This window comes from Perna viridis, chromosome 3 (assembly GCF_037379345.1).
Source record: "Perna viridis isolate PV_CMFRI_1.1 ecotype Kerala chromosome 3, ASM3737934v1, whole genome shotgun sequence".
Classification (NCBI taxonomy): Eukaryota; Metazoa; Mollusca; class Bivalvia; order Mytilida; family Mytilidae; genus Perna; species Perna viridis.
The window spans coordinates 25,430,352-25,491,299 of NC_142447.1; the positions used below are offsets into that span (position 1 = coordinate 25,430,352).

The 60,948-nt window shown below is 31.8% G+C and overlaps 2 protein-coding genes and 1 pseudogene across 6 annotated transcripts; 2 read left to right on the forward strand and 1 right to left on the reverse strand.

The window, feature by feature from the left end:
* Positions 1–1,575: 1,575 nt before the first annotated feature.
* On the forward strand, positions 1,576–2,455 carry LOC148621589 (uncharacterized; annotated as a pseudogene).
* Positions 2,456–7,796: 5,341 nt separating this feature from the next.
* Positions 7,797–29,586, reverse strand: LOC148621590 (uncharacterized). 4 transcript variants are annotated; one of them, XM_088576125.1, is made up of 21 exons: positions 29,505–29,586; positions 24,159–24,235; positions 23,236–23,270; positions 21,443–22,319; positions 20,733–20,794; positions 20,486–20,548; positions 19,339–19,476; positions 18,485–18,607; positions 17,905–17,976; positions 17,453–17,592; positions 17,030–17,122; positions 14,922–15,008; positions 14,396–14,503; positions 13,302–13,488; positions 12,811–12,954; positions 12,185–12,270; positions 10,674–10,744; positions 10,166–10,293; positions 9,565–9,694; positions 9,079–9,153; positions 7,797–8,216 (listed from the first exon to the last, which is right to left on the reverse strand). In XM_088576125.1, exons 1-21 carry the CDS (start codon positions 29,520–29,522, stop codon positions 8,201–8,203), a joined length of 2,730 nt encoding a protein of 909 aa, XP_088432251.1. In that variant the 5' UTR covers positions 29,523–29,586; the 3' UTR covers positions 7,797–8,200. The 4 variants fall into 4 exon arrangements, 3 of the variants coding, with proteins under 3 accessions (XP_088432251.1, XP_088432250.1, XP_088432252.1); XM_088576124.1 differs by having other exon boundaries at positions 9,069–9,153; XM_088576126.1 differs by lacking the exon at positions 17,905–17,976 and having other exon boundaries at positions 9,069–9,153.
* A 4,247-nt stretch (positions 29,587–33,833) lies between these two features.
* On the forward strand, positions 33,834–59,386 carry LOC148621591 (uncharacterized). 2 transcript variants are annotated; one of them, XM_088576127.1, is made up of 18 exons: positions 33,834–35,206; positions 38,139–38,197; positions 42,693–42,767; positions 43,028–43,165; positions 44,468–44,587; positions 45,706–45,777; positions 46,095–46,222; positions 47,305–47,397; positions 47,895–47,981; positions 48,805–48,915; positions 51,799–51,970; positions 52,587–52,730; positions 53,405–53,490; positions 54,496–54,566; positions 54,948–55,147; positions 55,811–55,940; positions 56,951–57,022; positions 57,177–59,386. In XM_088576127.1, exons 1-18 carry the CDS (start codon positions 34,371–34,373, stop codon positions 57,190–57,192), a joined length of 2,610 nt encoding a protein of 869 aa, XP_088432253.1. In that variant the 5' UTR covers positions 33,834–34,370; the 3' UTR covers positions 57,193–59,386. The 2 variants fall into 2 exon arrangements, with proteins under 2 accessions (XP_088432253.1, XP_088432254.1); XM_088576128.1 differs by lacking the exon at positions 56,951–57,022.
* Positions 59,387–60,948: the final 1,562 nt, after the last annotated feature.

Here is a 60,948-nt window from a genome sequence, read left to right on the forward strand (position 1 = left end):
GTTACAAAGACTTACATTGCCATCACGCTAACAAAGCAAGCTATTATTGTTTAACACCACAACACAGTTTTTCCTTCATTTATTCTCTCTTCAACAAATGACAAATTGCGATTCTTCTTCAGCGTATTCAACATTATTGTTTGTCTCCTTGTGGCAATATTTCTTCTGCTTTTGTGGATTGGAATTTTCTATTAAAGCTTATACCTTCTGAAAAGTTTTTGTTTATCCATGGTACACTTAATACAAAATATAAATATATATGGGGAACAAGGTTATGTTACCATACGACTAGGTCATCACTTCAGAAGATTTATGATCGTCATTACAGTTTGTTGTTTGTTATGGCGTGGTAATCACTACCACTCAAACATATTTGTTTTGTCATTTGACTCCATTTGAGAAAGTTATAACATATAACAGAAGACGTTTACCCTACCAATGCACCTGGTTTTAGTGGCGTCAAGGTTGCTCATGTACTCTTTACCTTCTGTGTATATGCTGTAGGTTTATTCGTGCTATATTTATTTCAATTATCTAGGCTTTATTCTCTTACTCTTTTAAGCATGGTCTTATTGATTTTACTTACGTTTTAGTTGCACCTTAATTCTTTATCTATACTCTGTTGAATAATTTATATTATGTGCTACTTTATTTAGACACTGAAGTATCTTTCTAGTTAAAACGTTAAGTGTTTTATTTTTTCTTAAATGGTTTATAATGGTTTAATATAGTTCAGTTTGCTAATGTTCTCACAAAATTTTATGTGTTAATAAAAGAAGTATTATATAGTTCCTTTATTAAGATGAAAGTCGTTAGAATGTCTTAATATCATCATGATCATTAATATATTCTCTGTACTATTTGAGAACTGATTTTATCAACTTTATGCCCTAGCCAATTTTAGTCTGTCTTTTTGTTTTACAATATACAGAAAACAAATAGCCATAATGTCAGCGGGAGGTTAATTATAATAAAACCTAATTAATCCCTATTTATGTACATTGTCGCAACATATTTATTTGTATGAGGTCTGGAATCAGTTTCATTGCAATGGTTTCCCGAACGATTCTGAATGTTTTGCATCATGACTTAACTTAACAAATCATTGCCATGGTATTATAAGCATGTGTGATATACAAATAATGTACGGAAGGGTAGATAAATTATCAATCATAGAAAAAATAATCAAAAACCCTACTCTTTACAACACATAAGTGACATGTTAAGGAAAAATTGAAACGTTTCAAAAGACATAAATCAAAAAGGCAAAATCATTGCCGTACATGAACTTAAACTTAGATACAAGGACAAAACCTATAAAAATATACTACGCTAAAAAGTGTATAGATATCATTTGATGGCAGTCAAATTGACAGTTCAAAACATTGATTTGTACTTCTAACAATGACTTATATGAATTCATGAAGAATTTCGTCAGACACTATGTTGCATGTTAGTATACACCCATTGCATTTTGAATGTTAAGCAGCATAAATTAAACATATATTTTCTATTGTAGAAGAAATAAAATAACAACAGGAGGTATGTCTAGGCATGAAGGCGAGAATGGAGGAGATGGCCAGCACTATCACATTATTTCAGCGGGTTAAATTGAACCTCATATCACATGAAAGGTATTATAAAGGTATTAAGAGTCAGAGACCAGAAAATGATGTATTATCAGGACACATTTACGAGTTGAAGGAGGGGGTGGCATTTTGGCAAGATCAGTGGAACAGACCATTAGCTGTTTTGAACCAGCAAGAAGTTGTTACTTTCCATGGTGGTAAGTATACCGATATCATCAGAGAAGTCTAGATAGGGCTGATGAGTATAAGAGTTGGAGCCAAGAATGTCCCATGGATCATTAAAACTGTACTGGAGAAGATGACTGGTATGACCCCTCAACGACTACCTGGATCAACATTCGAAAAATGTATGCTTTTGGAGGCTAGAGCGTTGCTCTTATTCACCCGAATGAAGAGATACACTCATTTAACTAATTTAACTGTAAGGTCTGATAGGACAACTAAATTGGTACATCATTACGATGCAATTTATATTTTTCTTTCAGGTAAAGCCATGTGCATGGCGCTGCGTGGTATGATATGTGAAGACGCTGAGGCATACCAGAAGTTACTAGAGGGCATTATAACTGAGATGACAGGTGATGAAAACGACCAGGTAAAACATGTAGCAGCAAAGATCAATAATACGTTAAGAAACTAGGCCAGTTTCAACAAGAAGTTCGTTACCTTGCTGTATTGATGGAGGGAGAGAAATTTGCCGCATATGATTGAGAACAAGGACACCCTAATGCCATAATCTGAGAGAGAGGTATGTTAATATTCAGTATTTCTTTTGTGGTCTTCATTTCTAAGTTGGTATGTCCGAGCAGGCGAGCAATACTCTTGCTTTGCTTTTCATAATGCTACAGAAGAGTATTATCTGCTAAATGATCATCTGTCCTTTGTAGAGGACCATAGAACAGATAATAAACTCTTTGCAGTACGTGAAGATTCATGGAGGTGAATAGACCTGTTAGTGAGTTGACCCTAGTGTACCAGCAATTGCATGAGGCATTCAAGAAATGCTCTACCGATGCGTCATCCATGATGAAAGGAGGAGATTTTATCTTTGGTGAGGAGAGGTTACCGAAGGCTAAGGCGTATGATAGACTGGTGAGTAATTCCCTATAGTTAGATTACCTTACACGACAAATCTCAGAGCTTCTATTTTCATCATTTAAAGTTGAAGTAGTCAATTGAAAGACAACATTAGGAGAGGTAAGTATGCCACTGATTGGTCAGCAGAACTTTTGGAGCAGTCGGCGCCAGTTCCCAAGTGTGTATATTATTAATATAACATATTTCAATAATTCAAAAGTAATTGCACACTGTATTGCTCTATATTAAATTATGGAGACTTGCCAATATTGAACTCTGTTGCAAAACTAAAATGATTTGGAAAAAAGTCAATAGACGAAAACCTTAGAAAGACTCGTATAATACCACATTTAAAGCAACTTCTGAACGAAATCAATATCGATATATAAAACTGCGATACTAAATACAAAACACAGTTTATGAATAATGAACAAATAGAGAAGCATTGTCTAGGTGTAGAATTAGAATAAGTAACCGTCGTTTTTCTTGATACTGAAAAATATATCTTCAGTTCATAAAAACTACTGTAGCATGGTGGTGGATTTATAACACAGAAAGTCATAGTGACAGGTAACTAAGTGGAAGGTAAATATTTTAAAGTGATATAAGTGAATATAAGGAGACAATGATTAGAAAGTGGAACATGATATCCATAATAAAGACGCAAAGATTAGACTACAAAGACAAAACACCACAAATATCACAAGTTATCCAAGAATATCTAATGATTTATCAAAATAATTCAGTTTTAATTACCTTTACAATAACATGACCTACAAATTTCTGTTGATACATGTATAGTTAAATATTTCACCTCACATTTTCGAAGTTCTGTCATCATGTAAAACTACATGATAACTGAATATTTCAAACATATGATTTCAAAATACAACTTCACTAGACTTACAGAGGTACCGGTAATATCGTAATTCTAACAAATAGGCATCTGGAACGGGTCTGTGTTGCTGTGGGATTGGGATCATCGCTACAGGGGTTTTATGGTCGTCATCGTGTACTCGTTGATAGCTACGGTATATCCATCTGCGCCATGGGAACTGAATTGTTCAAACTTCATAGTTTTCCTTTCCTCTTTCGTCTATCCCGAACATTTTTTTATGAACAACTCGGCGGGTGTTTTTAGAAAAACAGAGAACGCTTACCCTACCGGTGCACCTGGTCCATGCTCCCAGTTTTTGGTGGAGTCCAAGTTGCTCATTTGCTTTTGTTACTTTGTATGTATGATTTTAGTTACTTTATGTTCTTTGTTGTGTATGTCTGTTTTCCATGTCTGGTCTTTGTCCCTGGATTGCATTCTTTTGATTACCGCTATAACCTTGGTTCCCTTGATTACTCGTTTAAACACCTCGACCGATTTTAAACTTTTTGTGCCATTAAATTACATTTTCTGTGCTCTTTCAAAATTACATAATTTACACACTTTCTATATACTGCATAGTTTGACTTATCTCTCTACCGATGGGAACTTGTTGTGTCCAACTGCACAACTTGGGCACATTTCGTAAAGGATATATGAAGTGTCAAGCGTCTTTTAAATAAACTTTTAAAGGTAATTCTGCCATGAGACTAATTTCATTACGTTAAAGTTTTTTAAGGTTAGAATCATGAAATAGTTTATCGAAATGTAGTGGATATCTCCACCACGAGAATAGACTTGTTCACAACTTTCACAATTTTGTAGCTACCTTCTTTCGATTAAACACGGAATTCACATTATATGAACAATCTGTGCGTGTTTATAGAAACGCCAAAGGTGCATATCCTTACGGAGCAATCTGCCTGTATTTATAGAAGCGCCAAAAGACGCCTACCCTTACAATGCACTCGGTCTGCACTACTTGTAATTTGTTGAGTCCGAGGTGTTCATTTATGTATTGATGTCAGTTTGTATTCTTTATTTTAATCAGTAATATTTATGATGTTTTGTCTATTGTTTTCAAAAGTCTTTGGTCCAGAAACATAAATTTCCTGTTCATTGAATAAGACTAAGAAATTTTATTTAAAGTCGGGTTTCAGTATAACCTAAAACATAAGCTCTGTAGACCTTTTGGCCGATTGTTCTAATCATTCTCTCTCTGATTTTGTTTTAAATATCAGTTAACCTTTCTATATAAGTGATTGTTTGAACGATAAAGCAGAAGCGGAATAATTCATACAAGATATGATATTAGTCAGATACTGTTTTAAGCATAGTTCTGTTTAAAAAAAACAGGCAGTGGTGATTGATCATATCTCAAACTTATGAAGCTGTTCAAATACATTTGTTAGGTAATAAACAAATCTTCCTATATTCATTTCCTTGGATCAGCTACATATCGTGGAACATTTTTTTGACTGGTTTTAGTGTAAACATTCTGCTGGGAAAATTTTCCGTACTTTTTTGTAGTAGAACGAAACCAAATTTTAAGTGTTAATTTCTCCAATGGTCGACTTTCATTTTCACTTTTATTATCGAATACAGTTTCTATGAGGCCTAATAAAGGATTTCCAATCAAAAAGTATTTGAGATTAAAAAAGGCATGAATCACTCATCATAAGCTTCTGTCTGGTTTTAAGGCAGAACTTTATTTACAAAAAAAAACAGTATGTGATGTCTTTAAATTTAAATATAATCCGTAATAGCTCCAAAAGCACGCCAGCAACATCTTGACAATTTTTAGATTCATACTCGAACGCTTTTCTTTATATTAGAAAGAATAATCAATGGAAATATTAGAAATAACACTTAATGCTGATATGGATATATATAAAGGTCTGAAAAATTCCCAACGATGTTAGAACTGTCAAATTTGCGATGCCAACTTTTTGTCGTTTCCTCCGCGGGACTCGGAGTATTAAAAAGTATTTTATAGACACTGTTGGGTATTCATACCGCTGTGACTGTGACATCTATGACAACACCGCCAGCACAAAGTCCAGCGCCCTAGATCACTCGGCCAGCTACGCTATATAGCTTTCGCTGGCCGGGTTATTCCTCCTCGTAGGATTTCATCTAGGGCTGTAACTCAATATACGATGTATGGTAGTACGGGACAGTTCATTTAGATGTTATCATGTAGGATAGAGGATCAAATTAATGATGCATGTCACAACAAATTAGTATTATACAAACGTCTCAGAATGTGACTCTATTCGCTACACTGCTCCATTGGATCAAATTGATACAGGATACAGGGAAGATATGTAAACGTATTAAAAGGTCTGCAAAAATTTCCTACGATGTTAGAACTGTCAAATTTGGATGCCAAAGTTTGGTCGTTCCCTCCGCGGGACTCGGAGTATTATTTTATAGACACTATTGGGTATTCATTCAACATACAAAGAATGGAGATCACAATATTCAAATATTGTAACTCCAACTTAAATATTCTACATTGCAAAGATACTAGACTTTAAAAAAACAGTTCAAAGAAAGAAAGGATATCACAATCGTTAATGATTTATTTAAAAGGAAAAAGAAAACAGATCATTAAAAGTATTAGTACCAGGCGAAATTAATTTCTTGATATTAGATTGTTTGTTTTAACATCCTAAGGCTAATATTCCATACCGTTCAGGAACAGAATTGATGATTAATTGAACAGACCAAAATTTTAATTTTAAATTAACAGACCGATGCACTGAGCCGGATTTTGTAATGTGCTAGCTCACCAAAGCAACAAATTTCATGTAGGTATGTCATCCCACTCGCACACCATAATCTGACCCCAGATTCTGGCGAATTCGAACCTGTAACCACTCTCATATATGGCACATGCTCTGTGAATAAGCAGTGGTACACCTGGTCCGTGCCCCAATTTTAAGTGGAGTCCGAGTTAATAATTTATTTTTGTTACTTTGTATGTATTATTTTGGTCATTTTATGTTCTTTGTTGTTTGTGTCTGTTTTCCATGTCTTGTCTTTGTCCGTGGGTTACATTCTTTTGATTTCCGCTAGAGTCTTGGTTACCGTAATAACTAACTCTTTCAGCTTTCATTAACTAATGTTTTTTTTTGGCGGATTAACTAAATATTATTTGCATACATTTAAAAAAATAAATCAGCATCATGATCTTTACCTTTACTCCTATGATAGAAAAAGGAACAGATGAGACACAACAAATTTACAATTGTATAACTCTTATAAAGATGGTGAATACTTAAAGAGATTGACAAAAGATCTTAAACAAGTGTAAATACACCTTTAAGCAAGCTCTGAAAGGCCATGACAACAACAGGAATAACACCCACAACAGAACGATGACACTCCTTCAAAATGAAATAAAAAGTCAAATAACGACATAAAGACACATTATTTACTGACATTTCATGACTGTGGACAGACCCATGTATGTGACAAACTACATGCAGAACTTATTTTAACAAAAAGGAACGCAAGCTGGCACAGTCCCCGAGTTTCAGCTTCCGATAGATGATATTTTATCCATAAATAATCCTAGATTAACAGTATATCTTCTTCTCACCCATCTCATCAACCTACGATAGAAGAACTTGATATTTTTAGGGCTGCAGAAACAAAGACTTCGACTCGAAATCGAAAAAAGAGAAAAGCTGACGTGACGAATTATTGTTTTCTTTTTTATTTTTAGTTCTGTTCATGTTCTGGTATATATCATATTTATAACCATGACATTCCAGCACGAGTACGCTTGTTCCAATAAAGGTCATTTTTTTTAAAATGCAATATGTTTCGTCTAACACTTGTTAACGAAAACCTCTGCATATGTAATAATACACGAAATTGAAATGACTTCATGGACATAGAATTATCAAATGTGTAAGTTAAGGTGGAATATTATTGTCAATAGTACACATTTGAAAACCTTTTTAAAGAATGGGTCACCTGAATATCTATTTTTGTTTCTTTGTACGTGTTATTTTGGTTATGTCATGTTATTTGTTGTGTGTGTCTATTTTCCCTGTCTCTTCTTTATCACTGAAATACATTTTTGATAACTTTTTGAAATTATATCATCTGGTGTTGAAAAAACAATTTAGTAGGTAGATGACCTGTACGACACATACAATTACCTCTTCGTTCATTGAAGACCACTGAGTAGCCTTGGGATTACATTTTCATTCCGATGGGGTTGTTGTCTATTTAATCAGAAATGAGTTTTATATCTTGCTTTATTAAACTAAAATGCGTTTTCTATTCAACAATCCGTTTCAAACTTTATAGAAATAATTATGTTCCTTTTATGTTCATGCCATGTTTACTTTTCTTTTTTTCATGATTCCTTCATTCCAAAGAAATATCCTTGATTTTTCCGAAAAATTGATTTAGAACTTTTAGACTTCATAACAAATAATCTTTCAACTTTAATATGCACACTTATATGACTAACACCGTCATATTGCAAAATTAACTTCATATATCTGGAAAATCGATCTGCTTTGTGTCCCATTTCATTATAATCAAAATCATAATTAACACACTGAAAGTTACACAAGCCTAGTTCATTATTTAAATAGGTTACACAGACCAGCATTTTTCTATCGAGTTTTAATCCTTGTCAGGATTCAGATATGCTGAAAAAGTACAGATAAAATACTATAGTGACAAAACCAATCCATAACGAAAGATTTAAAAAAAAAATGAACAGGTGTATATAATATATTTGATGAAATTTCCTGTTGACTTTGATATCAGTGTTCATGCTGTGTCATAATTAGTCGACGTATATGCACACGTATTTATCTTACTGTTGATAGTATCATGTTGCTAACTGTCCTCAACTTAATTATTGCTATTGACTGCTGCATCATTCACCATTTCATAGTAGGGTGAAAATAGAGACGAAATGAGACTTTGAAAAATTTCAAAATTTGTGTTTTTTTTCTCATTTTGATGTGACTGAAATGACCACTGATTTATCGATTATGGCAAAATAGTATGCACATGCTATTAAATCTACGTCGGTATATTTATGCCACAACGATGGAGGAAGATTTTGCATGCGCGCAGTAAAACATAGATTTAAATCAACATTTCGTTTGAAATGCTCGTACCAATTCAGGATCATTGCAGTACCAGATTCTCCGTTGATGCAATATCTATTTTGTCAGATTTATTTTGGACTTGACTTGATTATAGACCGGATTATTGTTCGGTAATTTCTTGTTACCCTTATTTGTTATCTCGACTTGCTTGTTTGTATTTCAATACGTGTGGGAAATGTGCGTACAAAAGTCTTTTTCTAGAAATTCACCCTATTACGGTAAACTCTTCAATCATCTAATTAATCTTAATTTGTAACACGAGAGTAAAAAGATATATTTGATAGAATTGTTTGTAACAAAAATATTATCATTAATCGTCGAAAAAAAACAAAGGTATTTTTTTAACTGAACTGGTAATTAAAGAAACATTGTTTGCTAAACTATTTTCAACCTTCTTCTCCGTATATCAATTTCATCTCTGGTTTCCAGATGAATTTTCTTCATTCTTCTCAAATCCATTCTATAACTTTAAAAAAATATTAAAGAATAATAAATATATATATGTGTGCTTTGAACCGCTAGTGCGTTCATTTACCTAAAATTCTGGCATTTATTATTGTTTGTCTTCGAAACTGAGTTTGGGAAGTAGAAGGGGCGACATTGATTGAAATGTGACGTTCTCATTATGTAAACATTGTACGTACTTCCAATCCTCTTTTCCATTTGACGTTAAAAAAATCGTTATAGATTTTAGAGTACTTATAGGAGACACTTTTTGTTATTTTATTTTCTCTCCGCGACATATCACTTCCGGACGATGATTATTTGTTCTTATCATTCTGCATCCCGCTAACTTGCACGTGGGTGTTACCGTAGAACTCTCCATTCTTGCTGCGGCTTCGATAAAACATTATATTTCAAGCTTATTTATACGTACGATACACTGTTAATTTCCAGCAGGGGTTTTCCATTTTTGTTTCTTGTGTAGTATTTTTCAAGTCGTATCTGAAGGTCCGTTGAAAACGCTATCCACCTATTCTGGTCTTTGTATTCCCAGGCAGCATTCACTGAAAGATAACAAATAGGCGATATGACTTCTTATATTGATGCGTGAAGTATATTACTTTATTATAAATTGCTTAAAATGAGTTATTTATGACACAAATACTTGAAACAGTTTAAACGGTCGTGCAAAATTAGAATGGTGTTTATCATTTCGTTCATAGGAGGAGTCAATTAAGAAATAAAGGGATCAAATAACGGTATTTTTATGCAAGTAAGTTCCAGGTATTTTCAATAAAAATATGGTCAATGACTTTATTAGAGCAGTCTTCGAGTAAAAAAGGTTTCCAACTAGAGTTTTCTTTTAGTTTTTTTTTGAGAGATTCATGTGCGGATTATTGCATGCTATAGAGCATTTAATAAAGCTAACTTTAAATATATCTAAATACCCATCACAATAAAATGTTGAACACGCATATTGTTATTGCAGTTGGCCATAAATGATGATATGGTTACCTCATATCATTTTAACTTACCTTCAGTCTTTAAGGAGACGGGTATCAAATATTTATCGATTTTCAAATTGTCTTTATCGTCTATATCAAGATTTGGCGCCCTCTGACTTTGATTAGGATGATGCGTTGAAACATTGAACGAATCTTTGCTAAAATTACAGGATAAATAACAATATGTCAACAAACACCAATCAAACAGAAATAAATTGTATTTTATATTGTGAATATAACTTTATATGTTTCTGAATCACCACCAGTATTTATTTTGGACTTGACTTGATAATGAATCGGTTTATTGTTCGGTAATTTAGTTGTTACCCTTATTTATACTTATATTTCAACTAACTTTACTTCAAATGGCGTAACAACGGTTCAACCTCATTCGAAAAAACGACTTAAACGTGACTTCAAACGAAACGAATAGGCAGGCAATTGCCCATGTTATTGATGTTGTTCATTTCGTTTGTATTTAAAGAATATGTGAAAATGTGAATATACATATACATATGAACATTTATACTTTCCATACCTCAATATAACTTCGAATAAACCATTTTGACCAATTCTATATAATCCAATTTTTCTGCAATCCCAGCGAACCTACAATACGCAACATCATTTCAAAGTAGTTACATAATTTAACCAAAACAGATTTCACCAATCATTCAGGTCAGTATTTATTGATTAATAGCAAATAATATTTTGATTCCTAAGAAAATATTTAGAATACTTTTCAGGACTTAAATGCAAACCCGATTCATATCTCGTAAAGGTCTTCTAATTTGGTGTCATTATTTTGCGAAACTATAATACTTCGTCTTATATGCACTCAGTGAAATTTGACTATTTAAGGAGCAGACTTTATAAAAGTAGACAGTAGATGATTCGTGCAAATTGAAAACCCACAATATTTTCTTTTATTTTTTAATCAGAATCACTTGCAGAAACAGAGCCAGTCTTTACAAGATGTGCTTATCAATTGGTTTTGGTTTTTGAACTAGCTTACAGAAAAAGCGGATACTCTTTCGATGTAGATTCAGCTTGCTGCCTTTTGTTCTATTTGTTAAAGTATTTGTATTCTGTATCAATTTCAAGAGTTTAATAGATTTATAGTTTGTTTTATTGTTGTATTTTTCCACCATTGTCCTAGTTTAGGAGAGGGTTGAGCACTAACAGAATGTTTAGCCCCGCTACAAACTTAATGTTTTTTCTGTCCCAAGCCAGGATTTTCTTGTCCAGTGGTTTTCGTTGTTTTTCATGTTCAGCATTATTCGTTTTACGGTTTTAGGTCGATTGTCGTCTTTTATGAACAGTTTCACTTTATCTATTTTAGGACCTCATGCAGCTTTATATACGGTATGGGTTTTGCCCATCATTGAAGACCTGTAGAAGTTTAATTGTTCCATGTTTGACCTTTGGTGTATGACCAGCAGATTATTTTATATCAGTTGTTTATTCAGTTGTTGCACTTTTGAGATGAATATTATATAGATTATGTATGAAATTGACACTTTGCAATAGTTATTGTTGTTAATTCGGTTGATTTGTGTATGACATTAATGTATTCCTTTCTAAAAGAAAACAAACGCAGATTTGAATACAGAAAGGACAATTGTTACATAATAGTATAGCATATGTAGACGAAAAAAAATTGTTTGTTCGGTGGGTTTTTCCTAACCATGAATCACCCCTACCATTGACAGTGTGTTAGTACTTAAACCAATTCAGTCATGTATAGAATGTTATTTCTTAAATTCAAAGTATTCACCTTTTAAATTAGCAATGTTTCTTGTAAGTATGTTAAAAAAAACATGGTATACGATGAACATTTCAACTAAATTTGACCTATCAATATCTTAGAAAGGCAAACTCTACACACACGTTGACAGTAATTTCTTGAGGTTATGAAGTATAAAAACGTGTATTTTTTCTTCATGTGCCACACCTTATACACATTTTTTGCCCGTTTCTTAGACGGAGAAGTACTTTAATATAGTATAACTTTAATATGATTTTAAACGAAAATCAATTTTAACTCACGAGAACGGAGGAGCTTGTTTTTACATTGAGGACAGTCCCTTGACATCTGCGACCGCCATCTTCATTTTCAAAACTCCAATCCTTTCCTATTAGAGTTATTGAAAAATCTCACAAAAAGATATAACACGATATAAAATGTCCATCTTTATTGTGAAAAGACTTTATTTTGGTTGGTTATAGTTTTTTTTAAAACTCCACTACATTTGATCAGATACTTTAACTATCTAATAGTGTCTAACTTGCATTTTTGAAATTGTTTTTCTTATATTTTGCGTTTTATATTTTTTTTTCTGTATATGTTTTATTTTTTTCTATTGTATTGTCTGTTTGTCGTCTAGTTCCTTTCAATTTAGTTTCACTCTAATCAAAAGTGATTCGTTAAAGAAAAACTATGTCACTCTAAACATTAACTCATAAAATTTCCACTAACAAATCGTTAGACAACAGTAATGCTGTAAGGAATTTCATTCATTAAGCAGTTAAAATCTTATAATAAATTGTTTCGTCTGTTCCACCAGACTTATAGTTTTCAAATCGTGATTGAAATACTTATTGGACATTGCCATACACACACACACACACACACACACACACAATGTATTGGTCAATTAAATCACAATAGGTACCTCGTTCTACTCTGCACCCAACAGCAACTTTTTCATCTACTGCTCTCCTATAGTTCGTAATTTTTTCTATCGAAAATGTTCCCATATGTTCATCATACAAATATACATCAAGATTTCCATTGTCCCATCGTACCCATATTAGGTCTATAAAATAAAATAAAGATAGAATTTACAATGCAAAACAAAGACAGAATATACAATACAAAACAAAGCAAATTAATTATAAAAATCTTAAGCAATGCCTAATTAAGTCAAAGATAAAATGACAACGGTGCAAATCATGTAAAGTAGAAAATAACATCACAATACTTTTCTCCCTAATTTTTGCATAGATTTTGATTTTAATATATGTTAATACTTATTGATATTTGACCACAATTTGGTTCTTTACCAATGAACCACACAAAGAATCAAATAATTGTTTTTTTTACATTGTGGATACTTTAAAACTTTGAAAAAGGACAATTGAGTTAAGATTTTAAATATCTTACGTATTTCACTCTGTCCGATAACAGTTCCGTCCAAACGGGAATCCTGTTCACCGTATGACCAATCAGGACCACGTTTTACTCTATCGCCAAGACTTAGTGTTTTGCATCTCAGTTCGGTGTACAAACCCCTAACAGCAGATGCACGAAGAGGGTCAGACAGTTCCATAACAAAATCGATACAATCTTTCTATAAAAACATAACGTAGGCAAGTAAGTAATGATTGATTTATTAAACTGATTTAGCTAAATAAAATAAAATGCAATGAATAAGAATAGGGATATCAAAAAGTGGAAAACCATGGCAAAACTACGTTTAAAACCATATAAAATCACCAGGTCAAACAACAACAAAAGCATAAAAAACACAGAGGCAATCATCGAAACCCTGATAAACGGGCATTGAACGATGGTGCTGTGGAATATATTCGGTCTATTGTTAATTTTCCTGTAGTTACATTGTATTATATTGCGTTTTATCAAAAACTAATTATACATAAAGATATTAAAAGAAACTGTTAGCCATGAAAACTTAATTGATACCCATTTCCCCCACTCGATAAGAAGCACCTTTTGACTTCTAAATTGATTTGGATCATAATCCAAAATTAGAGGCGCACAGTAAAAGAAACGGTGCACAATGGGATATGTAAAGTCTCAGTAAATGCTATTCAGTTGTGTAAGAGCAGTAACAGATTAGAGATGGCTACCCCTCTATGTATTGTAATGATATATTGACACATCTATTATTATATACATTCACTTTGCAAATGAGGTTGTAAAAATAGATTATTTGGTTAGGTTTCTGGTCCAGTGGCATAGAATCAGCACCACATATGTTATATTTTGCGTTATAAAAAAAACTATTACTTAATATTTCTTTATATATTTAATTCGTTGTGCCTTTTTTGTAGTATTATCGTTCTTAGTTTTTGAAGGAATTATCAAGGAGGGAAAAAAGAATATGTTCCCAGGATAAAGATTAGACAGGGAAAATAGACACACACAACAAGAAATGAAATAACCAAAATAACAACAAAACCAAAGTAAATGAGAGACCCAATTACCAGATGCATAACTTGATAATTAGTACTTACATCTGGGGCATGAGCGTATGTTATCTCAGCTACCTTCTGCTTAACGATATCTCGTGATGGTGCCGACCTCTGAAATCTTAGCTGAGCTGCAATATTTGATGCTGCAGACTACAAAATGTAATGAGTTAATCAAAAAACGATTTCTATGTTGATAAACTAAAACCAAGGTTTTTTAAGCAGTTTCTTATTTATATGTTCAGGGTTTCTAATTTCCATTTGCTCAGTGATGCACCAAACGAGATATGTTCTTTATTATAAATCACGAGATATTGGTGGCCGTGTAATACCTCATACTTTAGCTTAAACAACTGAAATTATGTATTCAGCCATTAGTAAACTATTTCCAGGATAATAGAAGCAAACCCGTAAACAGCAGTGGGTGGGAGCGAGGGACGATATTTTTTTGAAATAACTTTGCATATCTAAGTGGTGCAATATGTCTTCTTATTAAATATGTGGATAGTTTGTTTTTGTTTCTCTCTTTTCATCCACAACTTTAGAAATGTTAATATATAGACGTACTTACCAGAGTCTGTGTCATTCTTATAAGACGGTCCATTTCTTGAGGTTTGATTATTTTACCATTGGTCTTTTGTAGTGCCATTTCCATTATCTATCACAAAAGGCAGTCAACAAATACAAAACAAATAACAAAATCAATAACAAAATCAAAGACACCCATAATACATATACTTCTTTAATGTGTAAGGGTAGCAGACATTTGCACACACAATTTAAATACCAATAAGAACAAGCCATGCGCACTAGTACTCTTAACATTATATTTTCTATATTTCTATTTTTTTTATAGATTTTATTAAGGTTACTGTAGCCAAAAATAAGAAGTGACTAGCCCATTATTTCCGCTGTATAGTAAATACAAAAAAACCTTTTTTTTGCAAAATTCGATAAACTGTGTACGAGTTTCAATGAGTTACTTCTCATCAGCAGCATTATAATCAAATATATAGGAAGATTGAAATCTAAAACTAAATTGTATACATGAAGTACTAAAACCAAAACTATCGAAATATGAAGCCAAAATCCATTACCAAGATGTTCTACAATTTGCATTACAAGGAATAAACTTCAGGTATTTTGAAATTTGTAACACAGCAAATTTTGGAAAATATTAATAAAATCTGATATAATTCGGGGTTAGGCATGTCTGACTACAGATTTCGTTTCGTGAATACCCTCGAGGACCCAATGATTATTGAACACAAAGATAAAAGTAATATATTTTGCAAATTTCTTTTAAAAAAAACTTAACTTCATATTTCTTTACAGTTGATCTTCCCAAATCAACAAAAAATAAAAGAGTCGTCTGAAAGAGTAATCAAGGGAACCAATGTTATAGCGGTAATCAAAAGAATGTAATCCAGGGACAAAGACCAGACATGGAAAACAGACATACACAACAAAGAACATAAAGTAACTAAAATCATACATACAAAGTAACAAAAGTTAATGAGAAACTCGGACTCCAATAAAAACTGGGAGCATGGACTAGGTGCACCGGTAGGGTAAGCGTCCTCTGCTTTTCTAGAAACACCTGCCGAGTTACTAATAAAAAGTCAAGTCCGGGGTAGACAAACGAGGGAAAAAACTTTCGTCTGCTCCCATGGATAGACCTCAACCTACGGAAGTTTAGAATTGAAGCCTTAAGACAGATGTGATTTGTTTGTCTTTGAAAATGAAAACAACCCCTTCCTTAGTAGCAATATCCCCAATACAATATCACTTGCCTATAAGTTATTGTTATATATTTATATCAAGGTATGATCTGTACGCCGTCAAATACCCTCTAAGAAAGAGGTTTGCTCAGTTTTTTGTTTCTATCATCACTGCAGAAGTTTTAATAGTCGTTATCACAATTATATTGACAAATATAAAACATCTATTGCACTGATGAGACAAAATATTGTCATTTATATAGATATTTAATCTAACAGGATCTACAATCCATCGAATTGTCACTTATCAGATTTTATTTACTTTCATTGTGACGACTGCAGTTGGTGGAGTAGAATATATTTACCCTACAAGAACGCCTATTATTACTCTCGGTTTATTTCTTTTTTTAGAGCTGTCTTGTGTTTCTTATATTCAGTTTTTATGTGATTATAATTTGTTCTGTTATCAGTATAATATAATTATGTGGATGATTTTCTGATTTCACGTTCTGTGCATGTCTTTGGATTCTGATGTTTTAAATTGGCATTTTTATTTTGATCCGACGCTTCAATATTCATATTAAAATTACTATTCTAAATCCTGTCTTTCCTCATTGTTTCAAATCTATCGCAAAACATCCACACGTGTACGTGTCTAAATGTATAGGTGATCTTTTGATATATATTATATTATTATAATCGTTTATCGAACTCCTATAAAAGTAGTTACTTCTTCTTTTCTTTGTAATATCAGTTAATGAATTCGTGAATTCTTTTCTTTGAAACTATAAAAAAAATCGTCTTTTGAATGCAATTCCTGGAACCATTTTAGTAAAGTGTCTTAATATTTTCAATCTTTCAAACTAAACCTATTAATTCGACGACATTTTTCCGTTAAGATTTGCAATACGAAATGCCAATGAATCATTCTCTTTGTTCAATTTTATAGTAATCCTACCTGGTTTTTACTGTTATCTTCTACAGAAACATAATAGACTCTTAATCCACGGTCAGCCATTCGTATAATAACAGCATTTGCCTCGTCTAATCTCTGGAAACATTGCATTGATACCGTTTTAATTTTCATATTTTTTTTCTTTAATAAAATTCGTCTTCTTGATTTTAATCATTTTTTTATAATTAATTCATATTCAAGTTTGTTTTCCGGAACATATCGATACGAATAGCAATGATGCTAAAATATTTTAGCATCCCTTATAAATACTATTACCAGAAAGTAATAAAAACTATGTTTCACAGTAAGTTGCTATTGTACAACTAAGGAAGTATATTCAATCCTTGTAATAAATGCTTTAGGTTTAAAAACCCAATTGATTCGATTTTAAAATGCTCTTTTGAATTATAGGTTCAAAATACTCACACTAGTATTTCCTCTTGGGTCATAGTAATTGTATGCTGGATTAAGGCTAATCGCTGCAGTGGTGTTTTCAGACTGGCTATCGGTAAAAACTACGGCAAATCCTTGAAGCACGAATTCCCCAAAAGAAGTTGAAATTCCATCTTTAAAAAAATCATATAAAAATGCAACTTAGATTAAATATTATTTAACATGACGATATATGGTCTTCGCTTGACAAACAAAATGATGATAAGATAAAATTCCAGGTATGTAGATAATTGGTAGGACAATGCATATGTACTTCATACATTTACATATATAGTTTGTTTAATGTTTTGTTTTTGGGGATATGTATCTATCATCTTAAAAACGTAATTTAGTAAAACAACTATCGAAACCAAGGCGTTTAAAAGACTCTTTATCAATGGGTAAAATAATATTTTATTCGGATATATAAAACTAAAATACACTACATCCCAAAACGCCTGCCAGTCCCATCAGTAGTCCACCGACTAATGGAGCATCTCCTCCTGGCTTTAATTGGTCTGCAAATAATTAGTTATGAATTTGATATGCTGTAAACCGAGAAATGTTTGCCTTCGTTCCTCAAATTGTAATTTAATATTCTTCAAAGAAAATAATCGCGAAAGTTTAATTTTCGCGTTACAGATCTTAGCACAACAATAGCGGAAATAAATCTGCCGCGAAAAATTCACAGTTTACTATGTAGTATGTCTAAAACCTTTCAGAAGACAAGTCATAGGCACGACAGCCGAGCATGAAATTCAGGTCTGAACTTAAAATAAAAATAGTCCAGTTATTTACGTGCAAAATCGTTTGAAACTGACTGTGCATGGGGTCCAATCACATGAGTAACCAGTTCTCTGAGTTTGGTAGCGTACAATGTATAATCAAGAAAAGTAGCGTTTATTCCCATTAATAAAGACTATTGTTTTGGTCTATTCAAAAAATAAATGTTAACTATAACTGAATGCAGTATTTAGGACTAGATTCTTCTGTTTAAAATAAAAACGAAATTATGTATATGTATACCTATCTGGCGTAATAATTTGTCATAGTCACAAGTAGGTTCAGAAACCACCGTTGTTAATTCACCAAACACTGCAAGTCCTACGTTGTCATGAATATTTAGGGCGAGCGATACATCTTTAATACCTAAATAAATACAAATACAAAATGTAAATTACTATCTAACAGTATACACTATAATCATAGAAATCAAACATTATAATTGATTGTGTAAGTAATCGTACACTGTTCATATACTTATCGTGTACTCATTATCAATAAAAATGAGGACGAAAGATATTAACACTATCGATTGAATTAAAATGATTGATTGATTGGTATTTAACGTCCAAGCAGCAATATTTCAGCTATATCTGGGCGATAAACATGGAATGGATGATACAATGAACATTGAATGATGATAAAATGAAAAATAGGATTGACCAGTTTCGATTGCTACTGGAACATGGGAGAGACGGGCAGGGTTGGTAAATTTATCATCCTGTAGCGAAACAGAGGCTCCTTATTCTGTCTAATATCAGAGCAGGGTGCGTTGACGTGCGAGGAATATGGCAGTGTACAAACATGGTGCACCACTATGTTTTGCAGTCAGGATTTTCGCGTTTTACCTTGAATATCCCATAATGTAGCATACCCATTCCACAACCTGGGACCAACAACCCAGTTGCTCTGTGGGCAGAGTGCCCTAGTCCCTGTTCAGGGTTCTAAGCACTTTTTGCCCTCGGACCGCAAGAGGCTTAATTACAATGAGCTATCAAGAGAAAATCCTAATTCAACAGTCAAGATATTTAACTTAGCATTACAAATACATGCGTATTGAATTTACGTAACATTTCAATAAGGTAGTTCTTACTTACCATTTATATATGTTTTAACAGCTTTTATCATTGTATCAAACTTCTGCCCTTCCATTCGAGCAGAACAATCCAGTACCAAAACATAGTTATGGCCCGGATTGCCACGTTTTACCAAACCTGCTTGGTATTTTATGAGTCCTGAGAATTGAATAAGTAGTACGAATAATATTTATTTTCTAGTTAAGTAATAATGTTATATTTGAAATAAGCGAAGAAATTTAAATAAGGAGCAACCACAGTAAGGCCATATATAAAATAGACCAGAAATAAAGAGTGACCGCATTAAACAACAAACAGCATATGAAAGTAGAATTAAATAAAATAGATAAATACACACATAATAATTAAAAAAAATAACAATGATAAAAAATATATATTATTTAAGCACGTATAAACAAAAGTAGCATATAACAAGCACACAGTAGACTTTTTATTGGTAATATTAGTATTACCTCCACAGAATTGTTTATTTAAGGTTTTGTTTTCAATTTTGAATTATTATTATTATTTTAAATATTATTATAATACTACAACTAGCGTACAGCGTAATCGATAGTCCCCAACTTTGTCAAAATATTGACTAGCGTACAGCGAAACAGATGTTCCCAAACTCCAGGAGCATTCAAAATCAATTTATATGATGTTTTTTCGGTTATTATTTTTTTCAGTTTTTGATCGATAATTATCTTGGAATGGCGACAATTGTTTAAATATTATAATAGTCAATCGATAGTCCATATAGTGACTATTTTTTCAGTAAAAAATGAACTTTCTACGATTATTTCCTATTTTCTGTCAATATTTTCGAACGGCGGCCATTTTGTAATGGCGGTCATATTTTAAATTTCAAAATCGATGGGCACATCCATATATGGTGGTCCGTTTTTTTGCAAATGTTTAATTCCCATTAGCTGTTTCAAAAGAGTGCTGTGAACAAGACGGTGTAAGACGAAAGAAAGGTAATAAGAAAGGGAGTAAAAATAACTTGTTCACAACCGTTTCGATTAAGGAATATATTAATTGTCTTCATAGAACTGTTGAAACGTGTATCGATTTATAATTATCTTTTGTATTTCTCAAAACGTATCAATGTACAGGAGATGAACAGAGTTTTTTTTTCAAAATATACTGCAAAGCAACGAATTACCTGTTAATCTCATCTGTTCAGCATGAAACAACCATTCCTGCATTGTTTTGGGTTTGTCGAATGCTAAAAACAGTATTAACATTTATATTAAGCCTTCCCAGAATTAAAGACAGGTCATGTTTAATTGTTCACAGACATTAAGATGGAAAGTGCAACTTCACCTTGAACCTGGTCGACAAGTTTGAGTTTTTTCATTTATTTTTTTATGATTGTTTTGTACTTGTGATTCAAGGTATATGTCACTTACTATATTTGTCATAGTCAGATTTCGGTTCAGTATTGTCTGAAGACTGCGCTTTTGCATGTACTCTACAAAAATATATGAAAATAAGAGTTACCAAGTTTAAACCTCTATTCTATGCACACCCATAGCCGCGTAGTGTAAATATAAAGTGCATTTTTAATTTGAATATTTATTCAGTTATTATCACATCACAAATTGTGGTAAACGACAGCAGAACTTTTAAAAGGCGAAAAATTGATTTCAAACCACAAAATTGAAAACCAAACAATAAGTCATTCTATAGAAAATGCACGCGGAAACATAGAGAAACAAACGAGTTCATGAGAAGATTTTTGCTATCTTTGAAGAATAACTGAAATAATGAATCGTAAATATTTTTTTTGCATATTCATTCAATCAATACAAGTCAGAAATATGTGTGAAAATAATGATTTGCAAATTGGATTCTTATATATTAACTGTTTAAGATTTAATGTGACTAAAGCAAATTAACCTTTCATAAAATGCTATTAATATAAAACTGAATATTGCAAACAATAAAAGTGGATTTCTCTGCTACAATATATAGGAATTTTCTTTAGTGCCAAATGTATATACGTAGGTAAAATATAGATATTACTTTTAAATGTAATAAAACATTTATCTACTGGACTTAGTTCAGAGGACAGTTTAGATTTATGTTTAATAGAAAATCATCTAATGTATAAATTTACCTGTCAGGTAATTGGTTAACAATCTTTATGTTTGTCTCATCCTGTGGATCTATTGGAATGTCTCCACCTGTGGCTAAAGCATCACCTTGGAAGCAATCTAGCTTGCCATGAAAGCTAACTCTATTATCAAATATAATATCACACCGTATCTGTTTATACCCAAAATCATTTTTATGCACATTGTTTTCTTGATACCTTTCCTTTACATTGTCAGTGGTCACATTAGTGATCTGAGCATTGATATCCAGTTGCTTTTTCTTGGTAGAAGTTTGTCTGTTTTCATTTAGAAATTGAATATGACGACTATTTACAGCACCACCATCTTCTAGAATATGTTTGTTCGGATTGTTATCTAAACATTGCCGTGTTTCAAATTTGATGGTTCTCTTCCCATGATTCAATTCCAACGGTTTAGATTTTTCATTTGAAGTTTCGTTTACTGTTAATTCCTTGTTGGTTTTCTTGTCTTTGGAATGTTTATCGATTGCATTTTTTGTTACACTTGATTGGTATGGTTTTGTGTCTGTTGTGATATATCGTTTCTTTCCCTTGCCCCCACTCCCCCTTTCTGTGGCTTGTAAATGTTTAAGGCTAGGCAAATATTCAGTTACATGTTGAACAACAGATGCCTGAAGTCCCGTTTGTGTTATCACTTTCGTTTCGGTATGTTTAGAAGTTTGTTGGTCTGTTTTGTATCCTGTACTAGGAGTATCGGTTTCACAAGTAACTGGTATTGTTATACAACTCGAATTATTTAATGTAGAGTCTAAATCGTTAACTTTCTCTAATAGTACACTAGCAAGCTGAGAAACTGTCTTTATCGAACTCGACTGTTCACTGCTCTGAATTTCCAAATCTGTGATAGTTCTGTCTAAAGCTATATCAGTTGCAACATGAAAACTTTAATTATTGTAAATATGTTATATTATATTCTATCATTTCTAAACTTTCTTGAAGAAGAAGGAAATTTATAAAGATTCCAAATAAAGTAATATAAATAATCATTGCTCTCATGCGTGAGATTTGATTTTGTAATTCGATTGATTTTTACTTGAGTTGTACGTTTTCATACTAACAGTTTTGTAACTGATTTATTCAACGGGTCATAGTTTTCCTTTCCTCGTTTGTCTACACCGGACTTGACTTTTTATGAGCAACTCGGCGGGTGTTTCTAGAAAAGCAGAGGACGCTTACCCTACCGGTGCACCTGGTCCATGCTCCCAGTTTTAGTGGAGTCCGAGTTGCTCATTTGCTTTTGTTACTTTGTATGTATGATTTTAGTTACTTTATGTTCTTTGTTGTGTATGTCTGTTTTCCATGTCTGGTTTTTGTCCCTGGATTACAGTCTTTTGATTACCGCTATAACCTTGGTTCCCTTGATTACTCTTTGTGTCTCGATATTATTGGAATCAAATTTAATTTTAAAGAATTGATCCCACTGTTGATATGTCAATGTGCATATCATATTGAATTATTCTGGGGACGTAACGCCTAAAAATAATAGGTAATGAAATATTGTTTTCTATGTGAAAATAGTTTCTGTAACCAAATAAAGCCTTTAATGTCGAATATGGTAAATTGGATTTTTGAGAGCCGTGTCAACTTTTTAATTTTTATCTTTTTATTAAAAGAAATTGACCTTTTGTAATCTAAAAAAGAACAAGTAGAGAGTCGATTTCAGTACGCAGGAATTGACTCGATATAAATAGACAGCCCGATATAAAACAAAATAAATGTTTCATAGTTTTTGAGTCGCCTTTTTGAATACGATTTTCATTCACATATATACCTACCATCGAGAGACTCCACTGTATTACAATTAATGTCGCTGAAATAAAGAAGATGACCAATGTTTTTAAAATAACAGAATGTAAAATCATGTTTACTTTTTAGATTCAACAAATTTTCAAAGCACTAAAAATTTCAACCGCAACAGTTTATCAATGTAAAACATTAAAAATTAGTGATTTTTTTGGAATACGCAATTGTCTAATCCTTCAATTGGTATTTATTTTGTGACGCCACATTTAAAAAAAATATTTTGATGACCAGTTTTTTTCTTATTTTGTGTTGCTGACCTTCATATGCTATATTGAAAACGGGTCAATCACACGGAAACGTAAAGTAGGGAACACGAAAGGCGATTTGTCTTCATGTTCTCGATATGTTACCTTAAACGTTTTGCATTTTGATTTATTCGTGTTACTGCGTTTTGGACTTAGCCTTTGCAAATTTTTTGAGTGTTGCTATTTATCCACTTTTTTGTTTTTGGTGCTGTCCCGTTATAAACGATTTGCATAATTTATGCTTTATAAACATATTGTGATCATTTAAAGCATAATTTACGATAAATAAATGTAACAAAGATTTGATCTATTTAGTATCAATTAAACCTATTATTTTTACGTTTCACCGTCATCTGTCCGTTTTGTTTTTTGTTTTTGTTATATTTTACTTCAAGAAAGCATTTGGTTTAACTTTATTATTTCCTTAATTTGTAACACAAAAATTTATTAAAGCAATATCTCGAATGCGAAAACATGAAAACGGAAACGCGAAGAAAAAAATATATTAAAAAAACAAACCCTTACGTATCAGCGATGCATTAGCTGTGAAATTTCATCTTTAAGAAGCAATGCCATTTAACCCTATTTGCCTTTGAATATTTAAACATGATAAACGATAACATATTACTAACTAACTTGTTAACAATTACCATGTTTGTGGAATACTTTCATTTATTTCTTCCTGGGACGCTTGCAGCTCCAGTAATGTCTCATTGATGGCGCACAACTGAAATATAATGTTTTTATTTAGTATAATATCTTTATTGACTAATGTGTTAAAATATAATAGAAATTGGCCGGTTTATAGAGAATCATCTTTCAACTGTTGATTTCGCGAAAAAAATAATACTGATACTGGTCTTTATCAAGAATTTGATTAATTGATTGATTGTTTGGGTTTAGCGTCCGAGCAGCAATATATTTTAGCTATATTTAGACGATGTGGTCTAAATATGAATTTCAGTGATTTTTATACAGAATTTGCTGGTTTGATTAAGATTTAAGTTCGTCTTTATGCAAAATTAACTGGGCTTAATATGGATTTTAGTTGGCGTTTATACATAATTTCAACTTCCAATATATAAGTAATCGCACATGCTTCACGAGTCCGACAGCTTTCCAGGGTTAATGCGTTTTAATAACAATTTAAAAACTCTTTGATTCAAAATCTGTGTTGACGTACTTTTTATTTTCCAGAAAGAAAATACGCTTAAAGTTTAGAAATGTCTTGCTGTAGTTGTAATAATATTGAATTTAATAACTATTGCAAAGATTTCTTTTTGATCATCTGATCAATGTAACTAAAATGAAAGAGTCATATTAGGTTTCGATCACCTGTATTGGCCATCGGCTGCGCCTCGGGCAAATACAGGTGACCTCAACACGATACGACTGTACTTGGACTTGATACAGGGCTAATATGAAAATACACATTTCATTACACTATATCATTACTTCTAAAATGAGTATTATGAGTACTATATAAAATTGCTTATTGAATCCATTGTACCGAAAATTAAGAAAGGTATCCAAATAAATGTTTTTTTTTTTCAAATTATGTTTAATATAACAAAAGAACTTGAATTCATACGTAGATATGATTTACGGAACAAGTTCATTTTTTTCTCTAATGCATTTATACACTTTTATCAAATTATCTTTATGAACTACCGCAACCAAATAACGAATAGGAATTTTTCGATCTTATTTTCAAAAAAAATCCTTAACACAGTGCTTTAATTTTTTGTATGTGTCTTAGTATATTTCATTAAACATTAATATGACGAAAGGTGAAACCTTTTAACGCTCCCGAAGAAACATTAATAAAAAAAAACAATTTAGTTTGATAATTTTTGGCAGCTCTGATTTGATGGTTTAAACATATTTTATTCAATAAGTAAATTGAATAGGATTGGCAACATATACAACATGCAGATAGAAGATATTCACATGACTTGAAAACACACACACACACACACACACACACACACACACACACACACACACACACACACACACACACATAAGGGTCTGAAAAATCCAAACGATGTTAGAACTGTCAAATTTGCGAAGCACATTTTGTCATTCCCTCCGCGGGACTCGAACTCGTACAGCTTTGACATCTATGGCAATACCGCCTGCACTAAGTCCAGCGCCCTAGACCACTCGGTTAGCTAGGCTATATAAAATATAGCTTTTGCTGGACTTAGTGCAGGCGGTGTTGCCATAGATGTCACAGCGGTAAATTTTGTAATGATAAATATTTGTCCTAATGCATTATGCTAATTGTCATGGTGTGATATGTCTATTGGCCGAAATGTCTGGCATTCATTAGGAGTTATTAGTTGTCATGGTCGTCAGAAATGTCTTTTGGTCGAATCGTCCGGCACTGGTTAACATTATGGTTCTTAAATTTGCGAAACGTATTAAAAGATGTCTTTTATTGCATTTAGTTTCGCTTCATTCTGTTACATTTTGTACAGTTAAATTATGTTTTTATAACGATTTGATTCATTTTATTTAATTAATTCGTTTCGATTCTTTCTTTTATCGATTATTATCGTTTTGTTTTGGTTCATTTTCGTTTCGCAATTTTTATGACCAGAGAATTATGGATAATATTGATTACGTAATTTTCGTAAACATCTGGGCACCATACTGCAGACTATAAGGCCAACCCTATCTTGGAAAAGCTATGATTCGATTTGTATTTAATTATCGAAACTAAAAAATATTTTCCGAGACTGGTTTGATTCTCAATCGCACACATACAAGTATACGTAAGTATGAAGCTGCCATTATGCTGTTTTTCGGCTACTGAAAATGCAGGTACAAACCGGATATTAATGTTTTTTCTTGCCATAAGTATACAGAACCAAGTTGATAATAAAACCATAAACGCTCCCTTGGGAGCGTATAAACTAACTCAAAAACGTATGTATATACGTTATTGTGCGAGTCACGGTTATTGGTTCGATTGTCGTGGTCCGAAAAGTCTTTGGGTCGTTTTGGCAATCGCATGGAATTATGGGTAGTGGTACTTTTGTAAACATTGAAGCGCCTTCTGTTGACTGTTTTGACAATCCATATCTTGGAAAAAATATGATATGTTTTGAACTTTATCAAAAAAGCTACTGAAACTGGTTCTGTTCTCACTCACATTTTTCGAAGTGTACGAAAATGAAGCTGCCATTATACTATTTTTTAAGTTCCTGAATTTACATGCCATAACCGGATATTGATACCTTTTCTGCCCATAAGTATACGTGACCCAGTTGATAATACAGCCATTTACGCTCCCTTCTGGAGCGTATCATAATCATGTGATTTAATTTAGTTTTTATCAATACACAATACTGAATACTTACACTGGACTCAGATCTCACTTGGATTTGTCTCAAAACATCACCATTTCTAAGAAATCAAGGGAACTACAATTCTAGCGAAAATCAAAAGACTGCAAGCCGCCAGGTATACGGACTACATGTACAGAGGGAAAACAGACAGACAATAACAAAGAACATGAAATAACTTAAATAACACTTACAAAGAAAAAATAATAAATGCGCGACTCGAAATCCACTAAGAACTGGGAGCATGAATCAAGTGCATCGGCAGGGTAAGCGTTATCTGCTTTTCTAGAAACACCTGTCGAGTTACTCATAAAAAGGCAAGTCTGGGGTAGACAAAAGAGGAAATGAAAACTTTGACACGGTGAACAAATTGGTTCTTTACATGGTGCAGATGGATACACCGTTACGATCCATGAGTTTATGATGACGACCATAACACTTCTGTAGTGACGATTTCAATCCTGAAGCAATATAATCCAGTTCCAAGCCTTTTCGTAAGACAAAAAAACAAAAAATCTGTATACGTACAGCAAGCATATAGTATGAAATACGAAAACTCAATACGCAGGTGCTGAAGGGTAGTTGCCACAGACGAAAGGAAAGTTGACAACGCGGAATGAAAGTCATTTCGTTTGTCGTATAGTTGGTCAATACTTTTCCTATTCCTCAGATCTCTAAGTGTAGGTCAATATATGAGGCTCACTTCACAGTGTCTGTGGTATTCTTTATCTCAAGTTCTTTTTGGGGTAGATGTATTAAATCCCAGAAACTAGGATTGTTAAAAGATAATACGTCTGTATAGCGAAAACTGGAGCTAAAGGATCTGGCTAAAAGATGTTTCCACTTTTGGATCAGATCAGCTATAGAATAGCCTCATAAGAGTGAAAGAATATATCAGTGAGTAGAGAAGCACAATTTGTTTTCAATAGATTTGAGGGTCCTTCATGTAGAAAATCTTTCAAATTTTTAGGATCCAATTGAGTTAATACCACTATAGGAGTAAAAAGTGTGATGGTAATACTGACTGGAGACATTCTTTTACAGCTGTTTGTATAAACGTTTTAAAAGAAGATTTATAGTTCATTTTGCAGATGAAGTTATGGAGCGTTATTTGTATGGATTTTTGTGAATTTTGAAATCCATGATATAGACGATAGATCACAATCATCGTATACAGTAGATAGACTAAAAGAGGATAGAACGGATTAATGTTTTTCAATTATTTCTTCTTTGGAGGTTGAGGTAGCAGTATAATATCGTATTGATGCTATATTTTCTACGTCTACCTTTGATAATAAACATTGAATGTAATGCGTCTTGCAGACTTAACAATGCTGTTTTGGGCTTTGTCTGTTGGTAAGATTAAATATGTGTCATGTATAGTTGACAACGTTAGGCTACATCTGGATCTTTGAAAACTGATGTAGCATTGACACTCATTGACCTACTTAATACTTTCATACACTCCAAATTGAAAACCTTTATCCACTGTGACAGCGAATCAATTATGAAATTTTTTTGTTGTCTACATTTGCAAGAGGTTGGGGAGGGCTTGGTCCACATCAACCTAGTTTAAGATAGCTTGTGGTAGTTTTTCGTCCGTCTAAAGCAAAGGTCATCTAGCCGATGCAAACCGTGTGTGATTTGTATGGGAAATTGCAATAACAACATTAATCAAGATAACAAATGAATGGTAAAAACACAATTACCGAAGTCGGAAATTTTACCCACCGAAAATCTGTCTACGACTGGACACAGAGTTGACAAATTCGTCCCTAAGAATTTTTTTTATATATCTAAACTACCAGTTTTGGATATAATATCTATTTATTTTAAATTTCATATACGTCACAAAGTTTGTTTTGTTTTTTTTCTAGTAAGTCTGAGTTACTTTTAAAATATATATATATATATATGGTTTAATATAGTCAGTGCATCTTCAGTGTTATAACCTGTAAACAGTCAACTGGAATATCAAACACTGAATGTTTATTGTCAAATGTGCATACAACATATCATAGATACAATTTCAAGAAAAAGTAATAAAAAAAAGTACATTATATACGCTTTGCTAAAATGAAATCAATATCGCCATTTTCATTCCCAACCCCAAACTTCCCCTCTGTTCGATAGCTGTTCATGATATTCATGCCATTTACTTTTACTTCCGGTTTCTTAAGCGATATGTTGAAAATAATTTTGTTAAAATTGGGATTGCAAAAAATAGAACATTTTCCTAGATTTTTGAAATAGGTAATTTCTTGTCGAGCTTCTTAACATTAAATTCATAAAAAGAAAGAACTATTAAAAACATACATGGTACATGTATCAATTGTTTTTAAGCTAGCGATTTGCTGATTTTAACTGAAGTTTTTTTTTTCTTTCAACAACCCCATATACACACCAAACAATTGTTTTAAAACACTTTTTTTCTCAAAAGAATGCAATTTATTCAAAATATTCATTCTCGCTTAGTATATAAACCGAAAGTTGAAATCGATCTAGTAAAGAAGTTACGTTTGCCCTTTTCTATGAATCATGTACCATTGCGTGTAGGCCGACAAAACCGGAAACAAATTGAAAACAGCGTTAACATCACAAATGAAATTCTTGGTATTTCAACAAAAATTATATTAAACTCACTTTGTCTTCGAGTGTCATTTCCTATCACGGAAAATCCCGTTCTATATTTAAATCAAATGTACATTATAATTTTTAAATGTCGATCATATTTTCAGTTCATAATATACTTTAAAAATAGACTCAACTACAAAACCTGTAAATGGAGATTGTATTTGTTTTAATTGAATTTGTTAATTCAAAATCCCTTGTGTTAAAACTGATATAAACACACATATGATTGTTTTGTGTTGCTGTCTATTTCCACATTGATTTACACTGTGTAACAATCATATATTCTAGGACGCGATAATTTTGAAAATGCAAATTCGTTGAAATTGTCAAGGAAGTTTTTAAAGGAAATTTCATCCTCTAAAAAATAACAATTCTTTCTTAAAGTCGTATTTTTTGTAAGCTCTCTTTGCCGTCGTATATAGGTTTCCATGTAATGAATAGGCATACATAAAAACGCTTATCATTGTACATCGTATGTACAATGTAACAAAAAAAACTAGTGTGTATAGGGTTAACTGAAACCATTGAAATAACACGTCTCAAGTATGTAAATACATATAAAAAGAAAAAATTGAAGTTAGTTAAATATTTCAACTGAGATACGACTAGCACTTCCCACTTCCCATCTGTCATCCGTTATGGAAGTTTACATAATAGAACTATGCAGACCGTTTAGATACAATTACTTACCCAACGTTAACGTTAACGTTAAAATTAAATAGACAACAACATAAAAACAAATGTTGGTCAAACTATAGCTCAAAATAATCAAATTTGTAAAATCATCCAAGTATTCGAACTATAATAGTCTTGAAATTAAACATTATTTCAAAATTAATAATGACTTTTTTATTTATTTTGGATTCATTTTAGCAGTTACATGCATGTCTGGATCCGCAGTTATTCTCAATAAAGATAAATCCGATACAGAAATTATATCTGTCGAAATTTGGCATGTAATAAATACATTCATAAGCTAACACATTTTTAAAACAAGTCTACTTCAGTTTGGCTATTTTTCGGTTTTATTTTGCTCAATCAGGTGTTACTGTTTTTTAATGTTATATTTCGAACTAACAAAAACAAAATACTTCAAACTAATTTCTCGTAATAGCAAATTTATCATGCCTATTGATAGACACAATTTAAACATTGATGGAAAATCGCGTCTTATTAAAACTTTTTAATTCTTTTTTCACCAAAAAATATGGAGATTAAAAAAATAGTGATCTTTTTGTGTTTTTTGGAACTAATACTTATTTTGTTCTTATTTTTGCACAAGTAAGGGGTTGCAGAAAACAAATAAGACTGTACACACTTTGAATCGAAGGTTGAATAGAAGTGAAAATGAAGTAGATTTTCATCGATAAATATTCTGCGCCGAAATTATAAGGTTATATCTGAATCTGAAATGATAAATTAAAAATGAAAATTATGTTTCATTGGTCGAAAGTTTTACCATAAACCTCTTTACTGTAATCTGATGTATGTTTAAGAAGGTCAAGGACAGAATACATTTTTAACCCTAAATCAAAATATTTCCCTAAAATATATTATTATTAATCGAAAAAGAAATATTCATAGAGAAATAACTCAATCGGTGCATTCTAGAAAAAAAATTGCTGTTATAAAGATGACATTGATTGCAGCAAGTGAGAATTTTTAAATTATAACAAGATTTTAATGTTTGGACATTAAGATATAATAGATAAATTAAACAGGACACATGTAACATAATGCATTAGGTGTTAAAATATAAGAAAGATTTGGATCTTCAAAAGACTCATTTAAGGGATAACACCAATAATAAAAGGATAATAGTCGTCTCAATTACCGAGCAATTAGTATATTTTCGGGGATGAAAATTTCAGAAGACAATTCCCCACCATTCTGGTGCGTGCAAATAGTTTCTTTCTTATGAATTGTTATTCTATATTTTTACAGTAATCAAATACCCAAAGTCATGGCAATCTGAAAATAAAACCTGGAAATCATTTTAAAAGGAAATTGTAATGTGGATAGTTTCGCATGGTATTGAAGGTAAGAATAACAGACACATTAGTTTCTATGCAGACAATTAAGTTTTTAAACTTATTTTCTTCATATTTGTTTCATTAAATCTGTTTTGTGTGGTAGTATGTGTATCGAAGTTATTATTGAAAGAACTATTAAACAATAAACGAATAATGGAACATTATAAGTATAAAACAGCTTAAATCATTGTATTCTAAACAATAAAAGCATGTAAAACGATGTGATATATCAAAGAATATCAAATGTCTTCTGTGTGTGTGTGTTTTTACAATGAAGACTAACGATGAACCATTGCGTCTTTTTTCTTCTTCTGTAAGTTATAATGCTACCACATGGTTTTGTTTCCCGGATATTTAATATTTTGGCTTCTGAGGTAATTGTAACATCCATCCAATTTTATTAGCTTCACATAATAGATAAATTGAAGAAAAATACTCGTTTAGCCTTAGAAAAATGAGTTACATTAAAAACAAACACATGACTAAAGAAATGCATAACACAAGGAAGGTTTAAAGAAAAAAATGACTTGACAAATTTCATCCCGGTGGGGTTACCTTTATACTTATCATGTCCATTTTCTTTATATTACGAATTACTTTGTATTAAGACCAAGAATACCTTATTTCAAAGCACATTTTCGTATAAACTTATATGAATAATTCTAATTACAGTGTAAATGTAACTTGTTTCTTTAAATATCAGACTGCGATGAAAAGTAACTAATTATTATGGCTGTGACGTCTTTTTTTTAATTTTGATAAATAAGCATTGTGATAAAATCAATATACATGTAATTGAATTTTCACATTCTTTACACAAATTTGTATTTAAATCAGAGAGGAGTGGTAGTTGTTTAAAAAAAACTTACAGAAACTAACAAATTTATAACAACAAATATTTTGCAAGAATTAACGATCACGATAATTTTGTTATCACCATTTATAATATGAAATGGTATTTTTGTATGAATATTAAAGTTCAAGACATGCAGTCTATGCATTTTGGCCCCTTTTGCTTACGATGTATAGTTTCGCCTGAAATAAGCTGTTTTTTTCCATAATTTGTCTAAATTTTCAATGATGACACATATTTTACAAACAAATCAATACATTTTCAAATTTATGAAGAATATTTCAGTTTTAAGGGCTGATGTTAATATCTTCTGAACATACCCCTTTCGTCATATATGTAAATAAGTCGGAAATTATTATGAGCCATAATTTTCCTAAGTCAGGTTTTTGAAATTTATTATAATTTCTTTCATCCGAAACTGAATTTGTGAACCGTTTTTTGTGTGTAATTTAAATGTATGTTAATTTTGCCCGGGTAATCCAACTTATTCAGACAACAAGTTGTAATCTACACCAATTTTAATGATGAACTTAATACTCGTCCTACACAGATCTATACATTTAAATTTGAATTTCACGCAAACCTAAAACCAAAATGCAATTCTCTGTTGTTGAAATAAGTACTGCTGTTTTGCTTTTAATCATGTTTGAGGTAAATCTATAATAAAAAGTTAGTTTGATGTCAAATGAAACACCACTTTCCATGAATTCCACAAAAAAAAACAATGGAAAAAATTATGATAATGACCTACTAACAAATGACTATTGTGATGTCACATTGATCTTTGAAATAGTGTAATCAGATTCAGTTGTACATTATTGAAAGCAATTCAGGTTCGACACAACCTCTTATTAAGCATTTAAGTTCAAATGTCCATGATAAATGTACCAATAGTCATTTTATCTTATTCTTATTGTATTTCCTGTTCGGTAAAACACGAAATAGTCTCTATTGTTCACGTGTGTAATGCATGTATGTATATAGTTTCAATATGATAGAGTTTGATTCCTTTCAGTGTTTAACTATACATTTCAGCTGAATGACTTCGACTGAACATTTCAGAAGTTCAGGAATATTAGAATGACAGAAAACCCATCAAGATGGAAGTTATTGAGTCACAATTTTTTTAAGTATGAATGAAGTTAAAAGTATCAAATTAGAAAATGACAAAAATCAAGTTACGATGAAATCTTCCATCTTATGAGAATGTCATTTCTGACAATGATAGTAATGAACATGTCTTATTTTGTTATTCCAAAAACAATCGCCAGATTGGTGAATACCAAAGTCATTTAATGAATCTTTTATTAAAATTTAAAGTTGATATGTCTCTTTTCAACATTCAAATTGAAAGCAAACGTTACGATTTTTCTCTTCTCAACTATTTCATCGTATTTTGTTTTTGCAGGTTAAACTCGCAAGACAGAACCATTGAACATGTTAAAGGTATTTATCAACATACTTTAAAACCTCGACCAACTGTCTTTTCATCAATGGAAGATAAAATATAAAATGCCCAAAAACGCTTTTTATATAAAAATTGGATATTCAGCTGTAACTAACAATTTTTATATTTGATTACAGATAGCTGCAACGTTCGGTATAATAAGTGCACGTTTATGAAGTGTATTTTTTTCCAGCTTTACGGAAAAAAGTCAAAGATTAGAAACTGAAATTGAACACGAGTACATGATTTACATTCTTTGAAAAAAAAAAAAAAACCAAACAGGTCAAGTACAGGAAAAAGTGAATACATTTACATCAGAAGTAAAAAACGGAACTATGTGCAGCAGATATATGGTTGTAAAGGATCCAATAAACCCAGTGAAAAAAATATTGAAGGAACATCGATGAAATCAGAAATCAAAAGGATAACATTACAATCTTTGTCTTCATTAGTTTCACCGGGTATCTCTTTTTTGTTTAAGAAAGATTAGAAAATACAGTCCGATATGTGTGACCAAGAGACGCCCATAGCTGGTCAACCTCATGGAAATGACACTAGTAAGAACCACCAACCACATAAACGAACGCATTGAAAGTAAAAAAGACAACACAAACGAGCAGCCAAATGCTACAAACTGGGATCAAGATGAATATAAACATAAAATAAATAACAAATCTAATGGTAAATTAGAACATCCTGAAGCACGTGAACGATGTGTTCATTGTAAATCCAAGTTAACTCTTTATGAACGATTTTTTGGGGAATGTAGATGTGGTAGGATAAACCTCTGTAGATCTGATTGCGATGAATCGTCACCAAAAAAAGACGTAGTGAGTCCAAATGGAAATCGTCAGAAAAACTTGGGTTCTTTTGTTGGCCTATCCACTCCACTGCTTGACCCCTCAAATGGTCAAGAGAACGAGCCAAATCAGTCTGAAAATGATGATATTCCATCGCCTACGAATGTGTTGGAAGAAAAAGAACAAGCCATAGAAAGTAATGATTGTGACCAAATCAAATCTTATGGTCGGAATAGCGAGCAAGAGCTTTATAATCATTCATCAGCTGACAATATCGTTAATGAACATTCTGAAATCGACAGAAAATGTTGTTTAAACGGAAATCCAAACGATGATCATGGTAAAGATTGCACTTACAAAAACGACTTTTGTTATAAACAAAAGAGATGCGATCTTAGTATTGACAACCGGATTAGTTTTCACAACAGACAGAAGTGCTACCAATGTGGAGGCAAAATGTTTTGTGATGATGGTTTAACCGATTCTCACACTGCAACAGATACTAATAAAGCTGAGCTAACAGGAGACAAGGAAGATTATAATCCAAGAGAAAAGGAACATTCTTTATCATTAGATAGGTAAGTCTACATAGAATTCATTTCGAGATTTAGTGCAAATTAAACTTAGTAAATGTGTACAGCTCATGTGTCAAATGTACAAATGTGTCAAATAAATATCCGTCTTTTGTTGGAATTCATACTAAAATAGCCTTAATTATCGGTCCTTTAAATTCGTTCAAATGTGGCGGCAAATAACTTTCTTTTGTCAGAATTTGATATCTGTAACAGGTGAATAGGGACAATCACGGGGTTTTAGTGCAAATGCCATTGGAAACCAAAGCAGTGGATGATTCATGCCAATTTTTGCTTTAGAAATATTTTGTTCAAAGTATCTTTGAAAAAAAAAGAATATTGGCTGATAATTTGTTGACAAGATTAGAACCCACCAATAATAAAATTAGGACAAATAACGCTTAATTCCGTACATAATTAAGGTTATATTTTAGGGAACTTGAAAATTTAATCCAAGTCATCCACTTTCCCTTTTCTCTATGACTTTATGAAATTTTAACATTACATTGAACAAAAACAAAATTGGTGGAGTATAATTTTCTCTCTGTGTTATAAATACATCTTTATATCATTTTTCTTTTTTCCACTTCTTATAAATTATGTTGGGCCATATAATTTGGTGCGTCTAACTTTTTAGTTTTTCACAAATGTGACGTCATGATTAAAACATTGATGACTATTGTTTTCGGGAGATATAGCCATCATCGGAAACGAATACCTGCGTAATATCCTTTCTAAAGGTCCTAAGTACCGTGAACCATAAATTGGAATTATAACTTTTAAGTTCTTATGGATGCCGTCGAGGACTATGCACAAAAATAGATAAAACGAGAACAAGAAAACATTCTCTGTCAGAGTGGTTAAAAGCCGTGAAATCTTTAATTTTGAAAAGAATGAAAGCTTTAAGTAGGTCAATGGGTGCCAAAGCTACATCAGTTTTCAAAGACCCAGATGTAGCAAAAACAGTGTCTACTATACATGACAATTATGTTGTCGTACCAGCAGAAAAAGCCAAAAACAACATTGTTTTTGTCTGCAAAACATTTTACATCAAATGTTTTTTATCAGAGGTAGACGTAGATAATAATAGGAGTGATAAGACCTATACTGCTACCACACTCTCCAAAGAAGAGATTGTAAAAAATCATAAATCTGTGCTATCCTATTTTGGTCTCTATACCAAGGACGACGATTGTGATTTACCGTCTATGTACTGGATTCCTAAACTCCACAAGAATCCATACAAACAACGTTTCATAGCTGGATCTGCAAAATGTACCACCAAGCCTCTTTCAAAACTCTTAACCTCTATACTCATAACTGTCAAAGAGGGTCTGCAGTCCTACCACAACACTTGTTACTCACGTAGTGGTATTAATTCAATGTGGATCCTAAAAAATTCGAAAGATCTTTTTGAGACAACCAGTTTTAGATTATTATCTGAATATAATAACATGAAAACCTATGATTTTTTCAACACTGTATACTTCTATTACCCATACTCAGTTAAAATCCCGATTTAAAAACATTATACACCTAGACACAAATGTATAGTTCTTGGTAGAGATTCCTCATACAGACCTATTCCTTCACTCTCATGAGACTGGCTTTATAGCTGATTTGATCAAAAAGAATCGTTTGGCTAGATCCTTTAATCTCAGTTTCTGCTATATAGATGACTATTATCTTTAAACAATCCTAATTTCGGGGATTTGATACATCGCATCTACCCCAAAGAACTTGAGATAAGGGATACTACAGACACTGTAAGGTCAGCCTCATATTTTGACCTACACTTAGAAATCGAAAACTATTGACCACACTTTACGACCACGTTATGACTTGTCATTCAGAATTGTCAAATTTCCTTTCATCGGTGGCAACATCCCTTCAGCATCTGCGTATGGAGTGTTCATATCACAACTCATACGTTATGCCAGAGCTTGCCGAAACTACGCATACTCTTTGTGATTGAAGTCATCACTACAAACGTTCTATGGTCGTCATCATGAACTCGTGGATCGTTATGGTGTACCTTGAAAACTGATTTATTCAACGGGTCATAGTTTTCCTTTCCTACTTTGTCTACCCCGGACTTGACTTTTTAAGAGCAACTCGGTGGGTGTTTCTAGAAAAGCAGAGGACGCTTACCCTACCGGTGCACCTGTCCATGTTTCTAGTTTTTAGTGGAGTCTGAGTTGCTCATTTGCTTTTCTTACTTTGTATATATACATGATTTCAGTTACTTTATGCTCCGTGATGTGTATGTCTGTTTTCCATGTCTGGTCTTTGTCCCTTGATTGCATTCTTTTGATTACCGCTATAACCTTGGTTCCCTGGATTACTCTTTTCTTTAATTTCCCTTCGACAAGAGTAGTCAAGAGTACAAACAGTTCATTTTTAAAGTTTATTGCAGAAAAACAAAGTCATGATACTTCGATTCAATCCCCGGTTGGTCGACAAAATAATGCAGTTGTCCCCAATTTAGTTTTTGGGGGATTTGACTAAACTGTCCATATATTCTATATGATTCTCAACATCGTAATCTGTTTGCTTAAAATATATAACGTTTACATTGACACATTCGAATGGTACGTTTCATTTGATTTTTCTGTTTTTGACTGGACTGTACTTTTTTTCTGTCTTTCTGTCTTTCTTTTTTCATCTTTCTTAAGAGAGAGAGATAGAGAGAGAGCGATTACTTTCTGCCTTTCTTTTCAGAGAGAGCATATCTTTTGTAATGTCTGTATGTTTATTTGGCAAAGTGTGCATAACCTCTAAATCACTGGTGCATGTGCATATAGTTTTCTAGTAGGACAAATTGTATTTTTTTTGTACAACATACCTTTGTATGATTTTGATCGTCAAGTGCCGAGGGGGGCAAAAATTTCCAACGACACATTGCTTTTTATTTATTAAAACATTTATGATGTTTCAGAATTACTGAGTCGCTCTATGCAGATGATATGACTTCTGATTCACATATTTTCTCATTTCGTAAGTAAATACTAGTTTTTAAAAATATTGTAGAAAGCCATTTTGACGTAATAAGCAGACAGTATATGTGTTCTTTAGCTATAACATGTACGCATACCATTTATTTAGGTGATATTTCATGTATTACTAAACGGGATGACTACTTTAAAATCGAAAATAGGAATAGATGCCCTTAAAAAGGTTTTGGTTAGCCTTCATCAATACTTAAAACGTGTTTAACGAGTTTACATCGAAAGATTAGATTGTGATTGCAGACGTGTAGGTATTGAAGTGTAAAGGGGTAGACCTTTTTTTTGATATGACATAAAAGGCCCGATCAGGGGATTGTTAGTTTGGGTATTGCCGAAATTGACATTATTGAGGACTTTGTTGATAAAGGGGATGTGCTCTTGTGAATTTGCATGAGGACTGGCTAGTTAAAACATACAATAAATGCATGTATACAACAGCAAAGAAATAAACAAGACTTTTATGTATGAAGATATTGTCTTTGTAGATTTGCTTTGCCTAAATGAAAGAAGTAAACGACTCTCTTGGTGACCATGAATTAGACCTGTTTGCTTTTGAATGCTAACCATTATGCATTATAGCAAAGATTAAATTACTTTGATCACAATGTAATATATTACGCCTTGCTGTTTATGACATTCTAGTCATGTTATATTAGAGGTAATCAGATAATTAACATACTACCTATCGTTCTCACTCAACAAAAAAATCTCAAGAGAGTCATTATTTTAAATTATGGTTATCTCCCTTATCTCAAGTTTTGTGATACACTATAACAGTGAAGATTCAAATAAAGAATACTTTAAGTTTGAAAAAGAAAATGATTAATTTGTGGTTTACCATTGTATTGCAAACATGAATTCCATGCGTATTTTCGGCCCAGAGAAAGTATCTTCTTTTGTGTAAACTCCTGGACCCGCCATTTGTTTGGCTTATTCTTAATTCTAAGCATGGTGTTTTGATTGCAATTGCAATGGAAATAATGGTTTTATAATTTATAATGGATTTACAGTTTATTTGCAAAATTTAAGTCTTAGCTTATTGACAAAATGTACAGCTGACAAAACATTTAAATAAATGTAGATATAAGTCAGATTAAAAAAACAATGTATTGGAATAGTAAACAAAACCAAAATGCTCAGGACAGACCATTTTATCAAATACATAAAAAAAGACAAGTATTTGTAATCAAAACCATATTCAAATTTGTTCGTGTCATTGCGAAATATATAAACTATGATTTGAGTTACACGTAGCACAGGTTAAAACTATTCTTTGACATATTTATGTAAAAAGATTTATATTTTAAATATGCACACTTGTTGATCAGTGGTTATTATTTTATTATTCCCTATTTATAGGTATACGGCACATACTCGCTTTTCACAATACAGTATGTACGAAGGACAACTTTTGATTCTGATTGTGCTTACTTTTACTTTTTTTCACACGGTTGTCCAATTTTTTCGGTATGTTAAGGATTTCAATGTAGTTTTCAGCTGTATAATCTTTAATGATTTATTATTTTAATAATCGTAATTTCATATTTTATGAAGATGGGAAAAAAAACTATTGTACTGGTAACATTTTCATTTTTTTCTGGTTAAAAGTATCTCCCTTTGCAAATAGAATATCATCAATGTGCTGAATACGAAAATCGGTCTGGATCTGCAGTATATAATGAGCAATAAAAACAGTTGTCTTCAAGACTATATTCACGTGAATAATTCTTATGATTGAAGCACAGGGGCTTGCTCCTACTATCAAATATGCAGCGCCACTAGTATATAACCTCAGTAAGGGTAATCCCAGATTTTAACACTCTGACTTAAATTCAACAATCGCTTGGACCGAAAGTGAAACCACTGTGACATTGACATCGATTGACAGACAATAGAATGCGATGGGAAATTTGTGTACCTAATGTTATCGCCAATAAGTACTTCTCCGTCTAAGAATCAGACAAAATGTAAATAAATTGTGGTACAAGAAAAAAAAATATTGTATTAACCAAGTATTTATACCTCATTACCTCCAGAAGTGTAAAGTTTGCCTTTGTAAGATATTTATAGGCCAAATTAGTTGAAATGCGCCATGATGGAAAACTGTAAGGAAAGTTTTCCCTCATTTTTGCCTTATAAACAGGCAAACAATCTAACTAACAACTGCTCCGTGATTAGATGTATTGAAAATATGTAAGTATAAAAAGACCAAGTTGAGAATAATGATGTACAGCTCATGGTCTGATTCTTACATAGAATGGTAAAAGCATTTGTCCAGCGATGTCAAGGTCGCAGTAATGTCACTTTCAGTCAAATTAGATTCATCATTTGTCAAGTGATTGCTAAGCAGTAAATAGGGATATATTCGATTTCATTTTTAAAAGCATGAGCTATATCGAGGCACCCCCAATTATGGGATCACCCTCGTATAGGTTATATACTAGCGGAGCTGCATATTTGGTAGTTGGAGCAAGCCCTAGTGGGCTGCATATTTAATAGTGGGAGCAAATCCCTGTGGTTTACGAAAACTGTACGTGTACATGTTACCGAGTGATATTTAAATATATTATATTTCATACAATAATCTTGAATTCAGATTGAGTAATGGATGATGAGTTATTTTAGCCTATTCCTTGCACATCTTTACTTGCCCCGCCCCCACTGAACAGTGATTGGTGGATCTATATATCACTCCGACGGCAGCGATATATCACACTCTCGTATTCAGTATAATATAACACATACTGCCTGTAGTAGAGTGTGTTACGCATGGTATCACACTCTGTAAATATATCACCCTCGACTTCGTGTCTCGTGATATATGTACCTCGTGTGATAATACAGCATAACACCCTCTACTACAGGCAGTATGTGTTGTATTATACTGAATACGAGTGTGTGATATAGTATACAGTGTAACTTTAGTTTTTTTTTAAAACATGTCCAGTATGACTGTAAACTGTATGGCAAGCCAAAGTTGACAAAATTGAGTGTTTTTTAATATAAAAATGATTCTTTTTAATATTACAAATTCATTTTCTAATAGTACAAATTGAATTTTTTTTTGTCACAAAACATTTTTTAGTATTACGAATTCATTTTTTTAACATTAAAACTAATATTGTCTGTCTAGCGATGTCGCAGTAGTTTCACTTTCGGTGCAAGCGGTTGTAGAAATTTATTTAGAATTTTGAAACTTTTTTCACCACCTAAAAACATCTCTAAACAACATGAGGCGGTAAGGGTTATACGCCTGCTTTTACAGTCATATTGGCTTTAAATGTTTTTATTATGATTTGTTATGTCATCGGATATCGGAAATGAGTTTAATTGCAACTTCATATAAAATGGTACAGTGTACCAACTAAATTAATTTTGTTAGCTTTAATTTGTTTTACATAATTTTAATTTTATTTTTACTTTTGGTATATTGGTGGTGCAGGTCACGTTATCACTTCAGTACTACCAGATACAAAATGCCAACACCCTCAAATTAATATATGCTGTAACCTCGTTATTAACTTTATGAATAAATACAAATTTTTATTGCTATTAAATATTCAGCATGATTTTAATGGAAGTCATTAGAAAAGAGAGGCACCAACCAGGTGACGAGCATAATCCATTGTTTTATGCCTTTGTGCCCATCAGTCAGTCCATCAGTCTTCTTTTTCTCTTCGCAAGTATTTTTGCAGTGCTTAGCCTAACATACCAAATATTTACTACACCAACCAACAGTACATAACCTTTCTGAATCTGCAAACCATGTTTTCATGGGTTCTATTTTTTTTTACTAAACTCTCCCCATCCCTCCTCAATTAAGGTACATTTACAATTTGACCAATTTCTTTTAAAATCAATCCCAACCCTTACCACTGCAAATCATTCATATGGTTTGTAGGAAAGTAATTAGAAATGGAGGCAGTATCCAAGTATAAATATTTTGTGTTTCTTTTTTTGACCCCTCCCCTTTCTGAAAAAAAAACTGTTCCCCATTAACAGATTTCTGAGAAAAATCAAACTCGTTCAATATTTCACCCCTTCTAATCATTCACCAAAATCTGAACCCTACCATTGCATGCAAATCACATATCATTCGTGTGTTTTGCATTGTACTCAGAATTTACGCAATCTGCAAACTAACTTATTTGAAGTAGCTTACGAAAGGGGAATAAATCGAATGTAAATTTTGGACTTGTTGCGTCAAGAAGGTTCGTATCCAGGTCTACAGCTTATCTATTTCAGGACATTTCTGTGAGAAGAAAGATAACTGGGATGTATTTTGATTACTTTTCATATTACTCCCGTTCGTTAAGTTAGTTATCCGATTATCTCTATTATGTCGGACATTTTCTAATTATCTTTTTGATGTTCATTTTCTGTACACTGTATGATGTATGTTATTGTGGATTACTGACATTTACAATATTTGATATGTTTCTTCACGACATATCGTACCAAAGTATTTTTTTTTATTTAATCAGATGATCAAATTTTTAAAACAGCTCCAAAAACAGTCAGGGATTGGTTGGCGTATTCAGCACAAATTCGAATTGAAGGTATAGTACTTGTTCATGGTTTTAAGGAAAATAGAGCTGAATCTTTTGAACGGTGACCTGACGCTTTTTAAAATTGTTTTTTGTTAACTAGCTCCAAATGTCTAAATGGTAAAATCAAATAGTCTAACATTAAATATTTTTAATGTATCATTATGATAATGCTCATATATAAGTTTAAATACTATCTCAGCTGAAAAAATAACTGTAATTTTAAGTAATTGTACCAGAAATTTATACGTTTATAAAAAAAAATTATTTAGCACTCTTAAAAAGAAAGACAGGAGCCGTTAGACGAAGTAAACAGGGTCATGATTATGTTGTTGTATTGGACTGTTCAGCAAGAATGAGTGGAGAGAAATTCGACACGATGACGCAGGCTGCTAAATATTACATTAATGGTTTGATAACAATTCAGTTTATTACATGCTCGTAGTTAGGAAATATTAAAAGTCTGTTTTCACCCATCATATTCATATTGCTTACGGTATCTAATTAAGTTTATGATACATATTCACAAAACTTAACATAAACAACATCACACACACACACACACACACACACACACACACACACACACACACACAACTGTAGACATGGTAATATGATAAAACAATAGAGCTTCAACAAAAAATACTTTGACCGAAAATACATAGAAATATAAACTGTTTGATCTTGACAAAGTTTCCAAATGTAACAAAATAAGAAACATACACAGTGTATGTGCTATCTGTATAACGACCGCAATATCATCAACAAGTTAACTGTTTTACATATATATATATCTGCTTTAAGTTTTGTACGGGTGGTTCATGTGTAAATTGTCTAGACGTTTTATAAGTTGAAAAATCAAAGCAAAACAGATTCAGACAGCAAAAATCATTTTAGATTAATGCTTCTTTGCACAAATGAATTGGCACACAGTGAAAATATAAATTTATTGTCAAAAAAAGGGAACTGGTTTTGTTCAATAATTGACATTTCTTAATTTGATTATACAGTATCAACTCTCTAAACCGAACCACTTTTGGATTTATGACTTTGAATTGTGCTCTTTTTCCACTGTTCTACTGCTGTTTGGTTAAAACAGATTTTGATTGATAGACATGGACTAAAAGAACAGTTTAAACAGTTTTTTTCTTATCATTTAGGTCCAATTTAGAAAGGGTCATTGTAGATGACTGTGGAAAAAAAAACATGTAATTTCGAATAGGGAATGTATTTTATGTCAGCGATGAGTTGATAATATAAATGTTTTGCTTTATGTCACTGATGAAAAATAGCAACGTTTGGTATATAAATTAAATATGATAACTATAAATATAATAACATGGAGCCAGTTCAGTCTCTAGTACCCATGACTTCATTAAGATAATAACGTATTCAATAAGACAAACAGGAGACTCATTATTCTTATTTCTGTTACATCTTCACTATATGTCTCATTTTTAGTTTGTCCCGAATGCATAAAAGAAAGTAATCGACATATGACCAACACTTGGAAATCAAAGAACCACTGAAGTTTTTCTGAATAATTTCTTAACCTTGCTTGAAATAGTCAATGCACAATTTAAATTACAAAGACAATAACCTAATAAAGCATTTGTCAAACTCACTGAAAAAAAATGCATTTGACTTTACATCGATTTTTTACTGAAACTTTCAAAAAAGCATGTATTACAATTACACTTTTGTTTATTCAGGCATTAAGAGAACCATGCACGGTGCGGCGCGGGACAATATAGGTCTTGCTATTTTCGGAGAAATATCGACCTTGCTATCACCGCCCACATGCGACTATGATATGCTGATGACGCACATAGGTAATCTTCGATGTAGTCATTCTAAGAATGAAGGCTATCAGCAACAACTATTAATTTTAGTCGCTTTTGTCAATTGTTTTAATGGTTTAATCAAATGTCTGATAACACAAAGAACGAAAACAAATTAAAGTTAGATATATACCATATATCAAATCAAGATGTATTAAATCTATTTTCTTCTGAATTGAGCAAATTACATTTGTGACAAAGTTCGTCTCAAAGTCATGTGAATTGAGCTTTCGCGTGAATTTCGTGTGCATTTACATGAAAGTCACCTGGATAATATTTCCCTTTGAAGCAGACCGATTAATGCATGTATTTAATTAACCAGCGGTCTGCTGTTCAACTTGTCGTTAAAATTATCGTGTAATTAATTTACACGAGTCATTAAAAATTAACTGATTGATTAGAAAATCAAGTGTTTAAATTTTGTTGTTCAACTTGATCTTATCATAGCATTTGTTAATCATTGTATTAAATTTTAATTGCATGATTAAAATACAAGGGAATCCTATAAAGCACTTTAAATATCAACTTCTAGCACTTCCTGTTACTTAATATAACCAAATATTGATAATGTAGCACATTCTTATTGAATATTACATTTTATGTGACAAAACCAAGTTATAAAGTAAAATGAAGTAACAAATGTACCAAGAGTCATTTTTGAATAGTTTTGTAAAATTTACATCCTTTACATAGTCATGCATTCAAGACAATAGTATTTTATATTGTGTTATACACGTATTTAGATTACATTCACTTTAACTTATTAAAAGTAAAGTTATACCTTTTCAAACTTTGCTTACATTGTTTCAGGATCAGTGATAGATAACTCTTTATCAGGGTTTTATTAAAAAAAAACCATGATTTTGACCCTGATTCATTATTACAAACTATGTAAATGGTGTTTTAATTGTGTGATTAAGTTTTAATTCAGGTCCAGTGGGTGAATTAAATTTAATGACATAATAAGCTTTTTTTAATGATTCATTAAAATTAATGACAAGTTGAACAACAAATAAATTACATGATTAATTATAATAAATTGGTTAAGGTATTTTAATTACTAATTAAGATTAATGACAAGTTGAACAACAGACCCCTGAATATTTCAGATAATCTCCAACCGCAAGGACAAGCACCTCTGTTTGGAGGACTGGTGATGGGTCTAGCTGGAGCTTTAGGAAGTAATTCACTTTCCGTATTCATTATTCAATATAGGTGAAAAAAAAATATAAAAAAAAGAATAGATGGTTTTGTACATAAACAAAAAATCGTTGTTGTTTGTAATACAAGTACAATAAAAAAAAAAACTGGGCGAGTTTGTTTTTCAATTAACACTGCATATACAAAATGTTCAAGCTAATGATAAAAAATACATAAACGCCGTGGAGTCCGCCCTTTTATATGATAACATGTATGTACATTTGGCTACTCATACAATATATGATCCTAGAAAGTATATGCATACCAATTCTGTGTGAAATTGTTTTTTTCACTGCAGCTGGAAGCTGTACTGGTATAGGTGGATATGAATTCAATCCATTTGTTATAATGTTCACTGATAACCGGTCACAACAAATAAGCACAGAACCTTGTTTTGGCATCAATTCTTCATACGTTACAGGACAAGTAAGTTAATATATTACAGTTTATGTATCCGTTTTCAAAACCATTTTGTTCTAAAAGGCGAAAAGTAAGGTAACTAGCAAACAATTTGAATGACAAAACAAAATCTAAGGCCAAACCAAACTGACCAAACATAAACACCAAAAAACAATTAATAAAAAAATAAACACACAAAAACAAAAACAACAAACAAGCAAAACAAAACAAAACTTTTTTGAATCTTAATGTAGATGCACAAGACCTGTATTAAATTATCTTTCAGCTGAGAATGGATGACCGAATGGATAGGAATCTTTATTAAATGTTCATTTTGATACATTCCGAATAATAAGTGTTTTATTTTTGTGTAAGAGAGTAATCAAGGGAACCAAGGTTATAGGGTAATCAAAAGAATGTAGTCCAGGGACAAAGACCAGACATGAAAAACAGACATACACAACAAAGAACATAAAGTAACTAAAATAATACATACAAAGTAACAATAGCAAATGAGCAACTCGGGCTCCACTAAAAACTGGGAGCATGGACCAGGTGCACCGGTAGGGTAAGCGTCTTCTGCTTTTCTAGAAACACCCACCGGGTTGCTCATAAAAAGTCAAGTCCGGAGTAGACGAAAGAGGAGAGGAAAACTGACCCGGTGAACAAATCAGTTTTTATGGCGCAGATGGATACACCGTAACGATGCATGATTTCATGATGACGACCATAAAACTTGTAATCATCACGGTTGAATCAAACCCTCCTTTATTTTTCCAAGAAGAATCTAAAAATACCAGTGTAATATTCATTAGTTCGTTTTACCTGTGTTAAACGAGGAGTCAATGTATTAATCTTGTTTTCGTTAACACATACCATATACCGATATGAATTAACTCCCTAGACTTCGAAAACGGTATATTTTGTGGTGATTAATTTTGGCACTTTCAAGAGAGGAACCAAATAAACCAAACCAAACCTATCGCCAAAATTAACGCTATGTAAGGATTTGGGTGTACTTTATTTGTCTATTGCAACATGCATCCTTCTTTTACGGTAATTCACTTCAAAACTTTTGTTTCGTTTTTTTTAATGTTCTTTCAAAAAAGGGATACGCAGAACTCAAAGCGGTTATATCACAAATGAAAGACGCCGGTTTACGAATTTATTTTGTCTCGCTCGAGGAAAACGGCCGAAACGAGGTATGTAGATCAAATTTCATTCTAAAACCCTAAGCTCTTTAACATACTGTGTATAATGATTTAATTCTGCCATTTTAACTTTTTTACCAGATAATTCGGATGATGTGATGATTTACCTGTCTGTGGACAGCTCTTTTACATAATAGCTGCTATAGTATCTTAATTTCTGTAAAGGTCGAATCATATCTGCATATAAATTTTTTTCATTATTCCATAAACACAGAATGTTTAGTTCTTTGATATTTTATTAGCATTCAGATATCTATTTTTAAGGATAAAACAACCTACCTCTCATTTAGATTAAAATCTCTGCAGCCCTTTTCACAAAAAATCGTAAGAGTAAAATTAGTCGTAAGTTGTGACGTCACAACACTTAACTCTATTATGACATAATAACTTACGACTAATTTTACACTTAAGATTTTTTGTGAAAAGGACCGCATGTATTTTTCAAGTGAACGCACCCATAGGCATTACGTTTATATTTCTTCTACTAGATAATGGATTTTGCAATAGAGTCCACAATGGGCAGAATGGTAAAACCTAATGAAATGTATCGCCTTATTAGAATGACGCAGATGCTGGTAAGATAGGTTGGAATGGATAATGTTCCTTTTACGATGTGGTTTAGTTTAATATTTGCACGCGTTCTAGCCTGAACAATTAAAGTTTACTTTTCAAGTGAATATCAATCCATTTATAATTGTTTCAGTCTATGAGTCATCAGTTTTGATAATGAAGTGTATCAATATGTTACACTATCTGCTGACAGGAATAACTCATTCTAAACTTTTATAGTACATGTAGATAAAAATAATGCTATGGTTTGTAAATAAACCTCAAATGTATAGTAAAGCAAACTTGAAATACACGTTGAAATTGGACATCAACAAATTTAGTTCCAAAACCATTGACAACAGAACACAATTAGTTGCCTATGGTCTTTTGTAAACGGGAATCCAAGAGGAATCGGGATTTGATCGGTTATGAAAAAAGCATACTCCAGGGATAAAATCAAGACCAAGAAAATAAGCACAAACAACAAAGAACATGGAATAACCAAAATAACACGTATATAGACTTACAACAAATGAAAAAAATATGTTTTGTAATACACATACTGAACACGTGACCCAATATATCATTAATACTTCTAAGGGCACTAAAATAGAATTTCTGTGGTTTGTTAAGGTAATTCTAGATGTTTGTTGTTGTGTTACGATTTGGAAAACCTGGTGTTCACTGTTCCTTAAACGAGAATTAACGAAATTTATATGACATTAAAGAGCAAACTTTCTACACCAAAAACTGTTTTTATTATGACGAAGCACCTACAAAGTTATGTTAAGTATGTATGTTTCTTCGTGTATGAATACTTTTTTAAAATAAGATAATATTTTAAATTAGCATTTAGCAACAAGTGTGGCATCAGAAGTCAGTTTTATTAGAACCAGATTAACAAGAGACCTGGTGAAAGAAAATATTTTACAGAGAACATACAACTTCAATGACCCCCATGTAAGATTAATATTAAACATTAGACAAATGTTAGTAGAATATCTCAATTTAAGCCCCAAACAACGTAGTCTTTGTATCATCAATTTGCTACTACAATTATAATTCTGCACCAGGTGTATCTTTAACAGTTTCATTGACTGACTTTTACCAAAGAAGGGAAAACAAATGGGTGGATCAAGCTGATTATCAAAATATTTCAAAAATAATAATTTATCATATTCAATTCCTTTAGAACACAGCTTGCAAAACAGTCCTTCGAATGAAAAAAAATATTAGGACGATTAAATTGTTTCATAAATAATAAAACGCCATTGCTTACAAAACCTTGATTTATGTCTGATTTGGTCCAAAAGGAAGGATATCGTTCAGCTAGAACCTTTGATCTCAGTTTCCCTGTATAAATGGCGTCACGTCTTGAAACAATTCTAATTTCGGGGATTTTATACAACAAACAACTTGAGATCAAGGACAGTACTAACACTATGAAGTAATCCTTATCTCTTGACATACACTTAGAGATCGATGGAAAAGGAAAACTTATGACCAAACTTTACGATGAACGCGATGACTTCTCATTTCGTATTGTCTGTTTTACTTTCATCTATGGCAACATCCATTTAGCACTTGCGTGTGGTGTTTTCATATCTAAACTCATTCGCTATGCCAGAGCATGTGGTAAACATGCAGAACTTTTGTTCCGTGTTCTTACAAGTTTATTTTTGTACAAGATTGCATCATCACTAGAGAAGTATTATGGGCGTCATCATGAGTTCGTGGTATATCCATATGCAATGTGAGAACCGATTTGTTCACAGTGTCATATTATTCCTTAATTCATCTGTCTTCCCCGGAATTTTATGAGCATCTCATTTATAGAAAAAAAAAACCTAACAAACAAACAGGGAAGCTTACCCTACATGTACACCTGGCCCATGCCCTCAGTATTTAGTGGTCACCTGGTACGTGTTATTTTGTTCATTTCATATCCTTTGTCTTGTATGTCTATTTGGTTTCCCTCTCTTCTCTCTATCCTTGAAACGTATCCGTTTGATTTCCGTTCTAATCTTGGTTCCCATGATTACTCATAAAACAGATTTAGGGTATCTTCAACGAGTGGTGTGATATGAACAATAAAGGTCCGCCTAATCTTGACAGACTAGTGTAAAGCAGTTTCTATTCCATTGGTCAAATGATTTCGTTTGCATGAAATTCGTGAACTATCTTCCGCAAGACTTTAAACCACAAACAATCAATTATTATTAACAAGTGAAACATAGTGGCGCAACTATTCTCAGAAGAACGAATTATAGGACCATATATAAGTAACGATTTTTTTAAAACATAAAGTAACTTGATGTCATCGAAACCAACAATGCTTTTGTCATTATCGGCTATAGATTCTAAAAAAATATACGATTTAAGGTAGATCATACCTAATATCATTAGTATCCAGAATTTTCTAGTATTTCTCAAATATGACTTTGAATGAATATACTTTAGAATTTTAATGTAAAAATCAGGCCACCTAACTGAGAAAATTAAGCCTTCATAAAGGCATTATTAAAATAATTTTGTAATCCTTTTAAAAACTGGTGTATAAAATTTCTTGTATACTTATATATAGAAACACTTATCTGATGTCTTTTATATTTCACAAAGACAATTACGGGTCACCAAAATCTTTTTCTTGTAATATTGAAAAAAAAAAATATAATTCCCATTAGATTTCTATAGAGCATTTTTGTACGATTATTTCCATTGTGAAAAATTTTTCCGCAAATTATCTACCCTCGAAAGAATTTTTTTTGCAATAAATGCTTGTAATTTTACCATGAAAGTTTTATTTCAAAATTATTTTAAAATAATTAAGCATATTATTTTTACATCATTTCAAGTAATATTTGTTGATTGAAAATAAATGACAGGTGACAGAAACAATGCTCCGAGAAATATGTATGATCTACTGCCATTGATTTGCTATATGAAATAGTTGCACTCTGCACTGTATTTCTAATAGGTTGTTAAAGAAAAATTTCATTTATTAAAAAAGAAGAAACAGCCTCTGATAAATATTATCAGTACACTTATCGTGAAAAGTGTATCTTTGTAGAAAAAAAAGCGGAAGGTACAAACTAGGGCAAATCAGGAATCAAAAACATCAAAAGAACAGCACACAAAAATAATATCTTAAAACCGAAAAATAATAATAATAATATAATAATAATATAATAATAATAATGATAATAATAATAAATATAAACACAAAAAATAAACCCCATTTAAAACAGAGAGAAAACTCAGGTGCCCCGGAAATTTATTAAGTTTCCATACAGGGAGCACTGCCATGATCAATTTGATCTTTAAGGAAATGGGTTAGCGGTTTATTTTAGTTAATCATACATAGTTTAAACCTACTATTAAGATCTTTCGTTAATGTCACTAGCCATAAATTTGGGTTCTGACACATAATTTATAAACACATCTCATCTGACTGTGTTAGAACACTCTTACTTCACGTTATTTACAAAGAATGAAATAAATCTTAACATAGCCGAGTCAAAATGGACTGCTTTTGTGATTGATGTGGGAACTATAATGACAATATCCCTTTGCTTTATAAGTCATTGCTCCATTGCATACTATGTCTTGTAAAACCTTGTGAAATATTGTGGAATTAGCATTGTCAAAATCCGGAACTTTTAGGAATAACATCTCAACTTATTTTGGTCTGTAACTACGTGTACCCTATCATAATGATTTGTTAATATTTTATCATTATTCTGGTTAAAAAAATGATCCTACTGATCTCTTATATCTTATATTAGTTTTTGTATTATTATATTGTATTATTAATACAAGTATTTCTTATTTTACCTTATTAAGGAAGATTGCATCAATATGGTAATGGAGTTGGTTTCGGATGAAATGAGTTCATATGCTGAAACAAATTATAGAACACTACAAATTGGCGATAGAGTGAGGCGTGGTCCTGATTGGATATTTGAAAACCAGGATTCAGGGCTTCCTGGAACAGTAGTAAAGAAGAAGAATTCAAGTAACATAGTATTAAACCCCTTTCTTACTGAAACTGAATAGTGTAAACGTACAAATTTTCGTAGTGTGCTAAATTCGATATTTTTGCGGTGAACAGAAAACCGCGAAAAATTTACACGTGAAAATGATTATTAATACTATTTAAAGCTATTTCTTTTTAAACCTCGAAAATTGATACCACGAATATGTTCTTTTGACATAATCCGCCAGCAACAGAAACCGAGTAAATTATTACGTTTACAGTATTTCATGCATCTGCTCCTATCAGAATACCATAAAAAGTTTAGTTTTGCTTATAAAATAACGTATTCTCTATTTAAACGCATCTTGGTCGTTCAACAATTTTCAAACTTAAATAAACACGATCAAGGTAAATTTTCAACGACCTTAATCGCAACATGATTTCGTTTTGTTGTGTTCAGTTTATTCCCTTGTTCTTGATGTATTCTTGTTTATTGATGAAAAAGGCATTCATGAGAAGATCAAAACAATTAGAATGGTAATATATTTTTAAAAATTAACTTTTCCGAACAAACATTAAAACGTTGACTTTGTAAACCTTTAATAATATGTGATGGATGATTTTTAGTTATTAGGACATGCATTTGACGTTTCAGCAAGCGTTTATGTCGAGTGGGACAGCGGAGATTACAACTATTATTTTTATGATGAAAATATGGGAAAAAAAAGCATAAGAAAAGTAACTGAATATAGAAAGGTGGTCGATGGCATGTTTGCTGTCGGATGTAGAGTGGAAAGAGGTAATACTGCACTTTAAATATGACTTCAGTTATTGAGTTGCATTAATTTGTAGTTCGACAGATCGTTCTTCGTATCAAACAGTAAACAATGAACATTGTATGTTTATATTTTGTTTAATTTGTTTGATAATTGAAACCTGTAACATGTGAAACTAAATTTTTTAAGTCAAATATTGTTTCATTTGAGTACAGTTGGTTGTTCAGAATCTACCATTGCCGAACAATAAATGAATGAAATTAATCACAGTAAGGAAAATAGAATAATAGAATAATTAATGGTAAGAATATTTAACTAAAATATTATCACGAGTGTCGAAGGACGCCTAGATTTAACGAGTGTACGGAACTTCTTCCGCTCACAAGTTAAATCCCCAAGGTTCTCGGCACGAGTGATCCTATAGCTTTCATCATGAATTTTAAATTCTGTGATTGGCCGATTGATAACAAAGTTGTGACGTTTTGGCGGGAGAAAGTGCGAGAGTGAAATTACCGAAATAATTTCCTGTAAGAATTATCGAAATTTATTGCATTCGATAAATAACCGCTTTCTTTAAAATAATGAGTCTTATCTGATTTCAAAACTTAAAAAAAAATAAATTAATAACCGACTGCTTTTTTCTATTGTTAACAGAATGAACGTAGTATGTTATTTGATATTTGTTTGTTTTATTTAGGAAATGACTGGACCTATGACGATGAAGATGGGGGATGTGGAAGTCAAGGAACAATCCTCAGCGTCAGAGATAACGGATCAGTGGTGGTAAATAGGAAATTTATTGGTGAAGTTGAACCTTTTGGTACTTTGTAGAGAAGTATCTCTTATTATGCCGTGTTAAAGGCTTATTTTATTTAGCTATTATCTTAGACATTATTTTCCATTTAATTTTTGTTTATTATTTTAAAAACAACTGGAATTGGATACAAGCCTGTGGTTGATTTCACAACAAAAACAAATTAAAAAATAAAAAAAAAAAATAAAAATAAAACCCAAAAGTGTACAATTTGTCGTTAATCAGGAAGCCCGGGTAATATTTTCGTTCCACAAGTTTCTCCCAATATAACCCCGGGTCACAAGTGCCATCTTCTGTTTTTTGTTTGGCTAAACGAATATGACTTTATTTTATGAACTTTTGATACGTTCCAATATTCAAATTTAACGAAAAATACGTTCAAATATTTTTTTTTCAAATTACTGATAACATCTATCGGTATAAATGCACACTTATAAAGTCAATTAAGATAATCTCCTCTTTGTTTTTATTTTTTTATAAGCTGCAATTTACTCATATATTGTGCATATCCGTCGCTGGTGACATAGGTCTATATTTTAGCGATCCTAGGGTCGCTTATGATATTGACCAGATAAATAGATTAAATTATTCGTAAGCTATGACGTCATAAGATACATAGTGTCTCCATTACATATTATCAGTCTAACACTATAAGACTATAAGGAATTTTTGTGTGACATTGACACCAGACACGTACAAATAGCAAATCAACTTTTACGATGACAGACAATTCTTGCAAAGTACTATAATTGTCTATTCCAGTAACCAGTAGATTTTAGTTTTAAACAAGTGCATCAAGCACACAATTTGAAGTATTTCAATTTGTTAAACCAGAAAATAGTAGTAAAAATATTTTATTGTGTAACAAAAAGATAATTTACAGGTTATATTTTCCTTCTTTATTATCAGAAATAACTTTTTTTTAGTTCTGAAGGTTATTTATCATGTGCAGTCTTTATTGCTTTCTAATACAGGTTCGCTGGGATTGCAGGAAAACAAGGTTTTATAAGATAGGAATGGATGGATTATTAGAAGTACAATTATGGTAATAAGATCTTGTAAAAAAAACGCACGTTGAAATTTGGAGTAAACACGAGCCAGTAGAACCATTGGTGTTTATCATTTATGACTTATTCATTGCGCAAAAATTAACCATGTGTAGCAATTACTCCCGCTGGCAGCATCAACAACCTTTAAGATGGTTGATATCCCTTTCCATGCATCAAAGGTGTAATGTGTACCTTTAATCACATCAAAATATAACACCTTACCTTAATGATAAGCTAAATTTTCTAGTGAACGTTTTGCTCATTTGGTATAAAGTTGAATAAACGGACGAGATTACTCTTATGGCACAAACTTTTTTTATAACATTGGTGTATATAAAATATCTGATTTTTTTAAATGTTAATATACTAATTTTAAGCGATGCTCCACAATCTACAATGGGTTATAGAAGAACTGTTAATCCAGATATAGTGAATGAAGATGACATCAGACAAGAGGAATGCATTTTATCCTCAAATGCTGCTTTCGGCCATGAGAATGGGTTAGGAAACAAAGATAACAACGGAGAGGATGTCAAATTTAACAAATACATCATTCCCATCAAACCACAAACTAATGGTAATGCAATGATTGAATTGTCATTCTTATTTGAAAACTTTTTTTTCCGTTTGAGATGTACATGTTTTTTGTCTAATTCATGTAATAAGGGTAGAGCAATTAAGTCGCAGTCTTTGTAAAAATAATGCAAATTATGTAAAATGTGATACACCCCCAAAAGGCGACACATTCTTAATTTTGTAATCAATTTACTTCATAAGTCTATATGATGAAATATGATGAAATATATAAGTATTTGTTCCAATCGGTCTTCTTGAAAGAGTTAATTCACATTGAAAATCCATTCTATTGTATTTTAGTGTCATTACACAGTTACATATTTATCCATCAATTTTGGTAATTTACGGTACATTCTATATTTTTATCCCCTAAGAACACGGATAGTATGGAAAGCTACATGTTATTTTCTATTCAGTTTAACATTTTGAACAAAATATTAACAACAAAAAACATATGTAGGCTTTCCAACTATTAATCACATTTTGCATGATTCGTATCTGGACTGCTACTTATTAACTTAATAACAAAACACAGAAAAAGAAACTTTGTGATGTATTCAAATGTTATTACGCTCCTTGTCGTTTCAAACTGCTTATTTATAAAGCAAATATGTACTTGAGAATTGGAAAACAACACAGCCTGAATATTCTAAATCTTTTTCAGCAAAACCTGTTTGGGAATACAAAGATGAACAGAAATGGAAAGGTTTTTCAAATGACATAAATACACAGCTAGAAAACTGTTACTCAAAGAACCCAAACGGGCGGCTATTGCTGGAGATTAATAGTTTTTCGTAAGTGCAACCTACTCACGCTATTTTAACATTTTTTTACGATTCATAACTCAAAGTTTTCAAAACTGCCATGGCGAAAAGTATACACTCTTTATTGTATTAACATATCGCAACAAACTTGCATAAAAATTGCACACTTATTTTTTTAAAGGGTTGAATTTCTATCAATGTAGCCAGGAGAAGAAAATAGCATTTCTTTAACATTCCAATGCTCTTCGATTTATAATTTTTATAACTCAGCTAACATTGGGATATTAAAAACATTGGTCGTTCGATATTCTGATCGTATAGTGAAAAAAATATTGTTCATGGGTTACAAATTTTCGTGGGTTTTGTAAACCGTGAAATTTGGTTCCCAAAGAAAATGAATTTCCCATTCGTTTGTCAAATGAGTTGTCAAATCCGCGAATTCAAAAATCGACAATCATCTGATCATTTTACCCTTAACCACGAAAATAAGTACACACGAATTAGAGTACTCAGTCTTGCTCATGGGCAGAAAATTCAAAATGGTACTATACTGTTTTACTATTCATCAAACACACAGTTCCTTAACGATCATTTGAAATATAAAGTATATTTAATAGGTAAAACTATGTGGCCTCTTACAGTAGGACTTGCCATAATTTAACAAAACGAATATATATAGCTTATTAGTTACATTTGATTTCTATACTGTCAATATCAAAATCAGAATAACTATTTTGTTTTTGTTAATTGGTAATCCAATTAAAGTCTAAACAATTTTTATATACATATATAACACAAAATATGTGTGCGACTACATACAATATTGGTATCTGATTCAAAAACTCTAACGAAAATATATTATGACGTCACAACCACTTCCATTGTTTATACTGATTTTTTTCCGAATTTCTTGTGGTAAAGGTCTGCCATCAATATCATAGAAAAAGTACAGATTAAAAGTTGAAAATTAAAACAGAACAAACGGAACATGTTTCATTAATGAAAAGCGCGGTAATATTTTTATGAATAAATATATATAGTTATAGAATAGATCTTCACAAAATGAAGAAAATTCACCAACGAACGCGAGAAGAAATGGACATACGAAGGAGGTAAGTTTTACACGAGTATGTGTTTGTGTGTTTGTTATATTGATGTTTTAGATCAAATTAGCTTCTAATGAATGAAATGTTGCCTTTTTCAAACGCAGATGACAAATGGTTTACCGAAACTCAATAGTAATGTTATTTTTGTCTTCTTTTACAGGCTTTCTGATTGCTGAATAAAAAATCCTGGAAGTTTCTACGCCCTTTATTTTATCTATATGTATTAAAAAGAAGCAGTTGATCTCTCTACTGTGAATACTTCATGGTTTGTTGCCTTCATGCAGTTAATTGAATCGTTTTTAGCTGATATTTCATTCTTATTTTCTTAGCTGATGGAACATGTAAATTCTGATTTTATTCTTTTTGAAATTTTCTGAAAAACACACTATGAACGACAGTCACATTGTTTCATAGTATTGTACGGAAATACGGTTGATTGTGTAAATTATGTAGAATAGACAAGTGTTATTTGATCGTATATCTACCTTCTGTTATACTTTTAGCTTATTTTTTATTGATGAGATAAGATTAAAGCGCAAAGCTGAAAACATGAACTTATATGTGGACTATCATCCTGTGTTTTGTGTCAGATACAATTTGTTTCGATTAAAAAAACGACTTGCAAAACTTCACAAACAATAGCCACATATGCTCTGAAATGAGTATTACAATATCGGAAGTTTAAGTGACCCTTCTTTAAAATCTATGAATAGAATATAGTAAGAACGTTTTGCTAGATATGATGTGTCCAGCTGCAGTGAAGACCCGATATTTTTGATCGTAGTTTTCTGTTTTCATGAGCAATGGAAAAATACTACAGAAATCGCTTATTCTACCAGAGTATTAAGTGCACTCCTTGATATTTTGATGGATTTTTATTTATTTTTACCATTTTGGTTGCATGATTCTTTTGTTTAAGTTAGTTCTTTTAGAGGTCATGCATTGCTTTAAATTTTATTTTTTGTTACGCGAAATTCATTGTTCGAATATTTTTTAATGATGACATATTGTTAATCGGTTTCATCCCTTGAAATGTTAGATTCAAATGTTTTTTCTCTTTGAAGTCTCTCCTTGTGTACGTATTTTATTCAAATAACATAATGATAATTCGTTGTTGGTTGTTAACTGAAAATGTATTTCATTCATTAAAATCAAACCATTCCATTTTGTCCAATGTAGTTCAGAAAATATCTTGTACATTATTTCACAAGTGTATGACTCTTTTTGAAATACAAAAAGTAATAACAATTCCCCTCTTTTGTTATGTTTTTAGTTGTATTATTTGGAACAAAGCGCGTACAATACACTTCAAGTACTACTCTGTCTAAGAATCATTCAAAATGTGTAGAAGGTGTTGCACATGAAGAAAAAATCGGAGTGTTGTTTTTGGATTATCCTAGTACTTGGACCCCATAACTTCCAGAAATAACCATAAAAGCGCTAGTAACGTTTGCTTTTGTAAGATATAGATAGGTACAATCAAATCAAAATGCACTACAGAAAATATGTCCCGCACTTTTTCTCTGTATAAGCAGTAAACAAATATCTACGTCACAGATGTTTTAGGATAAATTAAAATAGTATCTAGTTGTTTTCTTTATGAATTGAATATAGTTGAGGCAAAAAGGACCGAATTGAGAAATGTGCCACCTACTGCCTGATTCTTACACAGAATTGCACTTAAACAGGTTGGGAATATTTCTTAAAGTTTTAACATTTAAAAGGTATTAGTACTCTACTCCAAAGGAATATAAAAATACACTTTTAACAATTTTATTTTAACAAAATCATTCTTAAAATGTTTTTTTTTCAAATTTACAGTTAGCGTTATGTATTTACAGTTAAATTTAAACAATTAAAATTTGAACTACAAATCGTCCTGTCTCCATTGGAATGAGCTGTTTTCTACATTTGAAGAACTGTCTGGTATACCGGAATCTCAAATGCTGAAAATAAAACATTACAGTGACGATGATAGAAACCATAATCAATTACTTACTACAAATATAGACTCGTTGTCAAATTTTTTAATAACATGTCATCACTCGGCAGTTTCTGATCTGCATTTTTAATACACAGTTGTTATGTTTATGGTGCTTATGCAACAATTGTCGATGTTTTATACAGTCTTATTCTTTTTTGTTTTTTTTTAAACCGCACAACTGGCAGTAAGTGGAAGGTATTCAATCTTTTGATGTCTGTCATTAAAAAAGGTTTGAGCGTATGAATCATTTCAATATTTACCTACAAAAAAAACCTCCTGCAATACTGAATAAAAATTAAAAAAAATTTTAAAAGCACCGATAGCCCGACAATCATAGACAAAGCAGATTGTCTGTTTAAAGAACAAATCATCTCCTGCGTATATCAGTTTTTTCTTTGGTTAAAGGATGAATTTTCTTCATTCATCGTAAATCTATCGTATATCTTAAAGAATAATTAATACAGAATTGATCATTGCCTTAGTTCAATAATATATAATGGCTTGTGAAGCAATTTGGTTTCAAAGTTTTCTCTGTTTTGTTCATCGATTTTTTTGGGTTTACGATTGAACACGGAATACGTTGTTCAAATCATATATAGTTAAAACACAAAACAATCTACTTACTAATCGGAATATAAGATTACATACATATGCGGAAAGTTCTTTTAAGGTCATTCGCAAAAAACTGTTCTGAATGCAATAAGAAATCAATAAAATATACATGTATGTATTATAAAGCCAATATTATAGATACATCTATGTTTCGTTCCTTATAATTTTTAGTAATTGCTGTAACAGCATGTGTTACCTTCAAATTATCAATAATAAAGACACACTTTCAATTTCAAGCAGAGGTCTCCCATTCCGATTTCTTGTATAGTATTTTTCCAGGAGATTTTGAAGATGCTTTGAAATCGCTTTCCAATTCTCATTGTCTTTGTATTCTCAAATTTCACTTTCTAACAAAAAACAAAGAAACACAATATGGTGTTTCAGATTATACCCTTGTTTCCATTTTGTAACTAGTCTATTGATCGACATTTTGCACATGCTAAATAACATGAACTATGTTTTAAGTACCTGCAGATTCAGAACAAATTTCTTCTATATTTAACATGCATTTGGACGGTATGCGTTTTGTTTGTTAATGTGTTCGCTCTGAAAAAATGTGCGACTAGTTTCAAATATCATTATGGAAGTCTTTCTGTTAACAAGTTAAGTACGTACCAACCTATCCTTCAAAATGAAAGATTAAACGTTAGTGCAGAAAAGATGGATAAAAGACATTTAACGTATATGAATTCATGATAGAATATTTCTTTATAACCTCGAATTCATGCATGGTACATTAATGGCCAAACCTCTCATAAAATCAAAAGAAATTAATAAATGGTGCCCTATTCATAATGAAACTAACCTTTCACGTTTTGAGTTGATTGCTATAATATATCTATCGAATTGTATATCGTCCTCATTATCTATGTAGGAATTTGGTGCCCTCGCATTGGCATGGCTTGTTGTTCAACACGAATTTTCGCTGAAAAACAATAAAATACAAAACATTTATCAACGAGAAAACGTGTTACAATATACAAAATGTATTTTTTATCAATTGAATGGATATATTGTCCGTTCCTTGTAAAGATTTCAAATTAAATTGTCATAAGAAATCAATTATATTCGTGTAATATTTGTGTCAATATTGAACTTACTTAAAAAAACAAAACAATATTCAACCTTTCAAGATGCAAAAGTATGTATCGTGATTCTTATATTGTTTCTAAACTGGTTGATGAAATGAATATGTATTAACTCAACAGAGAATAAGAAAAGTGACATTAATGATAATGATATTTTAATAGTGTATACATGCATCAGGTCTACACATCAAATTTTGAATTTAATGGCGAAGATATTGAATATACTTCTAATTTCCAATATTTATATT

Excerpts from the sequence above, each read along its gene's own strand:
- LOC148621590 (XM_088576124.1), bottom strand. Across the intron at positions 17,123-17,452 it reads ACCCAAGAGGAAATACTAGT|AGATTAGACGAGGCAAATGC; the intron begins GTGAGTATTTTG and ends CAATGTTTCCAG. Across the intron at positions 12,271-12,810 it reads TGGGTGCAGAGTAGAACGAG|GAAAGGATTGGAGTTTTGAA; the intron begins GTACCTATTGTG and ends TAACTCTAATAG.
- LOC148621591 (XM_088576127.1), top strand. The coding sequence starts at position 34,371 with ATGGAAATGACACTAGTAAGAACCACCAACCACATAAACGAACGCATT. Across the intron at positions 42,768-43,027 it reads AGCACAAATTCGAATTGAAG|CACTCTTAAAAAGAAAGACA; the intron begins GTATAGTACTTG and ends AAAATTATTTAG. Across the intron at positions 55,941-56,950 it reads CTGGAGATTAATAGTTTTTC|TTATAGAATAGATCTTCACA; the intron begins GTAAGTGCAACC and ends AAATATATATAG.